This window comes from Sus scrofa, chromosome 1 (assembly GCF_000003025.6).
Source record: "Sus scrofa isolate TJ Tabasco breed Duroc chromosome 1, Sscrofa11.1, whole genome shotgun sequence".
NCBI classification, from domain to species: Eukaryota; Metazoa; Chordata; class Mammalia; order Artiodactyla; family Suidae; genus Sus; species Sus scrofa.
In genome coordinates this window covers 255412109-255484197 of record NC_010443.5, presented here as the reverse complement: position 1 = coordinate 255484197, position 72089 = coordinate 255412109, and the positions used below count along the sequence as shown (strand labels likewise).

Below are 72089 nucleotides of genomic sequence, written 5' to 3'. Positions count from 1 at the left end.
CTTTTGCACTGGCTCCAGGACCACAGAGACCAGTTCCCAGCTCAGACAGAACTGTGTCATTCCAAAAGTTATTGAGTTTTACTCTATCCAGAACACATCTTAATCTCCCACCACCCCACCACCACCAATCTTATCTGCCCGACAAATGACTGCATTTTCTTCAAGACTCAGTATGGAGTCATCTCCTCTATGAAACTTTCCCATCACCCAAAATCTGAGTCAGGCACTTGTTTTATTCTGCTATTGTTTACCTATCTGTGAGCTCTTAGAAGGCAGGGTTGGCTTGATCTCTTGCATCACTACCACCTAGGGCAGAGCTAAACACAAAGGATATATTAAGCAGTTGTTGATTCAAAAAATAAATTAAAGAATGAACGGATAGATGGATGACTGGATGGGTTTCAAATGGAAGTGACAGTAGCAAATACATGACTTTAGTCTGTATAGCTTAAGTGTTAATTAGGCCAAAACCAAAGCTATTTATTTAAAACACTGGTGGCTTAAGTTCAGTGACTCTTGCCCCTGATGTTTCTTTTATGTCTCTGCCAATTTTGCATGTCTCCTATTTCCCTCCTTTTCCCCTTTTCTTCATTCCCCCTTTCCTCCTTCTCTCTCTCTCTCTCCCTCCCTCCTTCTCTCAGTCTCTTTCTTTTAAATGTGGATAATATAGAACTGAAATCATACATTTAATATTTTCATTTGTTGTAATATATGATTCAGATATAAATAATGTTCCCCATTCTTAATTTCAAAATACAGTGGATGGAACATTTTCGTAATGTCTAAAAATAAGACACAAAACAACAACAACAAAAAAACCCCCACAGCTCTCTCCCCTGAATTAACAGTATACAGTAAACTGATTTTTTTTCTCTTTTTTTTTTTTTTGGTGAGTCAGTGACTACCAACAGGGAAAAAATTATCCAACCCTGTTCAGTGGTACAAATTAACATGATTTCAGCACCTATTAAACACCAGTAATGCATTAATCATAATTACACAGTAATCATATATATTAAACATAATTACATATTAATAATCTTCTCCTCTGCATTTATAGGGCAACAACTGAAGCTCAGAGAGGTTGAGTGACTGCCCCAATGTTACCCAGTAAAGAAGAGAAGGAAGTGAAATTCAAATTCAAGACCTATACTTTCTCATTTGATTAAATATTTTCCCACATGAAATTAAAGAGGTGATATTGCTGGGAGAAAGGAAAAGGAAATTCCCTTAACTAAAAACAAAAAGGATTAAGGAGCACTTTTTCAAGGAGAATACTAAGGTTACTCAGGCATGGTTTTGTAATCACGGGTGCAGAGCTTGCATGCTGACACTTCCTATGATTCAGCTCTGCCGTCTTACTCGGCTCTTTACAAAATTAAACCACATTTTAGAAAAGGAAACAATATAAGACTGATAATTTCTGTTTAAAATCTGATAATTTAAAATAAAGGCGAAAACCGATGGAATGACATAGATTTTTATCTCACCTTCTAGTCACAGAAATGTTGACTGTGAAAAAAGTTTGTATTCCAAATTCCAGAAACAAAACTTTCTTTGCTGGCTCTGGAGGTTTCTCATATTGTTTCACAACCTACACTCCCCACGCCCCCACTCTCATGAGTCTGCTTCCTCTTCCTCCCTCAGTCCGTGCCATGAACCGAAGCCATGCTACAGGGAGGGGGCTGGCAGAGAGCAGCCCAGGAGTGCTTCCCTGCATGTGGCACTTCTGAAAATCTGTAACTACCACTGCCCTGTGATTCTCTCAAGCTACTCTGGGCTGAGCTAGAAAAAGGAGGAAACCAGGCAGAATGTTAGCCCTACTTGGGTTCTGAGAATTGCTATTGGCCATAGTTTCTCTGGCTTGAACCATAGCAGCAGGCAAGGTGGAAAGTGTAAAAAAAGAAAGTGCAACTGATGTTCTCGAGGAAGTCATCAGAGTGAAACCAGGTGGGGTCTGCGGAAGACCTCAGCTCTGGCCAAGGCCAAGCTGTCCTGCCGAGTGAGGCTGCCGGCCTGTCCTCCTATCCAGACTCTGGGGAGTCTTGGAGCATCAGCAATATTCTCTCACAGCTCATTAGCATCCTACTGAATTCTGCGCCTTCATTCTTAAGAAGTCACTTGTCCCATTAAATATGAGTCTTTCTCAAAGTCAATTCTAAGCCTCCGCTCTGCTGGGCTGCATCTTGACAAGTTAGTACACTACTGTGGTTGAATGTGGGCTACAGATTTAAACTGATGTGACTTCAAATCCTGTTGATGTGACTCTGAGCAAGTAACAACCTTTCTTCACGTCATTCTGACCTTTGACTTCTCGGTGAGAATAACTCCCTAATCTAGGTTTTCATTCCCTGCCTCTAACAGGGCCAACTGCCTGCTAAACATTTCCCCTTGGGTGTTCCCTTGTTGCATCAACCATGACAAACAAAAGGCATTATCTACTCTTCCCTACCCCAGCCCCCATATCCTTTGCTCTGTTCTTTCTTTCTGCTAATGGAACCACCACTGAGATTCATTTTTAACTCCCCACACTGAGTCAGAACACAAATCATATTGATTCTTCCTCCAGAGCTCTCTGCAGTCCAACTCTTCCTTTCTGGAAGGTTCTGGTCAGTTCATGACATTTTATTACTCTTCATGTGTACTCCTTTCAAACCAGCCTTTATTCCACAGCCAGAAAAAATCTTTCTGAAATCACCTTGACCAAAAAACCCTTCCATCACCACCTCCACCACCACTGAAAAAACATCAGCAATCTTCCAGCTGGGAAAAGTGTACACTCTTTGGCCTGTTGCTCAAGGCTCTTTGTATCTGGGTTCAGTTTCTACCAGCATCATCTCCCAGGGATTCCTACCTAAGGCCTCTGCTCACATCAAATCATTTCACTCAACATGTATTCATTCCATTCACCAAATATTTGTAGAATGCCCGCAATGAGCCAAGTATCAGCGCTACAGAAAGTGAATAAACAGACGCAGCCTACCCCCAGTAGAACAGACAGGCTTGGGACATGTAAATACATGTTATCATGACAAACTATGAACTCCTGGGTTAGACATGACAAACTGACCACAGCATTTATATCTTTTCCTTCCTCTAACAAAATGAACTACAAAAGAAAACAAAACTGTTTAAGGTATACATGGTCACCAAATCATAATGAAACTTTAGAAGACAGGATATAGATAGATGAGCAACGATCGACTAAGCAGAGTGGAGAAAATTTCAACCTTAAGAACACAGAGAGGCAAAAACTAAACATGATCAATCATGCACCCTGTGGAACCATCTACAGGCAAGGCTCTTGCAGACCTGATGTTCTGCCGAAGCATGAGGTTGCACATCTGGACACAGAGAGGATTAAACTCTTAGATGCCCCCTTGGCTTCACAGAGCCTGACAACCACCAGCCAGGCAGAAGACAGGAGAGCCAGTCTGGAGAAATTGAAGAAGGTCCAGCCTCACTTACATCAGGCATAGAGCAGAACAGAGGTGAGGCTTAAAACGATCAGGCACATCACCATGACACTTCAGAACTCCATGGAGAGAAAGATGACCCCACGAGTTCCTGTCGTGGCTCAGCAGTAACAAACCCAACTAGTATTCATGAGCATGCAAGTTCGATCCCTGGCCTTGATTGGTGGGTTAAGGATCTGGAGTTGCCACGAGCTGTGGTGTAGGTTGCAGACATGGCTCAGATCTGGTGTTGTTGGAGCTGTGGCATAAGCTGGCCCAGGAACTTCCACATGCTGCAGGTACAGCCCTAAAAGAAAAAAAAAGAAATAAAGAAATAAAGATGATCCTAAAAGCTCCAGATGGGGGGTAGGGAGAGAGAAGATAATTGTATACAAACAAACAGGAATCAGAAATACAATCAGGATTCTACCACAAATGCTAGAAGTTGGGGGAAAAAAAAAAGAAAAAAGAAAAACTGGAGAAAGCCTTCAAAGTTCTGAAGAAAATTTAAATCTAGAATCCATTATTTGGCTACACTTTCAACAAACATGAGGGAAATATATAAACATTTTCAGACATATGAAGCCTCAGAAAATTTACCTCCTATATAAACCCTCTTTTTTTAGGAAGTTACTTGAGAACATCTTCCGGCTAAGCAAAGGAATAAAGCAAAAAAGAGGAAGACGCAGAGACCCAAGAAATAAGGGGTCCAAAAAAGGAAAGCAATGAAGGGAATTTCCAGGATGCCAGCAAGGCAAGACACAAAGAGAACAAGCTGTACAATCAGCATAGGGTGGAAAGCTCCAGGACAGTGGCTGCAGAAAAATTAAAAATAACACACATGAAAATCTGATCTATTTTACCAACCAGAGCAAAGACTGGCAAACTGCAGCCCATGGACCAAATTCTACTTACCCACTTTTGTCAATAAAGTTTTATCGTCACATAGCCACACTTATTCAATTACATATTGCCCAGGACTGTTCCCTCTAACAGCTGAGTTGAATAGTTGCAATAGAGACTGTCTAGACTAAGAAGTGTAAAATTTTTATTATATAATCCTTTACTAAGAAGTTTGTCAACCCCTGATTTAAAGGGGAAAAAAAAAATACTGATTTGATGGACTGCATAAAAAAAGAACAAATGTAAGGAAAAAATTTATACCAACTGGGGGGCAAATAGGCAACTGTTAACTCGGAAATAAAAAACTGTACGAGAAAAGAAACGATCATGGGAAACTACTTGGAACTCTGCAGTGACCAATTTTATGATCATAAAAACATAAACTCTGATTCTGAAAAGAAATGAAGAGGTGCATAAAAGGTCTAAATTTTTATCTAATATAGCAGGAATTCAACACAAGCATGCCACTTATAAAGCAACAGGCAACAATATAAGCATACTTGCTAGAAATATAGAGGCATATTCCATAATAAATAGCTAAAAGAGAAGTTCCCACTGTGGATCAGTAGATTAAGAATCCTACTAGTACCCATGAGGATGCAGGTTCAATCCCTGGCCTCATTCAGTGGGTTGAGGATCCGGCATTGCCGCAAGCTGTGGTGTAGGTCGCAGATGCAGCTCTGATTTGATCCCTAGCCTGGGAACTTCCATGTGCCACAGGTGTGGCCCTAAAAAAAAAAGAAATAGCTAAAGGAGTTAAAAAGTGATTTGTCTGGGAGTTCCCATTGTAGTTCAGTGGTTAACGAATCCGACTAGAAACCATGACGTTGTGGGTTCCATCCCTGGCCTTGCTCAGTGGGTTAACGATCCAGCGTTGCCGTGAGCTGTGGGTGTAGGTTGCAGATTTGGCTCGGATCCCGAGTTGCTGTGGCTCTGGCGTAGGCCGGCAGCTACAGCTCTGATTCCACCCTAGCCTGGGAACCTCCATATGCTGCAGGAGCAGTCCAAGAAATGGCTTAAAGACAAAAAAAAAAAAAAAAAAAAAAAAAAAAAAAAGGAGTTCCCGTCGTGGCGCAGTGGTTAACGAATCCGACTAGGAACCATGAGGTTGCGGGTTCGGTCCCTGCCCTTGCTCAGTGGGTTAAGGATCCGGCATTGCCGTGAGCTGTGGTGTAGGTTGCAGACGCGGCTCGGATCCTGCGTTGCTATGGCTCTGGTGTAGGCCGGTGGCTACAGCTCCGATTCAGCTCCTAGCCTGGGAACCTCCATATGCCGTGGGAGCGGCCCAAGAAATAGCAACAATAACAACAACAACAACAACAACAACAAAAGATAAAAGACAAAAAAAAAAAAAGATTTGTCTGATAAGCAGGGCTAAATGAGGTAGGGATTAGTAAACAGGCACTGCTAATTTTCAGTATAAATCTTTCAAGACTTTAAAAAAAAACTGGAAAAAAAACTGGGTACATACATTATTTAACAAAGCAGCAATTTTCAAAAACAAACAATCTCAAAAATTATACAAGATAATAGGTGTTAAGAAGCCCTAAAACCAGAACCCTCCTGCACTGTTGATGGGAATGTAAACTGGTACAGCCACTATGGAGAACAGTTTGGAGATACCTTAGAAATCTATACATAGAACTTCCATATGACCCCGCAATCCCACTCTTGGGTATCTATCCGGACAAAACTCTACTTAAAAGTGACACATGCACCCGCATGTTCATTGCAGCACTATTCACAATAGCCAGGACATGGAAACAACCCAAATGTCCATCGACAGATGATTGGATTCGGAAGATGTGGTATATATACACAATGGAATACTACTCAGCCATAAAAAAGAATTGATATAATGCCATTTGCAGCAACATGGATGGAACTAGAGAATCTCATCCTGAGTGAAATGAGCCAGAAAGACAAAGACAAATACCATATGATCTCACTTATAACTGGAATCTAACATCCAGCACAAATGAACATCTCCTCAGAAAAGAAAATCATGGACTTGGAGAAAAGACTTGCAGCTGCCTGATGGGAGGGGGAGGGAGTGGAGGGATCGGGAGCTTGGACTTATCAGACACAACTTAGAATAGATATACAAGGAGATCCTGCTGAATAGCATTGAGAACTTTGTCTAGATACTCATGTTGCAACAGAACAAAGGGTGGGGGAAAAAAATGTAATTGTAATGTATGCATGTAAGGATAACCTGACCCCCTTGCTGTACAGTGGGATAATAAAAAAATCTTAAAAATAGAAATAAAAAAAATAAAATCCAGCTATGATCATAAAAAAAAAAAAAAGAATCCCTAAAACCAGATGTTATGATAAAGGATAATGGAGGGGATAAACTATAAATTTACTTCAGTCTTCAGAGAAACTGTTTTTAAGGAGATGAAATTTAAATTGAGAACTTGCCAGCTAGCCATCCAGCCAGTTAAAGCCAAGGGGACTCCCAAGCAAAGGACTAGCCTGTGCAAAGGCGCAGGGTGAGATCAAGCATGATGATTTAATGGATCTGAGTGGACAGGATTGGCTGAGGGTGAGAACTGTTCAGAAACAATCTAGCCGAGACAGCAGGAATGAGACCATGGTGCCACCATGAAGCATCACAAAGGGATTGCTGAATCACTGGCTGATGATACGTGCCATCAATGGACTCAGAAGAATGTGTGGCAAGACTGTGACCAACATTTGGAGCCCACGTCTTCTTTTCATGATTTTTGCCTTAACAACAGACTCCAATCCACAACCTAACAGAAGTTATGTGCAGTCAGAAAGTTGAGCCAGACTGTACCTGTTTTCTCCAGGATGACATGTCAGACTCACCCATAAGCAGTGCGGTGACCTCCCAGTGTCCCTGCTGGCTTTGCAAGCAGCCTGCCTTTCTCACGTAAACTCACGCCCACACCTGCCCATTCCATCCCCTTAATCCCTCTGGGGATTTGGGTACAGGATTCCCCCAAACCTCTTCTCAGATTCCCACCTGCCTCTTTTTAACCGAATCCAAAGTCTTGATCTCTGCCATCACTTGAGGGACTTTCTAAGTGCTCTATTCTTCACCCTCCCATAATTCTGTCTCGAATGTCTCAAAACATCTTCCAAGGAAGGATCCAAGAGATGCTTTCTCCCTATTTTCATGAGGAAAATGGACCCCAGGGGAAGAAATGATTCTCCTCAACATCAGGCAATGAGCTGACTGAGCTGACAGCTGAGCTGACAGCAGAACCGGGGTTGCAAGGCAGCCTGCACCACTTTCGGTTTGTGAGGTCCTCCTTTTAAGAGGCTTCACGAAGAAAACCCTAAACATACACACCTATGGCCAGGAGCCTGAGATTATGAATTTTCAAGATGTGAATCTCCTTTTTGTATCCTTTATTAATAGAGGCCTTTTCATCAATTAAAGACATTGTGATTAATATTTGGGAAAACATGTTCTCCGTTACATTTCACAATTCATGCCCTTGGCTTAACATGTACCCAGACTTAATTATTTTTGTGTAGCACTAATTCTCTGCATATTAACTCTTGCTTCCTTTAGAAGCATCAGAAAACCTCTACATTATTGCTACTCACACTTTCTTGTACTCATTACAAAGATTAATTCCAAGTATTTTTGTTGTACTGGGACAAGGCAGCACTGAATTAATAATGTGCTCTAAACATTAATTTAGTCAGTGGTCCTCAGTCATTCAGTCTCAAAACTCCTTAGCCTTTTAAAAATCAAAGACCCTAATGCTTGTGTTTGTATGAATTTATCTATAAATATTCTTAGAAATAAAAACTGAGAAACTTTAAGAATCATTATTAATTTAAAAATACCAAAAATAAATCCATTACCATTAATATAAATGACATTTTTATTTTTAAAAAATGTATTTAAGGAGTTCCCGTCGTGGCGCAGTGGTTAATGAATCCGACTAGGAATCATGAGGTTGAGGGTTTGATCCCTGGCCTTGCTCAGTGGGTTAAGGATCCGGCGTTGCCATGAGCTGTGGTGTAGGTTGCAGACATGGCTCAGATCCTGCGTTGCTGTGGCTCTGGCGTAGGCCAGTGGTTACAGCTCCAATTGGACCCTAGCCTGGGAACCTCCATATGCCGTGGGAGCGGCCCAAGAAAAGGCAAAAAAGACAAAAAAAAAAAAAAAAAGTATTTAAAAACAGTACTAAAGTGAGTTCCCTGGTGGTCTAGTGGTTAGGACCTGGCACTTTCACTGCTTGCAGCCTTGGTTAAATCCCTGGTCTGAGAACTGAGATCCCATGTCAAGTACTAAAAAAAGTGGCATTCATTTTACATTTTTGCAAATCGCTTTCATGTTTGGATTAACAGAAGACAGCTGGCTTCTCACATCTGCTTCTTCATTCAGTTTTTTTGTAAATACAATATGCAGCCTGTGGAGAACTCCACTTAGACTGATAAAAGAATGAGCTGGGAGAAGGCCAAACATATGTTGGTATTGTCGGGAAAATAACTTTGACCTCATGGGCACCCTGAAAGGGTTCCAGGGACCTTCAGGAGTCCCAGGACCACAATTTGAGAACCAGTAACTTAATTAAAATTTTAAAAGTTAAATATATTTATTTATTCAAACGCTACTGTTTTCACTTAAGAAGTTTCACTTAATCTTCCCAACCAAGCAAGGAGAAGAGAAGTTTACACCCTATTAAATATAAATAAATGTTTGTTAGTAAGGACACTGGTGAGTTTGTTGTCAAGTAGTTAGACGCATAAGCCATGACTGTGGGACTCTTCGGGTGGACACCCAGTGGTCAAATCGATGTCACTCGAAAGTGTTGGATTTCACTTAAGAAATAGCTCACTCTATTTTGAACAGTCATCTGCGGGCAATTCATTAGGATCCATCATTCATTCAATACTTACCTCAGTTCTATTTCATTGTCTAGAGTATAGATTCCTATTTAAGGAAGCCAGGTATCTTATTTTGGTGCCAATGTGGGGAAGAAAGCAATGCCTTAAACCTGGCATTTGTGGAGCAAAACGATAACCACAGTAATAAAACATGGATTTGCACTTTGCCGAGTGCTGCAGTCGAAGAGAAGGAAGGCGACCACGGCAAAGAACAATGCATTCAGTACAAGGACTGAGGTTGTGCATTAGGATGGAACTGATCTCCAATCCCTTTCTGCCACTTACTAATAGCACGCCCTGGGAAAGTTACCAGATTCTGTGAACTTCAGTATCGTCATTGGTAATATGGGGATGAAAATGCTAGTCTCCCAGGGCCTGGGGGAAGTTCATATAGGATAATGCCTCCAAAGTAGCTACCACTGAGCCCGATCCATAGTGGGAGCCCCTCTTTACATATAAATGCCAGATGGCCCACTGAGGAAGGAAGTAATGTGCTGATTTACATTCAGACACAAGTTCCTTACGTCACTGGTACGCAGACTAGGTACTTTGAATAGTGCTACCTGATATACAGTTCACTTTCCCTGGAATGCCTTTCCATCATCACTATCTAAGATCAATCTATTCTTTAAAGTCCCACTCAAGCTGGAGTGTTTAAAGCTACACCTCCAGGAAATCTATTCATTTCCATTAGAAGAAAATATGCCATTGGTGCTCCCTCTTAACACTACTTAAAGCATGTCTAGCATTAGTGTTCTATATACTCACAGCCTAACTCTCCCAATAGACTACTTGATGGAAAGACTATGTCTAATATGCCTCTATATCTGCCTTCCTCTCCTCTATACTCTGTACAGGTGCTGGCATACAATAAGTGCCAACTAATGGTCTTAAGCAAACTAAGAGATAAACAGATCTAATCTGATCATGATACCCTCCTGCCCAAACTCCTTCAGTGGCTTCCACTGCACTCAGATTAAAACCAAACTCCCTTCCAGCAGCATTAAGCCAGGTGTGACTATCCTTGTTCATGTCTCCAGCCTCATCTGGCTCTACCTCTCCTTTGCCTTTACATGGATGTCTCTCTGCTGTGTGTCCTTTGAACACATAAAATTCTTTCTGGACTGGGGCCTTCACATATGCTCATCCCTCTTCCTAAAAACCCACTTCCTCCCGTTAGTTTCCTGGTCCACAATTTCTTTTTTCTTCTCTTTTGCCTGCAGCATGCAGAGGTTCCCGGGACAGGGACTGAACCCACGTCACAGCAGTAACAACACTGGATCCTTAACTGCTACTAGGCCACCAGGGAACTCCTGGTCCACAATTCCCAACATTTCAGGTTTCAACTTAAAAACCACGCCCTCAAGAAGACCCTCTTGGATATCTATCAGTCAGGGCCCCGGCAGGAAACAGGTGTCACATACCAAGTAGGCTAAAATGATAATAAAAGGGCTATGTACAAAAGCATGCACAGGGTTTAGGGACACCAACAAGAGATAATGCAGCATCCCACAACTAGCAAAGGTAGGAAGCGATTACCTAGCTCAGGCCTGAAGCAGAAGGGGACAGAACATGTTCCAGAACCTGGAGAGGGAAGTGTAGGAAGAAGCCTAACTTAAAAGTAATGACAGCCTCAGTAGAGGGTCACAACTAAGGAGATCTGGTACAGAAAGGAACTAAAGCAGTGAATACCCCAGCCTCGGTCTTCTCCCACCATCCAAATGGCTAGCCCCCAACTGAAACAGAGGAGCCCTTTCACAGGCAGGCTAGCCTTCAAAGAAGGATGGAGAAGGATGGGAAGAAAGATGATGGTGAACAAAGGCTACCCAGCACACCTCCATTCTCAGGCAGACCCTTCTGCTACTCTGCCTCATAACAATTTGGCTTTTTTCTTCATATTCAGTAACATTTTCACTTTTGTATCTTCTGCTCAATGTCTATAAGCACGTTCAGGTGGTAAATTCCATGGTCATGTAAATTTCCAGTGCAGCATTGTCAGCATCTAGCATATAAGAGATGCTGAATAAATACACTTGGTAGTGAATGTGTGGACACATGCACCAGTCAGAAACATAGTGGCACATAAAATTATGCACGTACACATCTCAAAGGGAGAAACCTCCTCTACAGAATTAAGAAATGCCAGGAAATTTCACATCAAAGTCGATTCAATGAAAACAAAATGCTGCCTAGCATAGAAAATCACTCTAACTTCAAAAAGAGCTGATCGTTTTCTAAGAAGAGAAGAAAAAAAATATCCTTCCTATTAACTTGCTGTGAAAACAGTCTGAGCCAGACTAGATAAACTATCGCTGTATTATACAAAATTGTTATCGTTCCCCAATCCACAACGCAGACTGAAATAAGGTCAAGTGGAAGAATTCCTCCTTTCTTCTAGATAAAATTGGGGGCTCCCGTTCCCCAATTCATAGCTTCAAAAGAAGGCAAGTGCTAGCACACCCTAAATTCCCTCCTCCTGGTCTTGGGGTTTTCTGCACCTTCCAAAAGAAATCTAGATTTCTCTGTGCTTTAGTGATGACATTATGAAGAATACAGACAAAACTTTTACACCTAGTCCTACATATCGCCTGGTAAGTGTATTTTATTGACAGCTGAATCAGATAGCCAAACACAAACGTTCACATTTGCTTCTCCCCTCTATCCCCCAACACATTCACACTTTAATGAGAAGGGGGAAGTCTTGCTTTAGCATTTTACATAATATGATTCCAAACACTTCATCTTTCTTTCGCAGCTCTCAGATGGGTCATGTGCCTCATCCTCTCCAACCATAGGACTCCTGTATGTGAGGCTCCCTTTCCCTGAAGATGCACCCCTCTTTTCTCCAGGTTGTTCTATAAAGATGTGCTAATGTGAATACCTCGATCATAACGTGGTTTTGAGGAATAACCAAGGTAATACGATAATTGAGATCATACTGTAACGCATGTAAAAAACAGTGTCTGGCACAGAGGAAGATCTCAACATGTGCTATCATCATTAATTACTTGCAAATTATCTCTTGGATCTCTAATCAGATTTACTTGCTTCAGAAAGATTTTATGTCCGCTTCCCCAGAATGTGATTGAGTGCTCCAAACATGTTCATTCATGTGACTGGGTAACTTTCCTTCATAGCACTGATTAAAATACACATGATTCAAAATACGGATAACCCCCCCCCCAAAAAAAAATGGAGTTCCCGTCTTGGCTCAGCAGTTAACAAACCCGACTAGCATCCATGAGGATTCGGCTTCGATCCCTGGCCATGCTCAGTGGGTCAAGGATCCAGCGTTGCCGTGAGCTGTGGTGTGGGTTGCAGATGCGGCTCAGATCCCACATTGCTGTGGCCCTGCGTAGGCTGGCAGCTACAGCTCAGATTAGACCCCTAGCCTGGGAACCTCCATATGCCTCAGGTGCGGCCCTAAAAAGACAAAAAGACAAAAACAAATATGGATAACCCTTGAACAATTTGGAGGGTTAGGGGTGCCAACCCTCTGTGCAGTTGAAAATCTGAGTACAACTTGTCTTCTGCCCACCACTCCCATGTCCATAGTCTTTCTGTACCTGCAATGCCACATCCTTGGATTCAACCAACCGCAGACCATGTAGTACTATAGCATTTTTTAAATCTTCATGTAGGAGTTCCCTTGTGCACAGTGCTTAATGATCTGGCACTGTCATTGCTGAGGCTTGGGTCTCCGCTGTGGCACAGGTTCTGTCCTTCGTCTAGAAACTTCTACATGCCACAGCCACAGCCCAAAAAAAAAAAAAAAAAAAAAAAAAATCTGCATGTAAGTGGTCCATACAGCCAAATAACCATATAGCCAAAACAACAAAGCTGTGTTCAAGGGTCAACTGTAATCATAAAATAATGTATGTGGCCCTAAATAGGCCAAAAAAAAAAAAAAATCTGTGAAGATCTAAACGGTAAATGAATTTGTCGTTGGTCACCACTGCATTCCTAGTTTATAGGAAAATGTTTTACACATAGTGCTCAAAATACATGTTAAATGAAAAGGTGAACAAACAACCTCGCCTCCTCTACGGCACAGTAGTCACCACCCCCTTCCACGTTTTTTTTCGTGTTCATTATTTTAAAGACTCTAAAGGTAAATATGCTGAAGTTCTAACCCTCAGTGGACGTTACGTGGAGATGGAGACTTAGGAGGTAATTAGATTTAGATGAGGTCATGAGGGTGGGGTCCTTATGCTGGGATTAGCGCTCTTCTAACAAGAGAACAGAGAGCTTGCTCTCTTTCTCTCTGCCATGCGAGGCACGGCAAGAAGGTGGCCATCTGCAACGCAGGAAGGGAGCTCTCATCAGAAGCCAACCTTGGTGGCACCCTGATCTTAGACCTTCCAGCCTCCAGAGATGTAAGAAACACATGTCTGCTGGCTAAACCCCCTAGCCTGTGGTGTTTTGTTACAGCAGCTGGGGCCAACTAATACAGTCTCCTACGGGCACGAGTGGAGCTGGGGGATACTCTGCTACACTCATGAGGCCTCAGTCTTATTTTTTTTTTTTAATTTTGTTGTTGTTGTTGTTGTTGTTGTTGCTGCTATTTCTTGGGCCGCTCCCGCGGCATATGGAGGTTCCCAGGCTAGGGGTCAAATCGGAGCTGCAGCCACCAGCCTACGCCAGAGCCACAGCAACGCAGGATCCGAGCCGCATCTGCAACCTACACCACAGCTCATGGCAACGCCGGATCGTTAACCCACTGAGCAAGGGCAGGGACCAAACCCGCAACCTCATGGTTCCTAGTTGGATTCGTTAACCACTGCGCCACAACGGGAACTCCGCCTCAGTCTTATTTATAGTTTCCTGCACAATTATTAAAACTAATTGTTAAAGCACAGTTCTGAGAGAGAGTATGTGGAAAAAATGCTTTATGTTCACCATACTATTTCTTCCTGGATGGAAAGGCTACATTTCTCAGCCTCCCCTGCACTTACACTGGGGTTATATGATTGGGCTCTGGCTGAGAGAACTGCAGGCAGCAATGACCTAAGCTACTCCCAGGCCCGACTCATAGATTTCCCATGGGCAACCTCCCAACACTGTCTTCCCTCTTCACAGGCCACAAGGGCCACCTGTCTCCCACCAGCTTCACTAAGGGAAATGCTGATCTTATTCAGTCCCTGATAGTCCAGGGCTAACTTGCCACTGCTGCAAATCCTAGTAATAGCTAACTAGTACAAAGAGGCAGAGCAGAACATTGCAAAAGAAAGGAAGAGACCAAGAGTTTGAGGCTCCACCCCATGATTTTGCTTATTACCTGGAAAACTGGACTGAGCTCTGCCATATGTCCCTCTTTCGCACACCTACAAACAGCTCCAAAGGCAATGGTAAATCACATTATTTTATTGAAGAATTTATTGGGTGGTACAAAATGGATTATATATAGAGTGACCATATGTGTTAGGGTTTGGCTAGGACAGTGCCCATTTAGACCTACTGTCCCAGTGTTATTCAATGTAGTTACTAAGAGAAGAGCCCCCTTTGTTTCTCAGACATCCTGGTTTAAACAATTAATAATAGAGTAAGCTAGATATATCACATACAACGTATAGCAACTCTTACCAGACATCTCTCTGTTCATACTATTCTCCTTTCATCTCAAGACCCCACCATTCCCCCCACATCTTCCCTGGAGCCCTTTACTGGATCCTCTGTACCCAGTTCAGTAGCTGAGACAGAGCTCAGAGAAATATGCCAGCTCCTACTGCCTCATCATCTTTCATTGCTTCAAACTAGCCACATGGCTCCACCCTCTCTGCAAGGGAAACAAATTGAAGACTTCACAGCAATCTTATGTCCTCAGAAACAAAAACAAATTAGAAAGTACAAATAAAGGTTTAACAAAACGTCTTTGCCTTCTCCACAGCAAAGTGACTATTCATCAACCTCAAAGCACTATTCCTTGACAAAAGTGGGTGACATTGTGAATGGGAAAAATGACAACTGATTGATAAACTACCTCTAGACTGGGCAACTGTGAATGAACTATGAATACCTGGTGGAAAGCCACAGACCTGGGCTTCTCATGGTGTTGGATCTAGAAGCTGTGAAAACAGATATTGGTTCCAATGGAGCTTGGGGCTTTTCAACCAGAGTGGCCCCTATACCCAAATGTGTAGTCTCATTACAAAGACAAATGTAATACCTGTGTTCTTGGGGGGAGGGAGGAAACAGCTCTTAAACTCAATGAAGACTCCCAGTGAAGAGACTCAGAGTCTGTAAGAGAAATGAAGTCCTTTTATTTTAAACTACACCTAATTAATTACCTCTCAGTTCCAATGCAGCAGGGGCTGCAACATCCACGATGTTGTTTTGTTTTGTTTTGTTTTGTTTGCCTTTTCCAGAGCCGCTTCTGCGGCATATGGAGATTCCCAGGCTAGGGGTCTAATCGGAGCTGTAGACGCCGGCCTACACCACAGCCACAGCAACGTAGGATCTGAGCCGCCGCTGCGACCTACACCACAGCTCACGGCAATGCCAGATCCTTAACCCACTGAACAAGGCCAGGGATCGAATCCGCCACCTCATGATTCCTAGTCGGATTCGTTAACCACTGTGCCACGACGGGAACTCCCCACGATGTTTTAAATGTATTAACTTTGGGGCTTTTTCTCTTCTCCTCAAAAGAGCTTATTAAGCTCCATGATATCAAAGCAAGAAAAATAGGAAAGGCAAAGCTACGTGGCTGTGGGGGTGGGGTTCCCCTGGTCCCGTGACGTCCAGGAGAGCTAAGCCAGTTTTGTTCAGCCTGGATGCTCCAAGGAGCACTCACAGGGAAGCCAAAGACAGGACCCCAGGGGAAGAGCTCACCGCCAATAGCACCTTGCAAAGCCACGCCTGGGCCCCAGCTGGCTCAGGGCGAAGGAAGCATCTTCTAAGGTTTTGCCAAACTGACAGAGGAACCCCTTGTACTGATATCTTATGCTCTCTCAGTTCCCCTAGAAGATTTTCAGCCTGGCCAGCAATTTGTCAGCTATGCCAACATCTTCTGACGAGAAGGACAGAAGGGGATACCCCAGAAAGCAACTTTATAGATCAAGAGAAAAAGGGCACACAGCCTCTGTGGGCTGCTTTCAGAGAGAGAAACAATTTTATTTCTTATATATTCCACATTCCCTGGAAAGAGGTAGTGAAAAAGAGTACATGGTACTCAGATAAGGAAACAACAGATTTCCTATGACCTACAGGAAACTACATATGTTTTAAAAGAAACGACAGTATGTTATTATTTAGTATGATCCCAAGTATTACTGGGGTCTCCCCTGTGGATACAGATGAAGGGTTGTTTCTAGCATCTTCTTACAAAAAGCAATACATATTCATTACAAACAATTTGGGACAAACAATAAAATATGTAACATGAAAATAAAAGAGATAAACATACTTAGAAAAATTGCATCTTGGAAGTTAAACCAAGGAGGGCATAAGGACAAATGGAGAAAGAGGGAAAGATCCTGGGAGGAGAGCAAGAGGAGGAAAGGAAGGGGAGAATAAATGCCTTTGGTGAAATGACCACGGACGATGGAGGAAGAGTTTTGTTACCTGGCTATGCATCCAGTGCTTTATTTAGCTAGATTAGCATCTAACACTTCAAGTCAACAGAAGAAAGGTTCAGATCTTTGCTACAAATGTAAACCAAGCGCCCCCTATATATACCAAGAGGTGTTCTAAGCTGTTTTAAACACATCCATCTCTTAACCGCCCTAAACGGGAATATGACTGTTGTTATATTACCAATGAAAACGACAGTGTCTTGGGATGACTAAGTAGACCCCCTTTCAAAGGTTACCAGCATCTTACTATGAGTGCTCAACAAATGTTTGTTCTGAGCAGAAGGAAGGGGTACGGGGTTTGATGTCAGGTCTGTGTTTCCAGGCCACTTCTCCGAACCCTTCCCCAAGCACCTGCACTCCTCCACAGCCTCACTGCGGACACCTTTCCCAGTGTTCCCACTCACATTTTTGGCATTTTCAGTCTGCCAATACTACCATCTCTGCACAGCTGAAAGCTGGATATTCAGAAGGCAAGGTTAGGTTGAGGCTTCTTTGTTTTTCCCAGTAAAAATAACAGCCACAAAAAATAAATTGGTGCATTCTGCTGTGGTTCACATGTTTTCTCTTTTGCTTGGCCCTTCACAACTGAAAATACACAGCACTGCACAGCTTAAGCACCTGTTCAATTTGAATAGTTTACTCCAGGATTAAATCGATTTTTACTTCAAAACCAAGACACACCAAGCTTCAAATTTCGTAGAAATTGAAAAAAAAAAAGCCTACTTTAAAGAGAAAAGAAAAGGTCACTTCCTGATTTTGCTAACATCAGGAAACAACACTTCAGGACATCTTTCAGTGTCAACCTCCACCCCCAGTGAAGTCCAAAAATCTAACACAATCATAGAACAGAGGTTGGACTTCACATGAAAAAAGTTTGAATAACTCAGAAATGAGCCATCCTTCTCTTCAAACATAACAGATCCCAGACTAAAAAGTTTCCAAATTTCTGTCTCTTCCTCTCTACACCTTCTTTTTCTCCTTTTCTCCAAGTTAACATTTGTTCATCTAATTCTTTATTCACCAAATAGGTTCCTAGAATTCATCAATGTCCTTAGACATCTCTATTCAGGGTTCCTCTCCGCTTCTACTTCTAGATGTGTGTACCCATATGCTCATATACCAGGAGGCCAGGACAGAGGGAGGCAGAGAGCCAGGAATCCAGAGGCTGGATGACAGCAAGAGGGAAGGGGCCAAGGAGAGGAACAGGCCTGGGATCTCTTTTCTAGGACAGGCTCGTGTTTAGACCTCATTTATGAAAACTTTTTAAATGGTGATTTCCCCAATATTATGTATTTAAAATGGATCTGTTAGGTAGACATAGAGCTTAAACATTTATTGGGGGCTAGCTAGGTGTGGACATGCACAAATCACTTCCTCCAGGGACATGCTGTGTTCTCAAGGCGATGACAGTGTATCTGGGGAGACAGAGCCTTAGGTAGCTACCTAGGGTACAGGTCATATAATCACATAGGGTTACAGCAACTTGCTCTGCCATCAGGCAGACCTGTGTTGGAATGTCAGCCCCATCACTGACTAAGAGTGAAAACTTGGAAAAGCCATTTGGCAGCTCCTAAGTATCCTTATCTGCCAATGGGAATAATAGTACTCATGGAGTAATCGCAAAAATTAAGTGAGATTATTAATGTAGTGTGTGTATAAGTGTAATGAGCTTATTAAATACAGGTGGTGGTTAATCACACAATTATTATTATTATTGTCATTAATGATTAGAGGTAGAAGTATGCTATGAAACCCTCCAGAGAAAAGAGGGACTCATTTCTTACTGGAAGTTGGGGGTAGAAGCTCAGAGAAGAGACAATATCTGAAGAGCAACTCTGGAAACAACCGTGTTGAGCTGCTGAAGGAAGAGACACAAGATCTGATGTTGCAGTGAGGATGCTCCCTGCATAGAAGCAGGGTCAGGGGAGGGCGTGGCAGGCCAGGGGGTCAGCATACACTGCACCTGGAGTGGTGGCAAGGTTTCAGTGGGATCAGAGGCTGAAAATGAAGCTTAGGGGATGGCCAGGGAGGCCTTGAAAGGAAATGCGACCAGGGTTTCCGTGGGCAAGGGGAGATGCCAAAAGATTTTACATTGGGAAAGAATGACAGTGAAATGACCTATGGAGTTTGGATGGATTTTTATTCATTAAACTACTGTAGCCATCAAAGAGTTCACCTCAAGGAAGCCTCATGGAGAGGGATGGAAGAGCTTGAGTTTCCCCACTGTGCAGAGGACAATGCCCTGAGCCATCTATTATTAATCAGACATATTATATTATAATTACTTATTTAATTACCCAGCTCACTCACCTGATCATGAGCTCCAGGAGGGCAGGATGATGTCTGCCGTGTTTGCTGTTACAGTGACAGTGTCCAGTACACAGTAAGCTCCCAGACGCCCAATGGATGATGGACCATAGAACACATTATCCTCTATTTTCTCATATCTACATTTTATTGATATGGAAAGATCTTTAGTCAGCCTGCAAAAGGTGCAGGCTCATCTCTCCTTCTTGAAGGACAACTGAGCTCTTAAGGACCATATAACTTAGGAGGACTCGAGTCCTTCAACTTTACTGGAAGACGCCAGAGGCTAGGGAAGTAAAGTTCCTTTTTTCCCTTGAACTTCTCACTTCCCAAGTTATTTATCATCAGCTCTGCTTCACTGAAAATCATAACATTTCTTTTTAAATACTGCAGTAGTTTTGCTTGTTAAAATGGATCTTAACGCTAATGCATTACAAAGCCACACTTTAAATTCATAGAGAACAATCTCTGCCATTTGAGAATATGTTACACAGATCTTCCTCGACCTGGGATGGAATGACATCCTGATAAACCCACTGTAAATTGAAAGTCAAAAATGCACTTAATACACCTAAGCTACCAAACATCACAGGTTAGCCTAGCCTACCCTAAACATGCTCAGAACTCTTACATTAGCCTACAGTTGTGCAAAATCACCCGACAAAGCCTATTTTATAATAAATGCTGAAAATCTCATCCATTTATTGAAAACCATATCACAAGTGAAAAACAAAATAGTTGTTTCCCTGGTGACCATGGGGCAGACTGGGAGCCGCAACTGCCACTGCCCAGCAACCAGGAAGGGGCACCGCATATGGGAGCCAGGGAAGAGGTCAAAATTCAAAACTCGAAGTACAGTTTCCACTGAGTTTGTACCACTTTCACACCATTGTCTAGTCAAAAAAGTGTAAGTTGAATTATCAAGTTAGAGACGGTATATTTCAAAGCATCTATACAAGCAACAAAGAGTCCACTTCTCCTTTTGAACTCGACTACTTTTAATGATCAGAGAGTTATGCAACCCAATGTGTTTTCTTCTCTGCCCTGGTTATCAGAAAGCTGAGAGGTATATATGTTGTGCTCAATGGCTGAAACCACCATTAGCCAGGGTTTCTTAATCCACTCACTTTACACTCTACTTTTATATGCCTTGTTTCAATGGCTTCAGTTCTTATATATCTATGCATTTCTTTTAAGTTGCTTCAAACTTTTTAGACAGGAATAACGTGTGTATTCTATACATCCATGCATATATGTGTGTGTTTATTATCTATTAGTTATAAGCACACACATACATCCAATACTGGATGTGTATCTATCTATATATTTCCCAGCTGTCTTGGGCCACACCTTACTCTCAGCTCTCTCGGTCTCACTGAACATGACTTAGTCATGTAAATATGAATGAAGATTTTAGAGGAGAGTCTTAGGAAACACATTTCTGTTCCTCTCTCCAGATCCTTTCTTTGGTTATTCTGTCTTGAATTTATTTTAATAGACTAAACCAGGGATCAACAAAATTTTCTACTAAAGGACTAGACAGTAATAGTTTAGATTTAATGGGCCAGGAGGTCTCGGTTGCAACTACTGCTGCTGTAATGCACACAGAGCCACAGACAGTGTATAAACAAACGTGCATGACTTTGTTTCAATAAAACTTATTTATAAAAATAGGTGGCAGGTTGGATTTGGCCAGTGACCGCAGTTTGCTGGTTCTGCCCTAAACCTTCTACCATCATATCTGTCGTCACTGGATCCTCTCAGCAAAGTGTCACTCTGGCCAACTCCAATGTCCAATCTATCCAGGATAGTTGGCCTCAGCAAAACTGAGGCCTCTCCAGTTAAAGGGACAAGACCCTTTAGCAGCCAGTTTCACTGCATGTTTCATTGCTTGAAAACAACCTAGGGTTTTTTCCTCTCTCAGATAACAGTAGTTTTAAAATACTATTTATTTTTCCTATATACAGTGATCACCACAAGAGAACTTTAGATAAATGCGGCAAATATGACTCCATCTTCAAAAGCAATATCTTTGCAGCCTATAGCCGCATTTGAGGTTAGAAAGAGGGCCCAACCAAGGGATAGGAAAAATAAGTCTTCATGCCAACATTCCCCTCTTCATGAGCCCTCGCTTTTCTCAGCTGCACTACAGGGTAGGGTTTTACCTGCCCAAAGGCCAGCATCTGGATCAGATGATCCTGTATAGGTTCTTTCTGGAAGCTGGACTCTAAACTCATGATTTCCAAATGGTCTCAGAATTACAATTCCCTTGGGTGCTTGTTAAAACACAGATTACCAGAACTCAGCCTGAGTTTCTGATTCAGTTGCTCTATGGTAGAGCCCAAGAATTTGTAGCGCTACCAAGTTGTGCTCTTGCAGGTTCAGGGATCACACTTTGGGAACAAAGAATCTGTCTACACTTAGAGATATCACAGTCCCTCTTATGGCGAGGCAATGGCAGGGGAGGGGCTCCTACAGCTGGTTCCTCATTTTTTCAAAATGGGGTTCCTTCTTGAAGGGATAAGAGATTAGTCCTGTTTGTCCACTGAGTCTCAGCTGCTGCAGTCACCACTTGGCAACTAATTACAGGCTGAATAGGGGCTGGTGGTGACTCTCATGGAGCCATGGTGGAATGTAAAAGCCAATGGGTGAGCCATCTGGAGAAGGACAGGGCCAAGGGGGACCACTGAGAAGGGAGAGGCAAATATGCCATCACACAATTCCTTTGCATAAGCCGACTTTCTAGAACTTTCTCTTTCCATAAACATAAAATCAACACAATCATGGACTGAAGTTTGACCATACATAGGCCCAGCACCAAGTAATGCAGGGAATCAGATGAAGACTGGAAAAATACAGACAGCCTTCAAGAATTCTCAGTCCAACAGGGAAGGCAAAACTCACACATGTTCACACACTTGACAGACATCAAGACAAATAGATAATGAGAGGCAATATTATGTGGCATGAAGACAGAGGGCTGTGGAGTAAGGATGCAGGTGGACGGGAGAGGCCTGGGCAGCTTTCCTGGAGGACTGGGCCAGGCTGGGGGCCTCGAGGGTAGGAAGGCTCCAAAGCAGCGGAAAATAAGGAGCACACAGGAGAAGCCCGAGTGTGCCTGGAACTGAGCAGAGAGGGGATGAGAATGAGCACAGGCACTTCTGACGGTGTCTCTACCCCTCCTCAGGGAAACTCTCTCACATTATATCCACTCCTTTGTCTCAGTTTCCTGATTTGAGGATGAAGGGTTTTGAGCTAAATCACAAGTTTCCAGATTTTGCTCCATGTTGGAGAGACCCCAGGGCATTAAACGGTGAATGAGCAGTCGGGGCTCAGCCTCCTCAAAAGGGAGTGCCTTTTTACACTCACTGTGCAGTGTCGCTTCCAGAAAGGATTTGAAAATCTCTCAACAAGTAACTCTACAGAAGCTCTTTCATTGATTCTCTGGGTGACTGGATAGAGAGGGGAAAGAAGGCAGTTAGCGCCAGGGATGGGCCACCAGGAGGGCTGGGCGAGCCTCTGCCACAGCTTGACAGGAGAGAAGAGTTTAGAACAATGGTGGTGAGAATTAGGGAACCACTGATGATTCTTGAGGGGAGGAGTGCCAAAGGGAGAGGAGTGAAATTGGGCCAACAAGCAGCTAGGGAAGCAACCTGATCTGAAAATCTCAACTGCTCAGAAGGTTCTGAGTAAAAACAAAGGGTGATTTTTCCCCCTTGTCAGCCTTCCCTCCCAGGACACTGTACTATATGCAAAACGTGTAACTGTAAGACAAACATTTTTTTCCACTGCCCTTCTGAGCCTCATGGGCCTTCAGGAAGACCTGCACTTCAAGCAAAGCCTTTTTATTTTTCAACACCCACAGCTTCCATTCAACAATCAGAAGTTTTCCACTTTCATCAAAGAGACTGCAGAGAGAGGCCAAGGGAGCAGCCTGTTCTCAGCAGCTCCGGGCAGACAACAGAGCCCCCTGCTACCCACTCACTGTCCGTGCCCACCACAGGACACGGCCAGGTACACACCCGCCCCCAAACACAGGCTGACTTCATTCCCACCTCAGTGACAGATCAAATGAACACGTGCACCCACTTCTTCCAAAACCTAGCCCAACCTGGGATCGAGGGGGTCTTAGCTTGCTTGACTGTAAAATGGGTACACTTTATTCCATGCTATTTAGCCCAATAAAACAATTTACCTCTTGACGGTTCTTCCATCTCCAGGATCTATGATTTTATGGATTCACTGGGAAGGAATATCCAGACCACCTCCTACAGTGACCCAACTCGGCTGATGCTCAGCAGCTTGGGACATCTGCGAGGGCAGCAGTGGTAAAAATCCAAGCTTGGCTTTAGACACAGGGCATTTCCTTTGAAGGATCTGGGATTTCTGCTGGCTCTCAGAGATACATGGCAGCCAAAAGTGAGCAGAAAGGGGAGGGTGCAATAAAGAACGGGGTACTTCCAAATGAAGTTTTCAGAGTTACACCCGGAGGCACCAACTATGCAGTGATTCACTTTTTAAATGGTATTTTGAAATGGAGATCATTAGTGACCACAGATGTGACCAGCTCTGTCCTCCAGAAAATCCATTCTTTCTAAATTCCAGACCATTTGGAATGTTTAACCAGAATGGTGCAACACCATCTGCCAAGTCTATTCCCATTCACAGAGTTCTCTTACATCACTAACTCATTTGACCTTCACAGTGGCTGTCCGTGCAGATGGGGAAAAGAGGCGGGGTGGAATGATTTAGACAAGGACCCAAGACCAACGAGGGGGTAGGGCTGAGACAGGCCCTCAGGTTTTCATCCTTCCAGTGCAAAGACATGTTGAATGATTTAGTGTGCGTTCAGAGGCCAGCCAGGGATGGCTTGTGCACCCAAGGCATTTCATTGATCAACATCTGCAACTTTGACAGAGACTCTGTTTATCCTCTCTGATCCTCAATTTTCCCATCTGGAAAAAAGAAATATCTGCCTCGGAGGGCAGAGGTGAGACAACTTCTAAATCTCCTAGCACTGTGCTGGAAACAGAGGATGATCGTTCAACTGTAGTAGTCTCTCTCTCACACTCACACACACACATCACAAACACGCACCTCCTGTCATGAAGGCAAACCACACATGCACAGCATACACGTGCCACACACCCACCACCTACAGGCACAGCACATGCACACACCACAGAGGAACCCCCCACACACATTCTGCACCATTACCACTTCCCCACCCCCACCCTCACTGCCAATTCCTTCCCCTTTTTCTGAGGTTTACAGCAAGTCCAAGTTTATCTGCAAATTTAACAGACTGCAATACACTCTGCAGGAACTTCTGTACAAAAGATCAGTGTTTCTGAAAAGGGTCTTCAAAAGATCAGTGATACTCAGAAAGTATCTCTGAATCTGTTCCCGAATTTCATACCGCCATAAGCTTGTTACCCTTTGGATAAATCTCCAGATTTGTGGGCTCTTCCTTCCCAGATATCTAGTAGTATTTCCAGTTTTTAGCAGGAGCCAATATCATCAATTCTTCTGGTCACTCTACTGCAGCCCAAGGAAGCTAGTCTCCCCAAGGCCCAGCAAAGAGACATTTTCTGATGAGCACCTCTGAGCTGCTGCAGCCCTTGCTAATGTGCAATTTCTCAGTCAGGAAGGCGTTTTGTGTCTGAGACTGACTCAAACAGAAGTTGCTTTGCGCGCGCACACACACACACACACACACACACACACACACACACACACAGAGACACACACACACCCCAGGGTAGGGAAACCGTCATTTTCCTATTCACCCTGTGACATCAGCCACCTTCTCTGTAGCTACAGTTTCTCTTCACTCAAATTAATCCCTGGCGATGAAAAATGAGCCTCTCCCCCACCCCTGCTGCCACCCTTCACCTCACGCCCCCAGAGAAGAGTTTCTTCTTCGTGTGGCGGCCGGTGAAGGTTTTTTTCCAAGTCACATGATCCAGGATGCAGGGGGAGAATCCTTCTTGGAACAGAGATGGGCCCAGACCGACTCAGATGAGGAGAGATAAGGTGTGATGTGGGGAAGGCTATATAAGAATGGACCCAGGGCTCCAGCAAGCATTCAACCCACTGGCCCCTTCTCAAGACACAGCCATGCATGTGCCCGCAGGCTCCGTCACCAGCCACCTGGGAACCTCCAGCCGCGGTTACTTCTATTTCACCACGGCCTCGCTGGCTCTGTGTCTCGTCTTTGCCGTGGTGACCATTATGGTGCTGGTAGTTCAGAAGACGGTAAGTGGACTTCTCTTCTTTGCCTTTCCTTTCTGATTTATGTTCCGTTTTCTCCACAGAGACTTGGGGATAAGCTTAAAAAAAAAAAAAAAAAAAAAAAGCCTGCATCATGTAGAGAAAGGGAGCAGAGAAATGGGAACTTAACCCTTCCAAGTAACATGGCTTTCTGAGAGAAAACTCTGTCAAGCCCTCTTCTCCAACTTTCCAGGCTCACGTGAGCCAAGAGAAGGGAGAGGAGCTATCAGCCTAGAGCAATTAAGATATTTAAAGGTTGCTGATCCAGAGACTGGTATCAAGGAAGGAAGCAATAAGGAGACGTGATAACACACTGGTATCACGTCTTAGGTGTTTTCAGACCAGATTCCAAGGTTCTGTATTCTCAGTCCAAATGTCCCTGAGATTTTGGAGGCTTCATCCAGGGCTAAGAGGTGTTTAAACCAGGAGCTAAGTTTCAGAGGCCAAAACCTGTAAGGGAAGGAAGCAAGAGAGAAAACCAGGGCTCCTCAGAGTTTGGGCATTTCAGCGTTAAAGCTCACAAGACAAATTGAAAACTTCCTTCCAAGCCACTGCTTTGAAGAGCTTAGAGTGTCACAAAAACATAGAGCACAGAGGCAGAACACAAATATTTTTCACACCTGTTCCCTCTGAGACTGCTCAGAATTCTAAAACTACAAGCAATTATGGGTACAACACTGTGGAGTCAAACTGCCTCAGGAAATTTACCCTTTTTTCTTTTTAAAGTAAATGGTAAGATCTGTTGTGAAAACAGACAGATGAAGAAGGAAGCTTCTTCATATTTTAGGAAACTGGTCTTTATAGAGAATCCACCAGCATGTATTTTAAAGAAAATACGGCAGTGATAGTATATATTGAATTTTTAAATTTTGACAGTTTAAAAACTGTACCCCCACCCTGCTACAGTAAGTACATGTCTATCTATTCCTTCAAAGCTCCCATTTTTCATGGTATTACAATCCTGCAGAATTTGTTCTGGTTTCCTTCAGCTGCCTTGGGTTGAATGCTCTTTAACTCATTGATTGCTAAAAAGAATGAAGCTTAAAAGGCTTTGGTATCTGTTTCTCAATCGTCATCAAGCTTTGAAATTTAAATGAAGAACTGAGGCTGCATTAAAGTGAAAGAAAACAGAATTGACAGCATTTGATTTAGATTGTAGGATTTATAATATTCATCATTTAATGCTCTCATCTACATCTACTGGTAATAACACTCTTGAAAATATTCTAGGACCCTTTTTTTCTGTACAGGGTCTATCATTTCTGTAATTCTAATTGTAAGTAAACCAGGAGTGTATTATTTTATAGCAACAGCCGAAGAAAAGAAATCAAAGTGTTCTTTGCAAATTTCTTTAAAGTTTGCAGCTAGAACTGCTATGAGAAAGAAAGGAAGAGAGAAAGAGAGAGAGAGCTGATGGGGATACAGGGTGTGGTGGTAACATGTAAAGCTAGAGAGAACCCCGAAATGGTCCTTATTCAAATCTTAACTTTGGGTTGAATTGAGTCTTTCCATGAAGGAATTGGAGTGGATCTTTCTGCCCCATTTTTGAAAATGTGGAAAATGAGGAACAGAAAGGGGACAGACAAAGGCTTGACCTTAAATTGTCCTGAGAAAGTGGTGCAGTCAAGACTGTCTGACTCTTTATGACCGTCCCCTTTGACAATGTAGATGGCCCCAGAATCACTAAGAAACTTGGTTCCTGCTCTTCTTTTGAGAGTCTTATCTTCTTGGCATCTGCCTTCCTTGACCTACCCTTCTGCTGGGACACGAAAAGATTCACTTCACAATCTGACTGGAGGGTTTCATGTACAGTGATTTCTTGGCCTGAGAAACATCAGCTACTTGCTTAAAAGCACTGTGATATTAAAAGTTAAGTGTTTTACACATATCATTTCCAATAATTTGCTCAGCTATTAACTGTCATAAGAGCTAAGAAGAGAGAGTTATCCCCTTGAGCTTGAGTTATTAGGAAAGGCTTCCAGGAGGAAAACTTTAGGACAGGTTGGCTTTAGGACAGATAAAACTTAAGACAAATGAAGAGATGCTAACAGGACTTCTGGTAAAGAAATCAATGGGAGATAGCCAAGGAACTTAAACTCACATCTCAATTATTAAAAATGAAATGGACTGATGGCCACATTACACTTTTTGTGTGAGGGTAAATAGGAGCAGGGGTGAGAACCACAAGAATGGTTTTATTGGCCCAAGAAGTCACAGTTCTAAATAAAAAGGCACATGTACAGACAACATGTAAAATAAGATTAAGGCATAAATATAATACGTGATGGAAGACAGGCACATAGGGCTACCATGAGACCACAAGTTAAGGAGACAGAACATTTCCCCAGGCAGGTCTAAGAAAGACTTCACCAGAGACTGGAGCTTCACTTTGGCTTAAGAAGCATGTACAGTATCAAACAGGTGAAGGGAAATCAGAGGACAGAGCACCCCTGGCCAATGGAACAGCATGAGAAAAGTGATGGAGAAGAGACGTGTAGGGCATGTAGGAAAATTAATAAAGACTGCTTTGAGATTTGGCCTGAAGCCCAAAAAACTCCAAGGTCAAATTCCTTGGGAGAGGCAAAGAAGGAACTTAGGTTTCAACCTCAAATATCTATTGAGCATCTACTGTGTGCAGGACATTGTTCTAAGCAATGGGTATAGAGCCTTCATCAAAGCCAACAAAATCTCTGCTTTCTTATGGAATCTCTGTTACTTACGGAATTATTGCCTACTGATGTCTTATGTCTCTGGGATGGCTGCATTTTACTTATATTTAAGCCATTATATTTATTTAAAATATTACATTCATGTGCTGTAAGAAAAGTAAATAGTGAACAAAGGAAAAGAAAAGTAGAAATCTCTCACACTCCCCCCATCCAACCACTAATCCCTTTTCCCTGAGATAAGGACCATCAATAGATTCTTCCATGTCCTTCCAGAAATCTACGCATCGACAAATATATAGTACACACGTGTCGTTATAGTAAACTCAAAAATCTGCATCTTGTTACTAACTTGACAGTATATCTTGGAGATCTTTCCAATACATGGGAGTCCAGCTTATTCTTTTGAAGAGTCACATAATATTCTATCATACTTCATATTTCATCTGTGTCTAGTGAAGTATCTTATGTTTTTCTCTAGAAGTTTTGCATCCTGTGTCTGTCTGAAGTCTATCTATGGGATAAATTCCCAGTGATGGGAACAGAGTGTACATTTTTCAATTCTATAAATAATATCAATCAGCTTCCAAAGAGATTGCACCAATACACTGCTCTTGAGGAAGCAAAAGTCCTGCCGACAAAGAGACAGATCTTAATATTAACAGAGAAAGAAAGAAAATGGATTTCTTTTTTTTTTTTTTCTTTCTCCCTGTCTTTTTTTAGGGCTGCACCCACAGCATATGGAAGTTCCCAGGCTAGGGGTCTAATCAGAGCTACAGCTGCCAGCCTACACCACAGCCAAAGCAATGCCAGATCCGAGCCATGTCTGTGACCTCCACCACAGCTCACAGCAACGCCGGATCCTTAACCCACTGAGCGAGGACAGGGATCGAACCCGCAACCTCATGGTTCCTAGTTGGATTCGTTTCCACTGTGCCACGATGGGAACTCCCAGAAAACTGATTTCTTGTTGAGTATCCACAACAGAGTACATGCATATATGTCAGGATGAAATTTCACATAGTTTAAAGCAAAAAGAAAAACAAAATGTCTCATATCTCCTCCAGAGACAAGGGTTATGTAGAGACAGACTATAAAGTTGACACCATTAAGTATTTTCAGTTCAAGCGGCTCTGAGGTCTTCAATCTTGGAGACATCTCTGTTACAAATCAGGAGCCTGGACTTACCCACCCCTGGAGAGATCCTTTTACATTCCACAAGGTTAGAACAGCGGCTCCTTGGGTCTTCTAGGAGACCCTTTCTAGACAGAAGAAAATTGCTGTTTATAAGCAAAGAAAATTGCTGTTTAAAAAAAATTTGTATTTACTAATACCATTCTACTTTCCCCCCAAGAGTGGGGTTTAGGGTTAGTGATTGGTATACGGTTTTATGGTCTGCTTTTCAACCCAGATAAAATATAGGGGTGAACTGAAATGCCCTGTGATACTTCCCTCTATCCAAGTTACTCTTTTCCAATGCATTCAGTTTATCACTCCAAAAAGTCCACTGAAAATCTCCTCTGGGGACAGCCCTGTGCTAGGCTATGAGGGAAGGACTCAAGTGTGTTTCTGAGAATCTCTAAGGTGGAGAGATGAGGCCCAAACACTCAAGAGTTTGAGATTAGGGCAGAATGGCACTGAACCTGAATGTCATAGACCAGAGGAGAGGAAGATAATTTCTGCTTGGGATGAAGGAGAGTTTTGCAGAGGAGCTTAGAAGAGAATCTAAGCCTCCTCTGAGAATTAGAAGGATCCTGTCTTATGCCCAAAGTTTTATTTAAAAATATGTTAAACCTACAGAAAAACAGAATGGTAAGCACTCAAATAACCTTTAATCTAAATTCATTAAATATTAATATCTTGCCATATCTCTGCTCTTTCTATATATGTGAAAGTTGAGTTTCAGGCAGTATGCCCTTTCACCCGCATGTATTTCAGCACCCATCTCCCACTTACTGCAGTGCCGTTATCACAGCAAGAGTGTTAACTCACCTAATATTAAATATAATATATTATAATTACATACAGCCTATATTTTAATTTCCCCCACTTGTTCAAAAATGCCCTCCACACCTGTTGTGCCTGATTTCATTTGTCAATTCAGAATCCGCTCTTAGGTCATAAACATTAGGTTTCATCTGTTTTAATCTAGAATGTTAACTGTTTAAAAGGTGGTCCTGGGAGCTTGTTAGAAATGCAGAACCTCAGGCTCCATTCTAGATCTACTGAATTAAAATTTGCATTGGAGTAAGGGCCCAGGTGATCTATGGGAACACTAAAGTTTGAGAAGCAATGATCTAATAATCTCCTCTGTTCTTTGTTGTTTTTTATAACATTGAGTTTTTCAAAGGGTCCAGGCCAGTTCTGTCCGGGATTTGTCTTAGTGTTTGCTCACAACTGATTATGTTCAGATGAAACATTTCACTTTCTAATGGAGTCTCAGGAGAATTTCCCACACCAGCTTCATCCTGCCCTACCCTAGAGAGGCGACATGGCTTGGCATTAAAGGGCACTGCCTTCCAAGTCAACACACCTGAGTTTGAATCCTTTCCCTGCTATTCATCACCTGTGGGACCTTCTATAATCATTAAGTCACCCCTCCAGGTCTTAGTCCATCACTAACTCTTGGGGTAAAGAGCCAATAAAATAATGCATGTAAACATTTGGCCCCCACTAACTGCTTAATCACGTTAGTTCAAAAATAAGAGAGGCAACCCTGGCAAAGGTCTCCATGGCCCACCTTACAAGACAACGTGAGGCCAGCAAGGAAGGAAATATGGAACTGGCCTGGCATATTCCAAACGTTAGCTGCCTTTGGCCATCTTCAATCAGAAAGGGCATCTTTTGGAGTTCCCGTCATGGCGCAGTGGTTAACGAATCCGACTAGGAACCATGAGGTTGTGGGTTCGGTCCCTGCCCTTGCTCAGTGGGTTAACGATCCGGCGTTGCCCCTGAGCTGTGGTGTAGGTTGCAGACGCGGCTCGGATCCTGCGTTGCTGTGGCTCTGGCCTAGGCTGGTGGCTACAGCTCCGATTCAACCCCTAGCCTGGGAACCTCCATATGCCGCGGGAGTGGCCCAAGAAATAGCAAAAAAAAGACAAAAAAAAAAAAAAAAAATAAAGGGCATCTTTGGCAAAGTACACTTGGGAGCTGATCTCCCTGCACGGCATTGCTTTGTGGAAAGAAGTTAAGTCTTTCGAGGCAAATTATGTACCTCAGTAGGGTTAAGAGGGGAACCAAAATGGCTACCTTTTCAAGTGCCTGCTAATGTGTTAGGTGTACCTTATTGTGTCCACAACGACCCAGTGGAGGGAAAGATTATTAACCTTTAATCACAGGGACTAAAGGAAATGGGAAAACAGAGTCCTCAGCCGGGAAGATGATTGCAACAGGTCATTTCATGTGGGGACAAACAGATTAAACATGATGGTTCCTTCTTCCATACACAGAAACATTGTTGCAGATACCCATCTGACACCCAGAGTCTGAAAAAAAAGAGAAGTACACTTAAGGAAGTGTAGCTGGTTGGTAACCATGGAGATGAAATTTCCTGAGCTACTCAATGGAGCTGAGAATGACAACTTGGGAAGGTCCCTTTGCTTGTGTCTGTGTCTAGCCTATGTCCTACTGACCTCGAAGCCAAATTGCTAAGCAAGGTGGCTCACATTTTCCCAACCAAGACCCAGATCCCCAGGCAAGATCTGGGAAATAATTCTAAGACTGGGAGATGCCTTACTAGAGAGGAGCAGATGGGCTGCCCTTAGCACAGTGCCTAGGACTAAAGAGCCCTCAGAAAATTTTAAGTCATCATCCATTTACACCCTACTTCCCCATCTCCAAATATAAGGACTGCTAGTGGGAGGGGAGAGGGAGGAAGCTTTGCTACCCCTGGCTTCCAAAGACACCGTCTCTGCTGGGCAGTAGAAAGAGCTCTGCAGAACTGCAGTCCAGGATCTGTCACTGACTCATGGATGTCTCAGGTTCCTTGTCTGTATCATTATTTTGATGGACTAAAGGAAGTCTTGGTGCCCCTCTGGCCCTGATTCTCTGATCCTGTCTGGGACCCTGAAGCCAAAGGAAGCTAAGGGGACCTCAGCCCAGGAGCTCTCCAAGACAAGAATAGTCAGTCTCACTTCTGTCCTGGATGCCATGTTCCCTGTGTGAAGGTTTAAGCAACAGGATTCTTTTCTGTACTAAGAGGCTTTGTGGTTGACATCCTCCTGTCTGAAGCCAAGAAACCGAAAGCCCTCAAACGACAGAGCCCCCCGGCCCCAACCCCTTATCCAGATAAATTAGATCTCCTCCCAGATATGATCTATTACAGCCTTGCTACTCAAGGTGTGTTCTGTGTACCAGGAGCACAGGCATCGCCTGGGAGCTTGTCAGAAATACTCTCAGGCTCCACCCACACCTGCTGAATCAGAATTCGCATCTCAACAAGCTCCCCAAGGGATTCGAACACAAGTTAAAGTTCAAGAAGCACTATCTTGAAACACTCTGCCTCTCTCCCCTCCTAGTTCTTGCCACAACTTCTAGTTACATACTTATTTGTATCTTGTACATGACAGCTTTAATGATTGAGCCACAAAATCCACCGGATGCCTTCCAATGACTAACTTAGAACCTGGCGCACACCAGGAGCCCATTCATCAGAGAGTATGAGTCTCTGGTATTTCCCCGAATCCAGCGGTCCTGGGATGGTTCTGCAGGTTTTGCTGCTCCAGCACTCCTTCACTGCCCCTAAATACCTTCCTGGTCAGCCAACAGATGCATCGATCTTATCACCACATCCCAACGGAGATGTTTTCTTCATGTGTGTGTACATCACACTAATCCACAGGCACGCCTGGCAGTAAAATAGGTGTCTATTAAATTGTGAAATGCTGTTTGTTGTCTTGCAGAGGCAACCTAGAGGGGAATTTTGTGACATCAGGTTTTCCTCTGAACTGCATGCGTAACTGAGAGACCACAAATGTACAGCATTGTTTGTTAGCTTAAGAGTTTTCAACTAAAGCAATAAAATTATAGAATATTAGAGCAAAGAGAGAAGGACCTTCCGAGCCAAGTTCATTTCCTTTCCCCTGATGAGCTGAAGCCCCCAAATTTATACCGCCTTCCACCACCTCCAGATCAGTACTCTGCCAGGGCTTTGCCTCAGGAGACTTTCTCAACTCACTACCACCCATGTGGGCTGGAGAAGAGACTCATAAATCAGAAGAAGAGCTGTCAATGGGAGCCAACCCCTAGAGCAACAGGAGAACAAAAGAGGAACTCCAGATGGCCCTAGGTGTTCATGCCACAAACTAAAAAAATAAGAGGCGGGCAGCTGCTAACTTCTTGCTCCAGTAGAGTGTGGGGAGTTGTTTTCATCCATGTAAATGTTCACATCTCTCTAGGTCTTTATCAGTATTTCAGTCCAATGCACTACAAGAGATCCCAACCTGGTCAGGTCAAATGGTGAATAAGACACTTCATTCCCTATTGGCAAGACACCTGAGGGGTGTCTCCAGGCTGAGGTGGGGAGAAGGGGGAGGGGTGGGAAACCTAGTCTCTGAAGAATTTATTCGGGGTGAAGAACTATGCCCATCTGCTTCTGTTGCTTAATTGCTCAGAGCACCTCAGCAAGACCTCCCTCTCATCCCCTTCATGCTATCAGATTTTCTGCTATCAACCTCTCACTTACCCCTGTAAATATTTATGTATATAGTTATGCTTATTATAGAATAAATAATATGAAACATAGTGTGAAAATTAAATATTTATGATTATGTATGTGACATATTTATAAATAGTTAGATAAATAACCAAATATAAACTTGTAATAAATTCATCAGGGCAGGGAGCCAAATTATTTATGGTACCTTCACAGTGCTCAGCATGTAATCATTCTATTAATTCAGAATTTCCAACCACAGGAGAGACAGAAATGTACCTTCCCAGGTATGTTTACAACACACTTTCACTATCTGATGAACCAAACACAGGAAAAAAAAGTCCACGTATATTTATATACTACACTTGATTGTGCTTACGTTAACCAAAGCAGGAAAAAATAACACATGCGGAGGTAAAAAGAAAAGCATTGGACTAAAAGTTGCAGATGCTGTTCCCTGAGCTACCAGAAACTTTTTGCCTTTCAGTCTCTGGCTCCTCGCCTGGGAAATGTGGGCAGTAATTCTCCAGTTGTTTCTGATAAGCAGGGTGTAGAGCAAATGATGAGAAAGCACACTGTAAACTAAGTCGGTGAATCCATGTTTTTTTAAATCTAAGAGTCAGATGGAACATGAATTCAAAATTGCGCAATACTTTGAGGACAACTAAAATGGAAATGAAAAACACGAGCTGTTTCAACCAGATGACTTCCTCACGCTGCTTTTGTTTTTCTCTTTCTTCTCTTCTAGGACTCCATTCCCGACCCACCAGGCAAATTTCACCTTAAAGGAGGTAAGACCTTGGAATTGGGAGCGGCGTGCAGGGACTCATTCACATCATATCACAGGTCATTAGCAATCAGAAACATCATGACAGTGTCCAACAGAAGAGTGAGTGGAGGCAGAGGTGGGGCGGCTCAGGGCTGATGCATCGCCATCCACCTGAGCAGCCCCCCACAAGTTCTCCCACCAGTGAGAATTCTCCCTCTGGCATAGGCTGCCACACTGGTGCAGATGGGAACACAAAGCAGCGTTGTGCTCGGAGCTTAAAATCTGGAGTCAAGCATCCCTGGCCTGGGAACGGAGATCCCACATGAAGCTGCTGCATGCGGGAGGGACCCGAGGGGAAAAAAATCTAGAGTTAAGCAAATGTGGGTATGAATCTTGGCTCTACAACCCACCTGAGACACTCAGTTCCTCATCTATGAAATGGGACAAATAATACCCATCTCATGAAGGGACTGGAGAAACCTATCGGATCTCTCCCGCCGCGTGCGTGGCGTGGTGAGCAGCACAGAGTAATCATTAAGTAACTGGTAACAGCCATAATGCACAAGGAAGTCAAAGGCTTGTGAAACAGACCTCCTCACCACCCATACTTCCTATCATTCAAGTCACTAATGAATGTATTGTCTCTACCAGCCCCAGAGTGGTGACATGCAGTTAACGTGGAAAATGAAAAACTTTGAGATCTGATAAATGTTTGCATTTCCCAGAAAAGGAACAGTAAGATCAAGTGAAATGTCTTGGTCAGGGTCATGCGGAGTCAAACCTAGAACCCAGATGTCCTCCTCTCTAATGCAGCGTCCTTTCAACCCCAGAGCAGTAACCCCATCTCAGTCCTAGAACCTTTAGAACCTAGACAGCAAGCACAGCTGCAAAACCAGAGAACTCAGAGGGGAAAAAAAAAAAGAACAAGAGTGGGTCTTTATAGGCACTTGGATAGAGACAGCAGGGCATCACTGGGACCAGAGGACACAAGTGTCTGGACACAGCTCCCCACACCAACAGCACTCACATCACACTTGGCATTTCCTTCAGGATACCCTTAGCCATGCTTCTGCTGCTGTCTGTCACCCAGAGACTTCAAACGTCAGGGCAAAATCCCCCAGAGCAGCAGTCTGGATCGTTCAAGGCAGACGCATAATTACAGCTTTGTCGACAATAGCTAAACTTTGGCTGGACTTACTTAGCATGTGACCTCCATTCCCATAATGCCTCTGTAGACAGTCACATTAAGGTAAACAGAAGTGTGGCATCCTAGAGGTAAGCAAGCTTTCTTTCTCTGTGAAGGGCCAGACAGTAAACATTTCAGGCTTTGCAGACCATGAGGTCCCTATTGCAAAGAGTCCACTCAGCTGCTGTGGTGCAGAAGCAGCCATCAACTGTGCAAATGAGCAGGCATGGCCCGTCGAACTTCATGCAGAGAATGAGGCGGTGGCCTGGATCTCTTCCACAGACCAGCATTTGTGCCCCCATCATGGAAACAGTAACTGCTTTAGAATCAGAACACGGAGCTTTGCAAAAAGCCAAAGGCACAGAGTAAATGTTCCACAGCTATCCAGGTTTTCCAAGTTTTGAACCGGAACTTTATTTTTCAAGAGGAGGAGGTGGATTTTAAGAACATATAACCTCAATGACAAGGACAGTTTTGATCAGGCAATGTGACCTCAGGCATTCTGGGTCTCAGTTTCTGTACTTTCATCATAGGTCGCCGACCACAGGGGCTCTTTTTCCCAAAACTAACTATACTTCCCTCTGAGAGTGCGTCCCAGCCTACATATTTTTAGTGCTAAAATGTCCTTTCTTTTACAACATGAAGCCGATACAGATGGAAATTAAGTTGGTTTGCCTTCTGTCAGTTTTGTTGCCGTTGTTTCAATGGTCACAAAAGGGAAAATAATAAGCTGCCCGTTCTATGCTGGCCACTGAATTTGCATTTTGGCCCAAGTATTTTTGGTCCATAAAATCCAAAATTTTGGGAGTCATGGACTAGATAATTTATCAGATCACTTCTGATATGGGTCATCACTGTGGACCTCAGAACACAAACTAATCCGAAACCAACCTCAGCTCACAACTCGATGTTTTTGCAACCAGAAAAAAAATGCTAATCATTTTCACTAGGGCCATGAAACTTCTGTGAAAGTGCTTCCTGCACTTCCTTTGGGTTGATCTTAGCCTCTATCCCGTAAGTGAGCAACATGGGGATTAGCATTCCCATTTTGTAGATAATGAGCTGAGGCCCAAGGAATCAAGGTGACTGGCCTAAGGTCATCTAGGGAGTTGATGGCAGGGCAGGGATCAGAATCCAGGGCTGCTCTCTAGCCCCGGTGACCTGCTGTGCATGGCCCCTGGCTTTCTCCTGCTTTTAATGCTCAAGCTTCCACTCCTCTCAGCTTGGCAAACTACAGACACAGCAGTAGGGCGAGGTGCAAAGAAAACCACCTTGGAGCAAGACCTGGGCTCCAGAACTGACCTTCACACCAGCAGGCTGTGTTTCTCTGGGCAAGTCTTTCCTCCTGTTTGGGCCTTGCCAGCAATATACTAAATGAAGTGGAAAGGTCTTTCCAGCTTTGGTGCTTTATGATACTCTAACCTTTCACTCATACGGGAATACAGAAGAAAAAAGTCCAAAAAGAGTATTTCTAACAATCTTGAGAAAGTCTGCAGCCACAGTCTCCTCCCCACTGCGAGTCCCTGTTAAATAGGGACGAGCAGCAAACTCCCTTTTGAAAAGCCACTGCAAGACACTCCAGGCAGAGGGGAAACGTCTTCCAGAAACTCCAGGGAGGACACCCAGGGGAGGTACATGGTTTGCCACTCAGGTTGCCAAGAGCAGAAGCCAGACACCTTCCAGGGAGCCCTCTGCTACCAGCTGATGGAAACTATCCCCCGTCAGCAGGAAGCCAGCAGCAGCCCAAAGCCTGGAAAGCAGGGCCATATACACATCCCACAGCAGTGAAACACAGGATGACACTTAGCTGCAGGGAAACCACAGAAAACCAAGCCTTTGAAAGGATGTCTGAGTCCCAACAAAGCTGCCCCTTCCCACAGGCCAGGAGACTTGTCGCCAGCAGACTGCCGCCTCACACCCACTCCACTGTGCTGCCAGGACCCATCCAGGGGCTCAGTCGGGACTGTGGGCAGGAAGAGCACTGAGAAAGGACCTATCCCTCTCCTCTTCCCTAGAAAATGGAGTCACTAAGGACTCCTGCACAGAGCCGCTACACGGGGGGACAGCAAATATGAGCCCTGGCTGAGCCTATGTCCTTGGACACAGGGTCCAGGAGGGCTGGAAGACAGAGGCCTGTGCTGCTTCTCATCACTTCTTGTTCCAGTTTCCTGCCTCTGCCTCATTTTGAATCTCACGTGTGCCCGGGTATGTGCCTTGTTTGCCCAAACCCCTGAACATAGACCCCCTATTATGCCTGACTTGCCCAGAGTTCCAGAAGCACCACACACTGGTGTCTAGCAAAGTGGACAGCAGGGTTTGGGGTGTGTGGAGAAGCTGGCAGGGCTGTCCCGTCCGTCATGGAGGATGATGCAGAAGTGAGTTTTGGGGCCCACCAGGCCTTCGAGGCCTCTGCGCTCCAGCCACCGGGGCTTTCTCAGGGACCATGTTCCTCCCTGGGCGTCAGCTCTCCGCCATGCATACTGACCCACTCTCCCTCTCACCTTTTTTATGTCCTCTTTCTGTTCTCACCACCCCATCACTTCCCCTCGCAAACTCTGCTGAAATTCAAATTCTACTGACTTTATTGCAAAATGAGTTTGGTCGCCTTGGTCTCAGCCCCAGGACTTCCCAACATCCCAACAACCAATTATCAGTTCTTACCTGCATGAGGGGAATTCTGTAGACAGCTTTCAAATCAGTTTTTCTTTTATTCCCTTACGAGGCATGTGTAAGGAAGGATCTGGTGGAGTGAAAACCACAAACACGGATGGGGCAACTCACTCGGTGCCAAGCACTGGGCTGAGTGCTTGGTGATTCACTCATGCAGTCTCACAACAAGCCCTGAGGATAATTATCAGTTCTAGTTTATAAGCAGGGAAACCCGAGCACAGAGAGGTTTACTGACTTGCTAACAAAATCCAGGCTGATCTGCCCTGGAGCCCTTTGGCTTAACCTGGACCTTAAGGTCAGGTAATTCTTCCTGCCAGGGCTCCTCCTGGTGCCCCAGGCTAGGAATCCTTCCAAGGCCCTTGATCACTAGCTCGGCACCTGCTCCTGCAGCTGTCTGTCTTCCTGTCACTGCAGCACTCTCTCTGCTGAGGAGCTCTGGACAGAGAGGGTCACTAGGGCAACCACGGAGCAGTGGGGCCCAAAGGGCCATGAGCAGGGGATCTGAGGCTAAGTTCAGGCCCCAGCTTTGCGGCTGAGGAGTCATGAGACCTGGTGTGATTCCCTGCTCCCTAGAGCCTGCCAGGTAGAAGAGTCTGTCTTTCCTGGGAAGGTCAAGTGGCCCCCAGCATCCAGAGGTCTCTGGAGGCCCTGAGGAAGTGGAAACGGTGGGCAGACCATGTGAAGGGGTCTCGAACCCCTTCTGAGCATCCCCTGCCCTCACATGGAATCGGTCTCCTGCTGAAGATGAGGTACAAAATGCAGAGAACTGGGCTAAACTCTGTGATACCTAGATTCCAGCCCTGGGACTTCGTCTCCAGGGCTGGAATTTCCTGTTGTTGAAAATACCAGAAGTGAGGGGGACAAACCAGCTGACCTGTCCTGGCGTGGATTTTGCTCTGGATATAACATTCCACGAATGAAACAAATAGGATTAGGATTTTTGACCATTTTACCAGTCTAACAATTTACAATTTGTGCAGGCTCCCCTCCTTCCCACTCCTCCTACTAAAAAGAAAACATAGCTGTTAAAAGAGATCGAGTAAGGCGGGCTCTCTAACTAACTAAGGAGCCCCCCCACTCCAAGGGAACAATACAAGCTACCCACTGAAGGCAGTGAAACCAAACCAAGGATCAGGCTACTCACCAAACCCCGCTATCCCTGATGTCGACGAGCTGTGGTGGCAGCACCACCATGACACGACACTGGTGGCAGAAGAGGCAGGTAGAGAAGCTGCAGCCCCCTCCCCGAGAAAGACTGAAAATAGCAGAGACCTCACTTCTTTCAGACGGACTTGTCTGGATCTTAGCTTCCCCAATCCACCAGCTGTTGTAGTTTTTCCCACAGCAGCAGGGGTACTCCTGCTCAGGGGATAACTGCTTTTCAGACAATCACAGGCCTCAAAGAGCTTATCTGCTGCTCCATTTACTTTAAACCTGCTCACTCAAAACTCACACTTAAACTGTCTTTTTCTTAAGGCAGAGCCAACAGGTATCAGAAATCTCTGTATAAGAAATAAACTAGAAAATGGGCCACTGAGAATAAGGTAGAACAGGGGGCCACCCAGAGTGCTAGAGCCATGTAATGTGTACCTAATCCCTACCCCTCACCCCTCATCATCACGAGGAAAGAGGGGAGGGAGGAATAGATGGGGTGGGGTCGAGGGGAGACAGGAGGGGAGGGGAGGAAAAGGAAAAAACTTCAGATCACTGAGAAACATTACAATTTATACTCAGATTTAGCACATACAAATCACAAGTCTCTAAATCCAGAGGAAAAAAAATTCTCATCTTTCAAATACTTTGGAGAAGGGGGAAGAAAGAAAGAGAGAAGTAGTGGAAGGAGGGAGGAGCAGAGGGAAGAAGGGAAAGAGGGAGGGAAAGCAGGCCAGTTCCTCAAACTGGCTTCATCACGTATTTCACCCAAGCTCTCTGGACACTACACGTGTTGGCTTAAATGCCTACAAGCCGAGCAGTGCAAGCTCGGGGCCAGGCCATGGGAGCCAACCATCACGCAGTGGACTCTGGATGATGGACACAACCTCTCTGTTACACATTATCCCACTTAATCCTCCTGGTAACTTTCCAAGAGAGGTTATTATTACCCCCACTTTTGAGAGCATCCAAAGAGGCTGAGTCATTTGTGCAAAGCCACACAACTCAGTAAGTAGCAGAGGAAGAATCTGAACCCAAGCCTACTTTTCAAAGTATGCAGGCATACTTCCATATCTAAATAGCTAGGAGGTGTATCTTAAAGTTATCTGAAACATGAACAGGTTTCAACATATGACTCCAAATGCACCTCACCTTATAAATTAGACTTTAAAGGTGCTTCTTAAATACCCCCGCCATATCATCAATTCAATTTGCATTTAGTATAAATGAAATGTGAGGAAATACTCATAGAGTCACATAGTTTTATCTTACATACAGTAACAGATCAGGATTGAAAAGACCCCCCAAATCCTAAGTAACCTTTAGGGGATTCAAATGAATTTCAACTTGATCTCAATTTGACTTTCCCTGTGTTTAACACTGAGCATGCTGGACTGGCTATTACCCAAATGCTCTCTGTAAATCCACAGTCACCTGGCTGTCCTTTGTTTAACAAACAGCCCATCCTGGAGTTTCTCCATCACTAGCTAGCCTGGTGACATCAAGGAAACGGTCAAATTGAAGCCAGCTGAAATGACCTTTACCTTAAAGATTCATTTTGATTCAAAACTTGACTGATAATGGAGAGACTCCCCCTCGTTGTCACTAGTAGGGCTCTCCTAGCTATTTTCCTAAAGGAACAAAACTAACAAGCCAGAACATGGTACATGCAGAGTCATTAGGATAATTCCTCTCCTTCTCGGAAGGGTTAACATATTTTCAACAGGTACAAGGAGGATCCTTCACACATCAGATGGCCTCAAGCACTTAGGTACACAACTGAGAAACTCCAACCCATCAGATAGTCCCATAAACTTTGGTTAAATGGGCATTTTATCAGCCAGATCACTCTGCTAAGCAGCATTGCTAAGCTGTGCCACTGTAACAACCAGGGAAGGGGAGCAGGGGAGCTACCATGTGCTAGTCGTCTCCTCTAAGCCATGCGCTGTACCGGCCACTTGACATCCACAATCCCACTGCATCCTTGCAACATCCATACGTTTGGGTTGACTGTTACCATCCCCGCTTTGCGGATGCAGGAACTGAGGGTCAGGAAGGGGAAGTGACAGGTCTGAAGCTAAAAGCCCTGACCAGAACCCAGGTGCTCTCTTTGAGATGCTCTGCATCTGTTTTGCCCTGCTATCAGCCTAGGTGTCTGGCACTCAGATCCCATACAATCTGGCTGGAATGGTAGTCTGTTTTGCCCCCTTGGGCACTGTTGCATCTTAATGGAAGCCTGACTGCCTTTGACTTACGACTCAGTGGGGTTCAGCACAGTGGCCTGAAGTCACCCCTGAAGTCACCTGCCAGTGCTCTCCCAGGCTACTTTTTCCCAGCACCTTCCCCTCTCTGGGCAGTTTTTTAGTCCAGAGTGAATGGGGCTGCAAACCCACTTCTTCCTATATTTAACCCTCCCTGCTCCACGGGAAGACCAAAAATAGGAGTCAGAGCGCTGGACTAGGAGTTAGGAACTCTGTGCTCTGAACCCAGATGTGCCACTAACCTACTGTCATGTTTTGAGCCAGACCTTCGGACCCTCTGGGTTCAGTCTCCGCACCCATGAATCCAGGGTCATGGTTAACTTCGCATCTAATGGCCCTATCTAATACTGTGAGGTCTAATATTTTGAGATCTCATGGTGGATTCCAGTCCTCATGTTGCCATTGATCTGACCTCTAGAACATGACCCTTTCAACCACCTGAAGCAACTCTTTCTCTCTACCTCTGCTTTCTGTGCACCTGGCCAAGAGGGTTTCTCCTCAGGCTTCCAAACAAAGCCCAGAAAGTTCCCTCTAGAGGAAGCCAGAGCTTGGAAAAACAGCTTACGAAGCTTGCCTATCTGAAGGCCTTGGTCCTCAAGGGAATTCACAGAGTACTCAAACCGCCCCCATGGAAGTAAGGAGTCCTTGGCTCTGGCTCTGCCTCTGTCACTGACTCCTGGGGACAGACTAGGACAAGTCTGCTGTGGGGGTAATGTTGGGGAGCACATGCTATGCAGTTACCAAGCCCAGACCAGATGACTTCTACGCGAACTTTCATTTCTATCGACCATAAAAATCCTTATGGAATCAGAACAAGTTATTTCTCGTTCCTGTCTCATAACCAGAAAGAAAGGTGTATCATGGACTCACAGACTCAAGCCTCCTGGCTGATGACCCATGAAACATTCATCTAGGTCTTAACCAGAGCCTCAGGACCCTCAAACCAACCTGACGAATCTTTGAACAGCACTAATGGGTCAAGTATTTGAGCCGCCAGCCCTGTGACTTACAGTGTGATTTGCATGTCCTTAGTGAGGGTCCTCCCACTGCCTCACCTGAGAAATGGGGACAAAAGCAGTGTGGGTATTATCAGAGTGCATCGTCTCCTTAAAGGTTACGGAGCCTTAGGGTTTGGGCTCCACGAGCAGCTGTCTGTCTTCCTGCCAACAGCCTTGTCAGATGTTAAAGGTCAGCAATGTTTCCTTCTCTGGGCTCCTCTCCAAGTTCAGCAGCCCCATTCCACCACTAGCCTCCCTGGTGCCTTGGTTCCCCAGCCCGCCCCACTAGCCAGCTCTAGCAATGTCATTCTTCGAGGGAGTGGCCTGTGTTTTTCCCTTCTCTTGAAACCTTCTAAAAGATTCTTTAAGAAAAACTAAGATACATCATGCCATTTGACTTCAGGAAATGCAGATGCTTCAAAATAAGGGTGTTTTTTTTTTTTTTTCCATCCTTGGGTTTCTCAGAATTACAACTGAGGTCAACCCAGCAAACGTGTAAAGACCAAAGGGGAAAGGAAAAAAGAACCTACATGTGTGAGAGGCAAACACAGGCTTGTACTTCTACAGCCACCTGTTTACAGAAACTCACCTGACAGATGCCACCACAAGTGACCTGGTGTTGAAGGGGTCTCTGGCCATTGAATAGAATCTATTCTTGATGGGATGTGCTGGCCTCAGACAAGAGCATGAATCTTAACCTTTTGTTTAATCTAACCGAACCTGCAGAACCAATGGGAGGATAAAGCCAGGTGTTATTCCAGCACAGAAGGGAAAGGCAAGCCAAGCATGCATATTCATCTCACTGGAGCCATAGAACACACCCGACATCCACAGAGGAAAGTGAGAAAGATAGACTAGATGATCCAATTCAACAAACATTTACAGAACGCCTTCTGAGCCAGCAGTGGGGATATGTAAACAGTAGTCCCTGCCCTGAGGGGTCAGGGTCTAGTGGAGGAGGCAAAGAGGCAAACAGAGGGAGGGAGTAAAAGGTTTCCCAGAGGAGATGGCCACCAGGCTGTGCCTAAAACAACAAATAACGTGCCAGTGAAGATTCCAGGTGGAACAGAAAACCAACACGGTATGTTTGAGGGCACCCCAAGCCCCCAAACTACAGGATAGAGGTAAAAAAATCCACTCAGAGAGTTCCCGATGTGGCACAACAGGACGTCCTGGGAGCACTGGGATGCAGGTTCAATCCCCCGCCCAGGATTTGGCTTTGCCACAGCTGCAGCTTAGGTCAAAACTATTTGAATCTGATCCCTGGCTCGGGAACTCCACATGCCATGGGGAGGCCAAAAAAGGGAAGAAAAAAAAAAATGTAGGCATTATTGTCAAACAGCCTGGCTTTGAATCTCCACTCTAACGCTGAATAGATGTGTAAATGTGAATAAGACATCTAACTTCTTAAAGCCTCAGTTTCCTTATGTACAAGAGAGAACTCATTTTAGTCCCTTTCTCATGAGGTGATTGTGAAAATTAAGTAAAATAATGCATGTAACATGCTTAGCAGACTACCAAGAAAATAGCCATCAGTTAATATGTATCAGCTATTATTTTATGATTATTACTAGTACTACCAGAACTACTACTACTACTACTACCATTGGGACAGAGAGGACAAGGGAATGAGAGGGGAGGGGGAGGGATGAGACTGCAAAATTCAGCAGGAGTTAGAACACAAGGGAACTTGAATGTCATGTGGAAGAGCTTAGCCCTGATCCTGCAGCACAGTAGTATCAGAAAGGGGTTCCAAGCAGAGCAGAGAGGCAGCCAGATGCACCTCTCTCTGATTCCTTCCGACTGGATGTGCCACACCCCGAAAAGAGAAGGCTGGGCCGGGGGACTCCCTCCCAGTAGGCACAGCACATTTAAGAATGTGCAGCCCTCACTGTTGTGACTGTACACACCTAGGAGTGTGGGCTACAGGCCAAAACAGGCAGAACAAGAACGCTAGTTGGAGGTGAGTGAGAGTTGGGATCAAAACAAGGCAGCTGGCCTACCAGCCCTCCTCCTCCAAGAGACGCTTAGACCAGAGCCTCTTTATGCCCTGAGGGCAGATAAGGATGAAAACCACCCCCTGCTTCTGCTGGGGGTGCCTCTAGCAGTGAGCCTGTTCAGACAGCAGAGGGAACTCTTCACTTAATTTTCAACCACTCCAAGTCCCCTATCCTGCTGTAGGAAAGCCAGGAGGGATTTTTCTCAGGCCTGGACAGAGAAGGCAACCAGGAAGATTGTGAGTCCAACAGATACTACTGGAAGATCCAGTGAACAAGCACACTAAGATGTGGCCGTTTCAACTGAATGGATCTATGACTGCCTAGTCTCTGATGAATGGAATGAATGCTCACTTTTTGTGACACCATCAAAAAGAAGCCACTGTCAGGTCTTAGATCTCCCAGTTTTACAGACAGGGAAACCAAGGCCCAAAGAGGAGAAAAAAAATCACCAGAATAAGCCAAATTCATGAGTCATTGCAGGAAATGTATAACTTGGTCCTTTGCAGACAAAATAGTTATTATAATAAGAAACTAAGCTGCCATCACCAGGGAATATATTACAAATATTTCTATTTCTTAAATGCCACCACGACATAAACATTGTCTTTTTTCCCTGCCCAGGAAGCTCCAGATAGCAGGCTCCCTGCTTAGATCTTTTTAATCCCATATCCTCTTAAAGTTGAGCTCTGGGATGGGTTTATCTCCCCTGACTGGCAAAATGAATGGCCTTGAGAAAAAAACCTGGTCTCTGGAATCAGACAGACATGGGGATGAATCTCAGGATTTCTACCAATGTGCACGACCTTTTATCACTGACCATGTCTGGGAACCAAGATTAGCCTTTGCAGAGTTTTTTTGAGAATTAATTAGCTGAAATACAAAAAAGTACACAAACGAGTATCTGGTGCACTTGAAGGATGACGATAATTACCATCAGTATTAGTGTTCTAACTACCACAGCCTGGCTTAGTAACATAAGACAATGTACTTAATCTGTCTGGTCCCCAGGCTTTTTGTCCATCTCTCAAAGGGATTTAACAATACCTCTCTCATGGAGTTGTTGCAAAGATCAAGTGAGCCGAAATATATGAAGTGACAAGAATCACACCTGAATAATATAGGAAGTCAGGCCACAACTGTTTCCTTCTAGCAACTTCCAGTCTTTGGTAAAAGCCTAAATAGAAGCAATCAATTAAATATATATGTGGTACTTTATGGGAAAATGAGAAATAAACAAAGTTTCCGTTTGCTGTCTCCAGCTCCCAGAGCAGAGAAAGACATTTAATATATGATTTTCTTTCTAGGGAACTGCTCAGAGGACATTTATGTATCCTGGAAAGGGCTCCGTTCAAGAAGTCATGGGCCTACCTCCAAGGTCAGTAACTAAATCCAGGAACCCCAACCGTGTGAGGGACATGTCCTGTGGCCTTTCTGAAATGTCTAAGCCAGAGGTACAAGTAGAATCCCACAGCCAAATGTGACATGCAGATGTGTTTTGTTTGGCCTGTATGGTAATTTTTATACTTTGAGTATAAGTGCCTTAAAGGGAAAAGAGAGATGTTACTCTAAAGCTACAAATTCCTGCTTCCTCAGCCTCATTCACTCCTGTAAGCGTGCCTCCCTGGCCTCTGCAGGCATCGGTGCCCGGCCCCCCACTGCTCTTCATGCATCTGTCCACAGGCTGCAGGCATAGTGGATGGAACCTGTCCTCATGCAAGGGAAGTAGGCTCCTAATCTCTGCCTCCATTAAGTTATTCACAAGGGAACCACAAAACTGCTTTGTGCCCAGACTGACAGCTTAATGAACACGTTGGCACAGGGCCTATTTGCATATTGCAGCATGCTTCAGGTAAGAGGCCTCTTATAAATGAAATAATAAGAGGCATTTACACTGGGAAAGATGAGGTACAGAGGAGACGGCCAAGTTTCTCTGAAATAGCCATTCTGCTCATTTAAAAAATTCAATTTTGCTGTTAGATTAGTTCTCATTCTTCAGTTGAACTGCAGTGAGGTTTAAAGGGAAGCAATTAAAATGAACGTGCCAGCTTTCCGATTCTGAAAGACATTCTGGCCAATCAGTGCTGATTTTCACTTGCTAGGACTCAGAGACTTGGCTTCTGACACCCACATGTTAGCTGAGAGGGTCTGCTAATTCTCTGCTTTTCTATAAATCCCATCTGGAGGAGTCTCTTAATGTGCACTGGAGATTATGTTTGGCTCCACGATTATGTTTGGCTGCCCTCTTGAAGTTTAAAGAGAGGGAGACATTTAAAAATTCTGACAATGAATAGCTAAAGGACACGTCTTAATGTGAAAGTTAACAGACTGAGATTCTCCTGGAACTTCCGATGCCTAAACTGATTACTAACGGAACAAACTGAATGTTTTATCTCTGATACTTTGTGCAATGCCTACCGAATAATAGTCCCCATTGACCAAAAACATTCATTGATTGACTGAGTAAATTAACATTATAGATCAGAATGCATGGAGAATACAATCCAGGAGCTTATCATCTGAAAAGGAAAAATAAATGACAATTATAATAACAGAATAATATAACAACTAAGTGGAAAACAATTCTGTAGGAGGTAGAGGTCTCGCACCATGTGCGTTCTGACCCTCCAGCTTTATGCATCAGAGATCAGGAAAAGGGGCGGTCTTGCACCTGCGCCTGAGGACTAAGTAGCACTTAGGAGTAACACAGAAGATATGCCAGATGGCTGAAACAGCAGGTGGTATTACAGAAAACATGGGGTGTGAATGGGAAGCCTTACATAAAGACCCCAAATTTCCCAATCGGCATCTGAAATTTGCCTAATAATTCAGCGGTTCTTCTGTCCTTCTCTTTCCAGTGTCAAAGCATATAAACAAAACCAAGTTGTCTTGGAACAAAGACGGCATCATCCATGGAGTCCGCTATCATGATGGGAACCTGGTGATCCAGTTCCCTGGTTGGTACTTCATTATTTGCCAACTGCAGTTTCTTGTGAAATGCCCGGAACATTCTGTTGACCTGAAGTTGGAGCTTCTTATCAATGAAAATGTCAAAAAGCAGACACTGGTGACAGTGTGTGAGTCTGGGGTGCAAACCAAAAGCATATACCAGAACCTCTCTCAATTCTTGCTGGAGCACCTCCAGGTCAATACCACCATATCAGTCAACGTGGATAAATTCCAGTACGTGAATACAAACACCTTTCCTCTTGAGAATGTGTTGTCCATCTTCTTATACAGCAGCTCAGACTGAAGCATCTCTCCTGACTTTCGGGAAGAAAGCAACGCTCTACCACACAGCACTTCATCCATCCAGACACTTGGGGAAAAAAGCAAACTTTAGACCCAGACTGAAACCACAAAGGGAATTACATAGTACACTTCTCCTTCTGTCTCTTGGGAAGATACAGCTCCAGGTTAAAAAAGAAAGAGTTCTGTGTGAAGTCTCTTTCAGATAGAAGACAGGGAAGCCATGTGGTGAGCTGGACAGAGCCCCACATGGGAATCAGAAGGGATGGACTCAGGCCCAGCCCTGCCGCTAACTCACTGTATGATCTGGAGCTGGGCCTCTCCCTCCCTGGAACTCAGGACCCATGCCTGAAAAATCAAGGGACAGGGCCTGAATCTGTCCAAAGTCTCTTGCATCTCAGAAGACCAGGCTTTCTTGTCACAGACCTGCGAACTAAGATTCCAGCACTGTTCTCAAAGACCCAACCAAAAGAAAGCCCCCATCCCCCACTGGGATAAACCAGGTATTAGTAATATCTGTCTGCATGTCTCCTCAGCCGAGCCAGGCTCTGGGGACACAATGACAAATGGTGTGAACTGTAGGATCTAAGATGCATAAAACTGACCATCCTGAATCTCATACCTCCGGGATATTTGGAAAACCATCTGACCAGCCTTGATTCCACTCAAGTTAAGACTGACAGTATGTTAACGACAGCTTTTGTTTCCTGTCAGCAAAGGGCCACGAATTCAGCAAGCACTCAATCAGTGTGCTGCCGTCAAGGTGATCAGTCATTTGGTCAGAGAAGAGCTGCTGCCATCACCCACATAACCTCTTTCTGTTCCCAGCTTCAGACACTGCTCAGGAAACCATTGCTGTGGAGCGTTTTTAAGCCCCACGGCACTGCCAATAGACAGGGGTGACTCTGGAAATGGGGAGAAGGACTTCGGAGTGCTGGCCACCTCCTCTCCTGACTTGGGAAGCTGAGACACTGCAGCCTATGTTCACATTTGTCTTCGAAGAAGCACTGTTTGTTTGAGAGAAGGACCACTGACTTGAAATAGAAGCTCCTATGGTTTTGCTTCAGAAGGAAAAGGGACCTTTAACTGCTATGCAAAAGAATGAGTGAGCAAAATTTGCATTTTCCTCAAACAGAGGAGAGAAAAGAAAGGAGCCAGAACTCAGGAAAGTTTGTCAGAGAAAGACTAGCAAAGACTTCAAAGGAGAAAAAAAGATGGTATGAATGAGAGGGCTTTGGGAGGAAAAAAAAAATGGCTCAGGGAGAGACTGCAGTCATTTGCTGAGCAGGGCACTATGTCGACCCTCTTAGGTCTCTGCTGTGAAATATGAGTAAAGCCTACAGTTCTCTCTAATATTTCCCGTGAGTAGCTTCCTTGGGCAGAGTGGGCACTGGAAGAGGTGTTAAATTCAGCAAGCCAAGTGCTACGCGGTAAACACAGAAACAGGTTTTGAGGACTTGAAGCTACAGAAGAAGGGGGCACCTGGCACTTATACCCTAACTCTGTAGGACAAATGAATCTTGCTTAAAGCAACCTCATGCACCTTTGAAAAGGTATCTGCAACCTAAGCATGTGTAAGCTAAGCAGATTTTCTACCTTCTCATATTCTAACTTGAGAAAGTTTCCATTTTCATTTTTCAGCAACACCTCTCTGAGCAGACTGCACATTGCGAGGGGTTCCTAATCGCAGTCTCTGTCGAGCAGTGCTCTGAAAGCCAACATCAAAGACACGGGAGGCACAGAATTCAAAGGAATCCAGTAGAAGACAAAAGACGTACAGGAGAATAATCATTAATAACCCAACGCAGGGATAATACATGGGGTGTAGACAGCCTAGGAGTTTTAAAATCAAATTCTGTCACTTCCTAAGGGCTACCCACCCTCAGGGAATGTTATGAGCAAATGACACCATCTGTGCAAGTTCAATTATTTTTCTAACAAGGAACCCAGGCTACCTGAAAAACATGTCTCTTTGGAAAAAACTTACCTGGAGCTCCCAGATTCTGCCCTCTCCCAGCCCCAACACACATAGAGACAGACAGACAGACAGACAGACAGACAGACAGACACACACACACACACACACACACACACACACACACACACACACACACACTACTTGTAGAGTTTTTAGAGCAGAGCGATTGGTAAACTGATGAAAAATAACAAGTCAGTGGAAATGCCCTTAGGGAAATTGGGAAATTCACAGGACTTTCTCCACATTTGGTCACTTTTCCTTCATCCAGTTTCTCCATTACCCACTGATGCCTCCCTCATCCAACCCCTTCTCAGAAGCCCGTCATGCCAAGGCTGGCACAGGGAAGGGCCCAGCAGCCCCAGGAAAGTTGACATGAACAGGCACCAAAGGAAGTGCTGAGGGGATCTGGGCAGGATTCACCACATGAGGGAGGCTTCCAGAATCCCCGGAAATTCCACTGTGTCTTCTGGCACTGGGGCTCAAAGCCCTTAAGTTAAGAAGACAGAGAAGTCAGTCTGTGCCGTCTCTGGAAAGATCCTGAGAAATGAGCTAAGCCAGCGTTTGAATGGAAGCCCAACATGGGCAGAGACTCAGGTGATGCTGGAAGCCGAGCTGGGATCTGGGTCTATTAGTTCCCACCAGGCCCTACTGGTCTCTGTGGTAGTCTTTCCATAGGTCACATCTTTCCAGCCGCACACCCTAGAGCAGTCCACAGCCTTCAGGGATTCCTCTGTGTCTCCCCACCCCTCTCAAACCAATTCAGGATCGTCAATCTAATGTGAGACACAGGTGATCTGAAGATTCTGTACACTGTCAATCACAGAAGGGTCAGGGTCCCAGGATGAGCTCTATCTCTCAGAAACTGAAGAAATATATGCAATAAAAAAGTTAGAAGCTTTTTTGTTTTGAGGTTATTCATATTTGCGTGTACATTTATGTGTTTATCAGTACGTATGTGTAATATGAGTACGTTCATATGTATGTACACATATGTGCATTTTATATATACATATATGGATGTGTGTGTATATGCTTTCCCCTAATAACTGTTTTACAGGTCATCTGCCTAACCAAGGGTCAGGGGAGGGAGCCCGATTCTTGCTTTGGGCATTGTAAAATTTATATACTCTTGTATTTATTTTAAATTGTGCAAAGAACAGAAGTAATATTTTCCCCATGCCTCACCAGTGTATTTAATAACTATTAATATTTTGCTATATTTGCTTCTGTTTCTTTTAAAAAATAAAATAATATAGACAGAGCCAAAGTCTCACCCCTCCATCCACTTCCTTATGCCCTCCATCGAGGTAACTACTGCCTGGAAGTTTGCATGCTCCCTTCACTTACAGAATGGTATCTTGGTTTTCCCGTAAGAATACATAGTACAATTTTGTGTGGTTTAAACGATATCACTTTAAATGTTGTATATAACATTTTATGACCTGAATTTTTCATATAAAGTTAACTTTTCTTGAGGCTGACACATGTAGATCTAGCTCATTCATTTAACTGCTATATACTGTTTGTCTGAAGAGGCACGCTTTGCTTATTCTCCTATGGATGAACACGTAGTTTGCCTCTCAATTTTGCTATAATAAGGACATCTTCCTGTAGAGTTCCCACCCCTTGTTGCCACTTTTCAAAACTCCTCTTTGAAAATCAGAAATAGTATCCTAAGTTATAGGGCCAGCATTGACCAGTGAGCGAGTAGACCCCTCTGCGGTCACAGCACGTGCGGTCACAGCACGTGAGCTGGAGCCTTGGAGTCTAAAGAACGCTTTCTGCCCTGGCCAGGTGCCAGCCTAGGATCCAGCTCTCTGTGGGCTATGGCTCTCCCAGGCTGCTGCAAAATCAGTTCTAATTAGCGGCTGTTTGAAACATGCCTTTCCAAACCACTCTGGGGCTCCCCAGCATCCAGTTCTCTTTCTAAAGAGTAAATGAAAAATCCTAGACTGCAAGAGAGACAAGCACAACCTCAGAAGGAAACTACCCCCCCAAGACCAAACTCTGTGTTCTTGGGGTCTGTTCCCTTTTCTCTTTGCACCCCACACTGTCTCCCTGGGTGACTTAATCAACCCTCTGCCTTCAAATGACATCTTCTTGCCAATGAGGGCATCATCTCTACCTCCAGTTTGCTTCTTCTCCTAAAATCCAACTGCGTACATGCAGTTGCTCTTGCACTCTACCCATCAATTCTCTCTGAGACCCTGAGATGGAAGACTGGACTCAACATCCAGTGCAGTGGCTCTCACTGCATTGTTATGGTTGTTCTACCATGACCCAGAGGCATTGTTATGGTTGTTCTACCATGACCCAGAGGAAGAAACGCTTCACCTAGCAAACAAGGAGCATGCGTGCACATGCACACATCCCTAAGACAAACATTTCATTAATACTTACCCTTGCTATTTTGTAACTAAGAAAAAAAAATTGTGTGTGAGATCACCTGAATTGATTTTATGATGCTCTCATGAGTCACAACCCACAGTTCACAAAACACTGTTCTAGTGTGCCTTTCCTTGCTACAGAGGTGGGAGAACTAAAAATATACTTTCTTTATTCCCTTTGTAGCCTGGGCTTTAGAATAGTTTGGTCTGAGATGGACAGGACTTTGGAATGTCCATCCATTCACCTCTCAAGAGCAGCTGTGGAGGCATGAAGGTTTTCTATAGCTGCATTTGCAGAGGTCCCAGTGTTCAGATACTAGTTTAGCAGATATGGCAAGCCTGAGTGTAGGGAGTGGAGCATCATTCTGCTGACATGGTCTGTTGCAGATTCACATTGGTTCTAGAACTGGCAGCAGAAGCAGCTTCCTGATTGGGGTGGTTTCCTGTTTGAAACAGCAGTGTTGGGGCTGTAGAGAGGGCAGCTTCCTGACTGCAAGATTGCTGAAGAGACAGCAGCTATCATACCAGCTCAGTTTCTAGGAGTGGCGTCAGAGCTTGCTCCCAAAGGCTCAACCTGGATTCTGCTTCCTCAGCCCTCTTAAAAATTCTATAAGCCATTTAATACCCTGGGAGAAACACCTTCCTGCTAAACAAGCTGGAGTGAAGCTGGCTCCCCACAACTGCCCCCTGAGGGATACAACCTCAACAAGTACAAAACTGACCTCACCCCTAACTTGTCACTATTCCCATGTTCCAAATTTCAAGGACTACCTGAAGCTCTCGTGACCCTTCTTTCCTATCTCTTATCCAATCAACATCTGCCCCATTTATCCAGCTCTCTGGTCCCAGCCACCATCATCTCAAGTGCACTAGTCTCATCAGCTCCTAACTCACATCTTCATCTCCTGTCTTTACTCCTTACAAATTACATCACCATTCAGAATAACACTTTCCATTGTTCTTGGAATTGATATCAATAACGATCATTTATCAAGCTCTCACATGTTATGCACTTGTCATGTACTCACTTATTTAATCCTCAAAACAGCCCCATAGAGAAGGCATTATCAGCCCCATGCTGGAGGCAACAACAGCACTGAGACTCAAAGACACTAAATGGCATGGCCAACATCACGCAGCCGGGGGGTGGTAGAGCTGGGGTTCAAGCCTCTGTCTGTCAACATCCACATTTCAACAGTCACACTCCAATCACTACAAATTCAGCCTTCCTAAAATCCAAGCTCTCCAAACCACCTCTGCTCTATCTAGATCCTGCCTTTCTCTTCAGCTTCATGCCTTCACACCCACCTCCCACCTCCCACATTCTATGCTCAAATAACACTGAACTTCCCCCAATTCTTCAAGCCTTCGGGGTAGAGCCTTCCCACCAGCTGTTTACACATGTTCTTCCTTCTGCCTGGAATACCTATTTCACTCTCTTTTGCCTAGTTAACTCCTACCGTTATTCTGATCTGCTCAACAAAGTTTTTCTGACGCCTCTGGCCTCACCTAACTCCTTGCTGTCTTCTCCCACACCTGTCCCACCTCTAAGTGCATGACACCTACAGTCCAACCTCGGTTTTCTCTATAGCTCCTCTCCAGCATCCACACTCCTCTAGTTCCCATCTTGGCATAGTGGAAACGAAATCGACTAGTATCCATGAGGACGTGGGTTTGATCCCTGGCCTCGCTCAGTGGGCTAAGGAGCCAGCGCCGCCGAGAGCTGTGGTGTAGGTCGAGGATACGGCTTGGATGCTGTGTTGCTGTGGCTGTGGTGTAGGCAGCAGCCATAGATCCTCCGTACCTCCATATGGCCCAGGTGCGGCCCTAAAAAAAAAAGAAAAAAAAAAATCTGAACTCTTCGAAAGCAGGAACCCTATCAATCTCAGTCAACACTGGGTCCTCAAACCCCAGCACAGTTCCTGATATAAAAGACAGCCATTCAACAGCTGTATTTCTTAAATAAATCACCGAAGAAAATCTCTTTAAAAACAGGCCTCGTTCTAGGGAAAAGATATCAAAAGATATCATATAGCCACCAAAAAATAAAAATAAGAAGTAAAAACTCCTTACTAAATATAGAACTTTAAATTGAAAGCCACCTTTTTCTTATGAGAGAGTGTTACTATCACTCAGGAGAGTAAGAATGTTAATTAAAGAAAGGTGAAATTTTCAGAAAGCAGTTCTCTGTGCCATCAGAGAACTCCGAAGGGGAAAAGACACACCCTCACTTACTCTGTTGAGACTTTTCTATAAGCTAGGTGTAATGTTCGCTATGTAATCCATCTCTTCCTACTCCTATAAGGTGGCTATATGCTACTGGAATCATTTTCTAAGTGGGGATACTCACCCTAGAGAATTTAAATCAAATTTTAGTGTACCTTAGAACAAACTGATAGACTTCTTAAGATTCTCCTGCCCAGGCCACATCCAGACCAATTGAATTAGATTTCTAGGATTAGGACTCAGGCATCAGGATTGAGAACCCAAACTTTAAGTTTAAAGGTGTGTGGTTTAAATCCATGTTGTCCACATAGTGTCCAGGAACAATAGTTCTCGTATCACCAGATAGCTTGGTGACGATGCAGAATCTCACAGCCGCCTGGACCTACTAAAACAGAACCTGAATTTGAACAAGATCTGAGAGAGGTTCCCATGCACCAGTTTGTACACTGGTTTACATGGCTTTCCCTAGTGAGTGGAGATTCATCTGCATCTATCATAGTTCCCTGTTTCCCCCTCCACCTCCAAACTGACTTTGGGAAATGGATCTGCCTTCCCTTCTGCTGCTTAAACAAATGTTCGGCTCTAGACACTGCCAAAAGCATCATTAAGTCACAATGCCGGTATTCATTTGTAATTGTCATTACTGAGTTTTTAAAATTTGCTTTTGGTCCCGCTCTCTCCCCTGGGAATCTTAGGCAAGAGCTGGGATGAAGTGTTGGCCAATATGTTGCAAGCTTTGGAGAGAGCACAGGGAGGGCGTGTACTTTCCCTGTGGCCGAGGAAGAGAGAAAACAAGTCTGCTGAGGGCAGCGGATGGGAAAGGACAGTTTGGAGGCCCGAGTTGGAGTCCCAGCTCAGGCAATCATTAACATTAGGATCTTGATGAGTCACAGACACTCTTTAAACTTAAATTTCCTCAGCCATAAAATGAAAAGCATAATCCTTATCAAAGCTGGGGGAGAACAAACATACAGTAAGCTTGAAAAGTATACAAATGTGAGGTAATTTTACTATATCCCATATTCACCAAGGAGTGTCACTGTGGGGAGAGGAGCAGAGGAAAAACAACAGCACGTTTGAGAGAAATGAACATTCCTCGGACTTGCCGAAGCCACCTTCCATCTGTGTCCAGAACAACAAGCCATTGGACCAACAATGGTGTCTGTGAGACAAATGCTCAGGGCGTGATTTCATACTTAAGGGAAAACTGGAAAAGGCAATCAATTATTTGGCAGATGGAGTGTTGGGAGTCCCCTCCCTGCGTTTCCCTCATGGCAGCACTGGAGCATTGGTGTTTGGATGTCTTTTTTCCCCCTTAGAGTGAAGCATCTGGAAGGCAAGAATCCTCATCTGAATCCCCAGCACCCAGATCAGAGTCTGGCACAAAGTCAGCACTCAGAAAAAGCAGATTTCATCAGCAGTGAGACAAGGAATTAATGCTAAGGATATCAGCACAGAGAATTAGGAACATGTTGCATTGAAGTCTTATCTCCCTTCACCCCCGGAAGGCTCCAAGGGAAAAACCAGCTAAAGTATTTCATCATTTCATTCCCTCCACTGGGGGCAGAGATGACATAACTGCGTGACCTTTTGACTTTGCCTTCTGCTCTTACGACTAGTTTCATTTTACCAGCTGGCCTGTTGCACACAGCATCAGGCACAGAAGTAGACAAGGGAAGAAAGGCCACAACCTGTCATGGGATTCACACATCAAGATGAGGACAAAGCAAGAAGATGCTTAAGAAGGCTCAATTTCCTGCTGCCAAAGTTACATTCTTATTTGCAGCAACATGGATGGAACCAGAGACTCATACTAAGTGAAGTCAGAAAGAGAAAGACAAATACTGTATGATATCACTTATATCTGGAATCTAATATATGACACAAATGAACCTTCCCACAGAAAAGAAACTCATGGACTTGGAGATCAGACTTGTGGTTGCCAAGGGGGAGGAGGAGGAAGTGGAACAGACTGGGAGTTTGGGATTAATAGGTGCAAACTATTGCATTTGGAATGGACAAGCAATGGGATCACGTTGTATAGCACAGGGAACTATATCTAGTCACTTGGGATGGAACATGATGGAGGATAATGTGAGAAAAAGAATATACGGGAGTTCCCATCGTGGCTCAGTAGAAACAAATCTGACTAGCATCCATGAGGACGCAGGTTCAATTCCTGGCCTCGCTGGGTGGGTTAAAGATCCAGAGTTGCCATGAACTAGGGTGTAGGTCACAGACGCAGCTTGGATCCCTCATTGCTGTGGCTGTGGCGTAGGCTGGCAGCTGTAGCTCCAATTCAACCCCTAGCCTGGGAACTATATGCCATGGGTGTGGCCCTAAGAGACAAAAAAAAAAAGAAAGGAAAAACTATATATATATGTATGACTGGGTCACTCTGCTGTACAGTAGACATCAACAGAACACTGTAAATCAACTATAATGGAAAAATAAAAATTATTAAATAAACAAGGTTACATTCTTACACTCAAATATACAACCTGCACTGGATCTGATGTTTCCGTGCTCCACCTTCAAGAACTATGGTGTCTTTATTTAAATAGCTTTGTTATTTGAATATGCATAATTGATAACACTTAACTGAATACATAACTTACCAGGTTCCAGGCATCATACTGAAGGCTTTATATACTGTAGTCTATTGTATTCTGACAATACTCTGTGAGAGAGAGATTGCCATTCCCATGTTAAGAGATGAGGAGACCAAGGCTCAAAGAAATGCAAGTCCAAGTGTAAGCTACTCAGGAGCCAGGATGTAAATGCCCAGAGTCTGACTAAAGATCCACATCCCTAAGGGCACTAACACTGCTCTGCTGTGAAGCCACCTAATTTGCACAAGTGATTCCTCTGTCCGCAAGGTCCTTGCCCTCTCTTCTCAGTTTGGTTAACTGACCTCATTCATAAAAATCCCAACTCAAACATTATTTCTCAAGACCCATCTCCAAGCTAGGTCGGGCATTCCAACCTGTGCCTTGATACCCTCACTGCCATCAAAACACATATCACCTTGCACTAGAATTGAATGATTCCCTTCCTGCACTGCAGACTTCTTAATAAGAACAATGCTCAAACAGAGTACACTTCTTCTATCAGTATCTACAAAGTAAAGTAATTCTTGCTTCCAAATTGTTTTAACATGATTCCCCCATCATTCACACTCTATTCCAGACTCTGGAGGGGACACTGTTACCTTGAGGGCAGTCACTCTACATCCCTGAGCTTTCACACTTTATTCTGGCTGCTCCATACATTTTGGCTGCTTCTCCTCTTGGTCACTGTCATTGCTAAGTGGAAAATCATGGACTTGAAGTACCAATCATTCTAGGCCTAACTCCACACAGCCAGGCAATGTGTCTTATTCTGCACTACTATAATTACCCAGGCCTTTTCATGACTGAGAATCCTAAACCAACCCTTCCTGGCCTCAGAGAGAAAAAGAACTGTGACCACCCCCAACCCAAAGTGCCAATTCACCTGCCCAGAATTAATGACTTCCCAAAATGAATGACTATGTGATCATCCATTCCCTTGAGGGGAAAACCCCACCCCGACCCACCAGGCTGTCATTTACCCTATGACCTCAACCTGACAATCACCACAACAGTCTGATATTTGTGCCCTCCCAAAACTGATGTGACTGATCCTTATCTACTACCACCTTGTTGTTTTAGGATAGTTCTTGGGACACAATGGGCATCTGATAGATATTTGTTGAATACATGAAAGGATTGGTGAATACTATCTAGATGTCTGCAGAGAACTGCAAAGTTTATAAAACCACACTTTCAGGTGACAGATGAGGGAACTAAGCTGTGCAGTCAGCTGGTAAAGGGCAGAACTGTGAGCCCCTGGTAGTCTTATTTCTTTTCCATACTATACTATGTTCTGGGGTTAGCAAACAATAGCTTTGGGGCATCTGCATGCCTTGTAAATAAAGGTTTATTGAAACACAGCTGTGTCATTCACTTACATACAGTCTAAGGCTGTTTCTGTGCTACAATGCCTACAAATTGAGTAGTTAAGTTGAGTAGTTAAGATTCTATGGCCTGCTAAGCCTGATTTATTTACTATTTGGTCCTATACAGAAAATGTTTGCCAACTCTGCTACACATTACTGGTAGGACCCCATATGTGTTCAGATGTACATATTTACACACAACACACACACATCCTACATTTACCCACAGAGAACCGTTTGGCTACTGCCTCCATCTGAACTTCTCAATATTGTTACCTGCAAGAAGAGAGTATCAAGGATATTGGAATCATGTATAGAACATGTCTGTGAATGCTGAGTGACAAGTTCTATGGGCCACAGCTTTGACCATGGCAGTATCTATTCTAACAATATGAGTAACAAACTAAAAGAAGAAAAGGCTTCAGAAGCAAGTCCACAAAGAACAATGAGAAAGAACAGCTTCCAGTAAGAGGAGGCAGAACCATGAAAAAACAAGAGTAATTTTTAAATCATAACTTGGGCCCCTTAGCTCAGGGTTTTGTAAAAGCCCTACACACCCTTATAACTGACCCAATTCAGTCCAGTAGTAATATTATGGCTGACACTGAAACACATTTCTTGTATTATTTTTATTTTTTATTATTATTAAATCTTGATGACTTGAGTTAGAGGAAAAGCTGCTAGAAGCTTCCTAAGTCAGAACACTGACTTAACCGTTGAGAACAAAGAGGTTTTTGTTTTGGGAAAAACGCATTAACAAACCTTTTATTTATACAAAAGCAAATCAAAGATCTTGTTCTCAATAAAAGAGGTTTGAGATGTGAGGATTGGAAGTCCTTTACAATAATGAAAAGCTTATTAACAGATGCTTCTTTCTAAAATAAGGATTCAGAATGCACTGCTCCAGGAAAACTGTTGGCTCTTAAATGTGTATGTTTTTCTTCAATCATCCACAAGCGAGTGGGGGCAAGGGGGGTGTCTTAAATACAGGGACCAAGCGGTCATTAGAGAGATATGAAAATTTACCTTCCATTTACACTAGTAAAGGAGGGGGACCTAGTGAATTCTATGTGAATTATGGAAACCCATAGATGGCTATTTTGGGGACTGAATTATCCAGATTTCCAGAAGTATAATATCAGATGTAAGATCCTATGCAATCATGGAGCCAAACCTAACACTGTGAGTAGTGGAACGTTATCAGTGCCCAATAAAGACAAGGTATCATTATCACCCCTGTTTGACTCATATGGTAGGAACTTATAAGATATTTACTGACTAAAAAAAAAAGCTGAAATCATCTTTACAAAAAAAAAGAAACCTTTTTTTGTTTGTTTGTTTTGGGCCACACCCGAAGCACATGGAATTCCCAGGCTAGTGGTCAAATCAGAGCTACAACTGCCAGCCACAGCCACAGCAACACAGGATCCAAGCTGTGTCTGTGACCTACACCACAGCTCACAGCAATGCCGGATCCCCGACCTACTAAGCGAGGCCAGGGATCGAACCTGCATCCTCATGGATACTAGTCAGATTCATTTCCACTGCGCCACAGCGGGAACTCCTCCCCCTAAAAAAAAACTTTCTATAATTGAATTTTTTCCTTTTAATTCAATCTCCTTTAAACTGAAAATATTCTATCCAAATACCCATTAAATGAGCTTTAGGCTTATATATTTTTAAAATAATTAACTGAAGGCTTTTAAATAAAGGATTAGCAAGAACAGCATTCTATTTGGTATAGGAAATGCGGTATAGTAAAAAGCTGTAAAAGACTAAAGTTTAGTGGGATTGCTGACTAGCTCATAAATTCAAATTATTTCAAGTTTTGTTGTCTCTGATATTTTTTACAACCTTAAAACTGCAGAAAAATGATTGTAATGTAAATAATTCTTGTCCATAAAAATGCAAATTGTGCCCCATGCAATGCAACTGATTATCATTCTCTGGACAGTGAACAGTTTTGCAACTGTTCTACTGTTGCTAATAGAATACTCTCCTGGAGTTCCCGTCGAGGCGCAGTGGTTAACGAATCCGACTAGAACAGGAGTTGCGGTTCGATCCTGCCTGCTCAGTGGTACGATCCGCGTTGCCGTGAGCTGTGGTGTAGGTTGCAGACGCGCTCGGATCCTGCGTTGCTGTGGCTCTGCGTAGGCCGGTGGCTACAGCTCCGATTCAACCCTAGCCTGGAACCTCCATATGCGCGGAGCGGCCAAAAATAGCAACAACAACAACAACAAAAAAAAAAAAAAAAAAAAGAATACTCTCCCTGACCAAGGAGCATCTATTAGCACCCCAATAGATTTTTTTTTTTTTTTTTTTTTTTTTGGTAAACACCCTGTTTTGGAATTAACTCAATAAGGCCATATATATACATGTATATCTTACACTCACATATGCACATGTACTAGTGATTATGGTACAGATTTACAGTATTCTGATAGTCCAGCTATTTTTAAGTATTTTTGTTCAATAAATGAGATTTTTTTTTTTGCTATTTTAATCTGAATATTAAAGTATAGAAGAAAGCTAAATGCATTGAAAAGGAGGCCTTATGGTCCCTATTTTAGTGAGAATCAGAGATGAAAATCACCTGGCTAATAAATACTAAATGGAAAAGCCAGAATTCCAACCCAGATTTTCAGGAACCAAATTAGTTTTTATTCTACTTCTTGAGAGACGCTTTCCTCATCTCTTTCTCTGAATACTTAAAGAAGTAAAATCTCGACATAATAGAGACACATCCATTATCCCCGAAAGATCATCACTTCAAAAAGGATCAGGCTAATGGTATTTCAGAAATACAGGCAAAAAAAAAATACTGAAATCCCAATATTATCATTTTACTGTTCTATTACAGATAGAAAATTGGACTAGCACAAAGGAAATGCAAGAAGAGCACAAGACACAGATGTCCTTTAATAGAGCTTAAAAACTAACTGGGAAAATAAATTACACATACCCAAAGCATCTTGATAAAAGCATAAAATGATATATTAAAAAGCCCAACCAAAGTGATAATATTACCTAATCATAATAGCTAACATGTAATGAGAGAATACTGAGCCAGACATTAATCTAAGTGCTCTACATCCAAATAACCCTCTAATCTTCACAGATATCCTATGAGGTGGTCCTAGTACTACCTCCAATGTAAAGATGTGGAAATGCGGCCCTGAGAGGGTAATTTACTTCAGAGCCTATTGTGGGAACGTCTAACTTAGGGATGGAACTCCTGTGTTACCTGTGCGATTTAACTTTGCAGGGCCTTGGCCTTGGCCCATCAGGGAGGAAAGGGATGCAAGGGCAAATCAGCTGTGCAGATGTGGTGGTGCTGAGGAGAGGCCCAGGCCTTCCAGGAAGGAAGGATGTGGGGCAATGTCCTAACTGCAGATGAAACCTGGCGAAGGTACAACAGGAGGACTGTGGAGAAGGAAAGGGTGATGGCAAGAGGGCCAGAATAAGCAAGGATGCTCAAATGCCTCGTGCAGATCACATCTTAAAAATACCTTAGGAGTTCCCGTTGTGGCTCAGTGGTTAACGAATCCGACAAGGAACCATGAGGTTGTGGGTTTGATCCCTGGCCTTGCTCAGTGGGTTAAGGATCTGGCGTTGCTGTGAGCTGCGGTGGAGATCGAAGGCACGGCTTGGATCCCGCATTGCTGTGGCTCTGGCATAGGCAGGTTGCTACAGCTCCGATTAGACCTCTAACCTGGGAACCTCCATATGTCATGGGAAGCAGCCCTAGAAAAGCCAAAAAGACAAAAAAAAAAAACAAACAAACTTTAACGGATTTTTTTTTTTTAGTTCTTTGTGACAAACTTGTCTTCTTTCAAAATAATGAAACAAGTAAAGGTATTCCTTGATACCACTGTTGAAGTTTCAAAACTGAGAAATGACAATAAATAACAAGTTCTTCCTGTGTCCATGCTCTGGAATAAACTGAAGATTAAGACAAAAATTAAAACAGATGGGAAATTGAAACATTAACTTTGTCACAGTGAAAGGCCAAGTTGGATTGACGCAGCTTGGCTTGAGAGCCAAATACGCCAGCCCTTCCAGCTAAATTCCTGATCTAGAGAGAATTACCTATTGCAGCATTCCTGAATCCTGGACAAGAACATGGGTGTGCCAAGAGGAAGACAAAGTGAGCAGTTGAGAGGAACATGTCCACTGCCTTCCTCTCAGATTTACCAAGCAGATAAGCCCACTCTACCATTCCTGTTGCAGAATTAACCCATGAGCAAAAAGGGACATGATGTTGTACTAACTGAGTTTCCTTCATATGAAAGAAATGTGGAAAAAAAGCAGTGTTCCTCACTACACTCATCATCATTATTTTAAATATTTCATACTAAGAAACAAAAAAATTAGGAGTTCCCTTGTGGTGCAGCAGGTTAAGGATTCAGTGTTGTCATGGCTGTGGCTCAGGTCACTGCTATGGCGCAGGTTCAGTCCCTGGCCCGGGAACTTTCTCAAGCCATGGGTGTGGTCATAAAAAAGAAAAAATAATAATTATATTTACAAAAATCTCCAAGTAAATTCATACTAAGTGATGAAATACTGAACATTTGTCCACTGATTGGTAGTAAGAATCCCAATACCACCACTTTTGTGCAGCACTGAACCCTGTAGTCCTAAGCCACAGCAATAGGGAAGAAAAAGAACTACATTGTTCAAAGATCAGAAAAGAAGTGAAACCATCTTTAACAGATGATACAGATAGTATAATTATAAAATTGCAAATAGTCTATAAACAAACTTAGCAAGGTTTTTGGATACAAAGTCAACATATAAAAATCAATTCTTTTTCTATCAACAAACAACCAGAAAATAAAATTCAGAAAAATACAGCATGTACAGTAGCACCCCAAAACATCAAATATATAGGGCTAAATCTAATGAACAATGTATAAGACTTCTGCACTGAAAATTACAAAATACTGCTAAAAAAATTAAAGACAAATGGAGAGCTATTTCAGGTATATGAGTTGGAAGACTCAATACATTATGATGTAAATTCTCCCCAAACTGACCTATAAAAAGGTTATCCTCATTAAAATCCCTGAAGGTAATTCTTGTGTGGAAATTGGCAAAATGACTGTGAAATATATTTGGAAATGAAAAGAACCTAGAATAGATAAGATAGCCTTAAAGAAAATGAGTACACTGTAAGGTTACACTAACAGATTTCAATTTACTATAAAGTTAAGATAATCAAAGCAGTTGGCTCTAACAATATTTCCATACATATATAATCATTTGAACTGTGACAAAAGGCTCAGTGGAAAAACAATTTCCTTTTTAATAAATGATGCTGAACAATGGTCTTAAAAATGAATTTTTATGCCCTACCTTGCACCATACATAAAAATTTTCTTGAGATGGACCTTGGACTTAAATGTAAATAATAAAACATTAGCTTCTGCAATAAAATATAGGAGAATATCTTCACAATCCTGAGGTAGGCAAAAATGTCTTCTATAGGATATGAAAGACACAACCATAAAAGACTGATAAATTGGTATTCACTTAAATTAGGGAACTTCTGTTCCTCAAAAGATAACCATTATGAAAGTGAACAGAAATGCCATAGCTATTTGGTGAGATGTTTGCTACATATACAGGACAAAGAATTCACATCCACAATATATAAAAACTTTTATAAATGAACTGAAAAGACAAACCCATCTAATTTTTAAATGGTCAAAAGAATTGAACAGGACTTCAAAAAGCAATCAATAAGGATATGAAAAGGTGTTTAGTATTATTAGTAGTCAGAATTATGGAAATTAAAACCACAATGAGACCCCAAATGCATCAGAATGGCTAAAATTAAGATGACTAACAATATCAGATGTCAATGAGGGTGTGAAACAACTAAAAATCTCATTAATTGCTGGGAGAAGTGAAAATGATACTATCATTTTGGAAAACTGTTTGGTAATACCTACTAAAGTGAAGCATACGTTTGCCCTATGACTCAACCATTCTACTTCTAGGCATAACCTTAAGAGATCTGAGGTCATACACCCACAAAAAGACAGGTAGAAGAATATAGCACCTTTACTCATAATAGTCCCAAAGTGAGAAGACCTCAATTGACCACCAATAGAAGAATGGATAAATAAATAGTGGTATATTCATACAATGTTCTTAAGCAGCAAAAAAAGGGATGCAGGAAGCTACTGCCACAGACAATAATATGAAAGACTCTCAAAGACATTTTATTAAGCAAAAGAAAACATACAGAAGAGTACATTCCATTTTGCTGCATGATGAACAGAACACATTCATACATCGCTGTATTTATAGCATATTTAGAACAAACTAATCTGTTGACAGAAGTCAAAACAGAGTTTACGGTGGTGAGGGGAGTACTGATTGGGTAAGAAGGAAACTTCTGGGGTGATGAAAATATTCTAAATCTGTTCTTAGTGATGGTTATACAGGTTACATACAATGTGAAAACTACTTAAGATATGGGCATCTTTACCTCATTTGAAAATTTTAATTAAACTTAGAAATAGTTAAAGAAGGAAAAACCACCACCCACTATCATTTAACTCTCCCCCTAAAGATAACTTCTAGGAACTATTTGATTTCCAATATATTTCCTATGCTCATACATTTTTATCTTTCTCTCCTTCTCTCTACTGGTTTATTTATCTACCATATCTCATCAGGCCTATGTCTCTGTCAATTCTAAGCTGCTATAAGCTGCATTAATTTCTGTACCACCAAAAGAGAGAGAAAGAAAATACTATCAATTAAACTATAACCACATATTTTAAGACACATCCTGATTTCCGGGGCATGGAAATATGAAAAATGTAAGCCTTAGAATTGGTTAAAAAACACAAATACATGATTCATTATATATTTTCTTTTAGAAAACATGAAATTATGATGCATATATGTCTGCAATTTACTTTTTTTTCCTTAATAATAGAGCAAAGACATCCTTTCATGTCAATGCCTACAGATCTGTTATGTGTTCTTCAACCTTTTAAATGACTAATATTTCTTTGTAAAGAGGTAATTTTCAAACCATTTCTCCACTGATAAACAAATAGATGGCTCGAAGTTTTTTTTTTTTTTTTTTGGTTTTTTGGTTTTTGTTTTGCCTTTTGTCTTTTTAGGGCCATACCTGCAGTATATGGAGGTTCCCAGTCTAGGGGTCTAATTGGAGCTACAGCTGCTGGCCTACGCCACAGCAACACCAGATGCGAGCTGCATCCGCAACCTACACCATAGCTCATGGCAACGCCAGACCCTTAACTCACTGAGCAAGGTCAGGGATCGAACCTGCAACTTCATGGTTCCTAGTCGGATTTGTTTCTGATGCACCGCAATGCAAACTCCTGCTCGAAGTAGTACAATCAACAGTAGTACAATCAACATCCCTGAAAAATATCTTTCTGTGCCTAAGATACAGCGAGAAATTTTCATAGATTAGATTCCTGGAAGTAAATTTAATGTCAATATGAATGAACATTTAAGATTTTAAAAGATATAAACTATCACCCATAAATTTTGAACCAGTTCATTATCCATCCAGTAGTGTATAGTGGTGCCCATCTCTTATACTTTCACCAGTCATGGGTACTACCAATCTTGATTATTTTTGCTAATCTAAGGGGGATTAGAGGACATTTCATTGACATTTTATTTGGCATTTATTTATTTATTTGCTTTTTTTTAGGGCCACACTCATGTCATATGGAGATTCCAGGGCTAGGGATCCAATTAGAGCTACAGCTGTCAGCCTACACCACAGCCACAGCAACACAGGTTTTGAGCCATGTCTGTGACCTACACCACAGCTCATGGCAATGGCAGATCCTTAACCTACTGAGCAAGGCCAGGGATCGAACCCACAACCTCATGGCTCCTAGTCGGATTCGTTTCCGCTGCGCCACAAAAGGAATGCCCCAACATTTTATTTGGCATTTAAAAATAACCTAATCACATATCTATGCTGGAGATTGACAACACTAACATAAACCAGACTCTAGAAATAGTATCTTATTAATTAGACATGTTTAAACATAAGCTACTGACCATGCCATTGAGAAGACTACTGTTCGGAAAATGGGTTGGGATTGGTTATGGTTTTGTACAGGAATCCACTGTCCTAAGGGCACCTGCCCTGTCCTGTCAGCCTTTGCTGACTTCTCAAGCATCAAAAGCTACATCTGTACTCGAGTCTGTACTATCTGACTCTAGGGGATTTGACCCAGGATGGTTACCCCAGGTCAAGTCCACAGAGTGGCTTTAGGTCCTTTACCTTTTCCCTCCCTCTGTCTCAACCACCCACCCTCACAGTTACATCCTGGATCTTCCCACCAACTGAAACTATGTGCCATCTGTGAAATAACTTAGACACCCCATATTCTGATCACCTCCTATCACTCAAAGCACATGCTCCAGAACAGCTCCCACCAGTCCTACCACCACCACAATTCTTGGACCTTACCCTTCAAACCCTTTTTTTTTTAATCATCCTTTAGTCTATTCTGACTTCGCTTCCCTTCTTGTCCATTCTGGCTGTCATGAGCTTCATTGTACCAATTCCTGGGAAATTCCCTCAACTTCCTCACCCATAGCCCCCATCATTCTCACCTGCGCACTCTGAAGCTGGCCCCAAGCTGCTATATATTGCTGGAGAAAACAATCACACCGCTGAGCCAACGGGGTTCACAGGAGTGTAACAGTCCCAAGTACCAATGGCTTCTCATTTTACGCTTTATGGAACAGAGTCAGTCTCCCTCTCTCTCCACTAAATCATTCCCACCTACTGGTAAACATGCTCACATGCCTGCCCATGTCAAAAGGCAAGTCTTGCCCCTTCCAGTACCCAGACCATCCTCTATCCCTACTCAGAGCCAAACCTGCCAGGAATTACAAACACACAATATTTCCAAGTTCTTAACCCCCTTATTACTTTTTTCTTTTTACTTATTTTATTTTTCTAGAAATTTTTAAAATGCAGAGCAAGAACTGGATATTTATCTGTACACGCATTTCCATTTTTCTTTTTAGGGCCGCTTCTTTTTAGGGCCACACCCGGGGCACATGGAAGTTCCCAGGCTAGGGGTCAAACTGGACCTACAGCTGCCGGCCGACGCCACAGCCACAGCAATGTGGGATCCAAGCTGTGTTTGCAACTTATGCCACAGCTCACAGCAACACTGGACACCTTACCCACTAAGTGAGGCCACCATCAAACCCGTAACCTCGTGGATACTAGTCGGGTTCCTTACTGCTAAACCACAATAGGAACTCCCATGCATTTTTTAAATGAATTAAAAGGATCCACACAAAATCCACAGCAGCACTTGCTTCTTCGTGGGGACAGCGCAGTAAGATGACAAGAACCATGGGATAAAGAATTTCCTTCAAATTCTGACGCTCAATTCTCTACTACACCTTCCACTCCCACCACTCAACAGAAACTGCTCTTAACATTATCAATTAATAACCTCCATGTTTCTAAATCCAATGGACTTTGCTTTGTCCTCATCTTACTCAACCTCTCAGCATTTGTCACAGTGGACACAACTTCTCTGAGCTTCCCTAATAGCTCAACACCTGGGTTTTCTTCTCACCTCACTGGGACATCCTCCTGTCACCTGGCTGGCTCCTCCTCACCTCTGGAGCTTAGGGTTCTTGGGAGGATCTTTTTGCTCTCCCCCTATAATCTTTCCTTCCGTTATCTCTTTCCTAACCATGGCAGTAAGTGCCACCTACATGTTAGAACTACCACATGTATAGCCTCACTCAACTCCTCTCAGATCTATTCTTCCAATTCAAATTCATTTTTTCCCTGATATTTCAACTTTAAAATGTCCAATACTTTTTAACATCTTCTATCTCCCACTCTGCCTCCCGTTCTCTAGGTCTCCTCAAAAAGTATCATCCCTGTGGTATATATACACAATGGAATACTACTCAGCCATAAAAAAGAATGACATAATGCCATTTGCAGCAACATGGATGGAACTAGAGAATCTCATACTGACTGAAATGAGCCAGAAAGACAAAGACAAATACCATATGATATCACTTATAACTGGAATCTAATATCCAGCACAAATGAACATCTCCTCAGAAAAGAAAATCATGGACTTGGAGAAGAGACTTGTGGCTGCCTGATGGGAGGGGGAGGGAGTGGGAGGGATCGGGAGCTTGGGCTTATCAGACACAACTTAGAATAGATTTACAAGGAGATCCTGCTGAATAGCATTGAGAACTTGTCTAGATACTCATGTTGCAACAGAACAAAGGGTGGGGGAAAAATGTAATTGTAATGTATACATGTAAGGATAACCTGACCCCCTTTCTGTACAGTGGGAAAATAAAAAAATTATATATTAAAAAAAAAAAAAAGATACACAAAGTACCAAAAAAAAAAAGTTTCATCCCATCAGCTCAACTGCTCAAGCCAGCAATCACCCTTTCCCTAACAGCCAACATCCAAGCAGCCAGTAACAAGCTCTCACATTTTTCCACTTTTCTTCATTTCCAGACAGCCATTGTACACTGTGCATTGCCTATTGTACTGGCGGATTTCATTCTCCAACTTGATAAGACCCCTGGAAAAATGTACTTTCATTTTCCTAATTTCTTGAGTTGACTATTTAGTTCATTTATTTCCGTCTTTTCTTATTTAGTAACAAAAATATTTAAGACTCAATTTTCTTTTGGATATATCTGATATATTTTGATATAAATTATTTTTTAAATTTTCCAAATTTACTTTCTTACATGTTGTGACACTGCCAGTTTAATTTCCTCTTTGACACAAAAAAATTTTTAGTATTTTTTAAATTTTTTATTGAAGACAAAAATATTTGAATGGCATTTTTAATTTGCACTTTTATTTTTTCAATTTCTAAGTGGTTGGGTTTTTAAAACTATTATTATGCTTTAGGTTTTGTCTTTCATCACATTGTGGGGAATAAACATGGCCTATGCAAGTGTTATGTAAAATGTGAACCACAAATATGAGTCACATATATAATTCTAAATATTCTAATAGGGATAAAAAAAGTAAAAAGAAATAGGTGAAATTAATTTTAATAACATTTTATTTAACAACATAAAATATTATCATTTGAACATTAATCAATATCAAATTTTTAATGACATATTTAACATTCCTTTTTTTGGTACTAAGTTACTGAAATCTGTTGTGTGTTTTATACCTACAGCTCACCTCAACTAAAACTAGCCACATTCCAAGTGCTCAACAGTCAAATGTAAAGTGTGGTTACTATATTAGACAGTTCAGGTCAATACTATTTGTTCTTCAAAGAAAAAAAAAATAGGATATTTTTAGGCTTAAAATATGGTAAAATTATATTCCATTGGTGCTTTCAAAATTTATTCCCTGTTCAATGTATTTCTACCAGAAATAGGTTATAAATTATGTTCATGCCCTCTTTATCTTCACTTTCATATCCACTGGATCTGCCAAAGTTCCAAAGGAGTATAAAAAAATGTTCCCATGACAAATTTGATTCTGTCAGGGTTTTTCGCTCTTGTTGCTATTGTTGTTGTCTGTCTTTTCTGAAGATTTAGTGCTGTATTCATTGGTGCATAATTATTCATACCAGTATATTCTACTATGGATCACACACTCCATCAATATAAAAGGTTCCCTTTTGACCAGCTTAACATCTTTTGCTTGAATTCTAATTTCTTGATATTAATATTGAGAGTCCTTTAAATTCTTTTGGGTTTCCTTGGCCTGAATACCTATGCCCAGTATCATACTTTCAACTTTGACACTTCATTTTAAATCTGTTCTCTGAATCACTTTAGTGAATTCACTAGTGCATCTATAGGCCAACAGATTCTAAAGAATCTTCTCTCTTCTACAGTCACAGTATCATTTGAGCCTTAAAAAGCCAGAGAGTTCCTTAGCATATTCTTCTTAGTATCACTAATTCTCTATATATTGATAGCACACCACAGCCCGAAAAAATCACTTTCTCATCGATTATCCCTTTAATCTTCACAACCACTATTGAAGTAGAAAGAGTAGATACTGTCACTTATGGTGAATCTGAACATACAGTGCAAGCTGCTCAAGTATTATAGTCTTAGGTACGAATAAGCCCAGGTACTTCGGAAACAAACTAATTCAGTAGAAGGAAGGAGAGTCAGGGAAACATGCAGACGGGGGAAACAGGGTGACTCCTGAAATGCTGTACCTTTCCTCTGTTTTGTTAAGTATAGAGATGTTTTGGCTTTTTATTCATTCAAAAAAAAGAAAGAAAGAAAGAAAGAAAAACCTCATTTATTAACTACATTGTATATTAGGAACTTTGCTAGCCCAGTGAGAACACAAAGTTGAAAAAGACACCATCCCTGCTCCACATTCACAGTATAGTTTAATGGTTCTCAAATTTGGCTTATCATCAACATCTCTTAGCAAAACATTTTTGATTACAGAGTCTCCTGGTCCCCCTCCAGACATCAACAATCACTGAAATCTGAGAAAAGAAAATCTGTTTTTTAGTCCCAGATAAAATTAAGAACACCAGACATTCAAGTAAAACAATCAATTACTGGCGCACTTATAAATTCTTATAAATTCTATAAATATTTTGGCTTTTCCATGTCATTTAAGTCTCACAGTGAGGCAGAAATGGGTTGTATTCACTTTATAAACATGAAAATTGAGAAGCAAGGTGGTTTCCCAAATCCACAGCCAGTAAATGATGAAGTTGAGCCTGTAACTGAAGTTGCTTTCTCCAAGTTCGATACTCTTTACTCTCCACTCATACTTCATGAAACCACAAAAAGGAATAGCAGTGCAAAAACAAAGGGCAGAGGCAGAAAGACAGATATTTCTATTCTTATTACTAAGAGCATGGCCAAGAGCCTACCACAGTATCTGGCTTATAGTAAGAGCTCAATAAATGCTGAACTGAATTGAAGCACCTGTGCTTACTACCAAAGGGAAAAGGTCAAACTAGGTTAATGCTACAACTTCCCAAGCCCAGAACCCAAGCCTTAGGATGACGATGACAGCCAGACAGTAAGTTTGCCAAATGCCAAGTATTATTAAAATGTTGTATTAAATATTATATAATATACACGTACACAAATAAACACATACACAAATAAAATTTAATCTTCACGATAACTTTATGAGGTGGAAACCATTATTAACCCTATTTTCTAGGTGATAAAACCAAGAAGTTAATTAGTTTAACCAAGATCACAAAGCCAAAAACCGTTGGAGGCAGAATCTGCAGACAGCTAGTCTTTGCCTAGTTAAAACATGGGTTTTTAACCATTTCACCATACAGCAGCTCTGTACTATATTGGATTTCTAGCCTCCACTCATTTTCATGCTCAAATTAGATCACGGCAGCTTTGGGGTCTATAATTTTTTTCAGTTGAACCATATTCTTCACAGTCCCCAAATCATTACTCAGTTAGGAAAATTCCATTTAGCCACATCTCCTTGACCTTGGCCTGATTTCAGCACACACCAGGCTAGTTCATGCACATG

General features: G+C 42.9%; 1 protein-coding gene across 1 annotated transcript; it reads left to right on the top strand.

The window, feature by feature from the left end:
• TNFSF8 (TNF superfamily member 8) lies at positions 25178–47992 on the top strand. The gene is given in 5 exon segments (NM_001025219.1): positions 25178–25372; positions 34455–34497; positions 46047–46063; positions 46066–46117; positions 47598–47992. Coding segments are annotated over 5 exon segments (702 nt in total).